We start from the raw sequence: 72,089 nt of genomic DNA on the forward strand, positions 1-72,089 counted from the left end.
ACGTGATCTATTCATGATAAATTTACAATTTTAAAGTCATTAGTATTGTTCCAATAAGGATTTGTACAAATGCTTGGTTCCAACTTTATAGAATTAATTCTAAATATCGCTTTAAAACGTTTTTAATGATAATGAGTATGAATAATGCAGTGAAATAGTCCTTAAAAGTTCATTTATGCTGTGATTCCTGGTTTAAAAAAAATGGATCCCAACTTTTGCTGATTAGGAATGTACCCTGAAACTAACTGAAGTGAAATTGTGAACTAGTTTGCTAGATCTTATATCCTTATCTTCGTATTAAAGTGCCATATCAGTCAAATCATGCAGTAACTGCCTAATATGCCTAAGTCCTTCAAAGTCTGACAAATATCATCATATTATATGTATAGATAGGAATATACATCTTAAGTCCCTTGCTGCTACCCAAAATAAGGTTGATTTTCATCCCGCGCAAAAGTGACTAAAGCCCTCAAAATCCTAGCTTAAACCCTGAATACTGTGCAATTGAAAATTTCTTGCTATTGCACAATACTTATTATATAATAATTTACACATCCTGTTTGGTGTGTATCTCCTACCATATCATTATTATTTGCTTTTAAATATAAATCAGAAATAACCAACTTAAAATGGAAAATTTTAAAAGAAAAAAAAAAGGAAAAAAAGGAAAAAAAGATAAAAAAAAAAAAAAAAAATACCCCCCCCAAATTTTTTGAACCCCCTTATGATTCATCACCCCCAAACTCAATCCCAGCCTTCCCTTTGTGGTATGGTACCTTGCAGTACAATTTCAGAGAGATCCATACACTTGAACACAAGTTATTGTCTGGAAACTAGAAAAATGCACGTTTTTTGGCCCCTTTTTGGCCCCAAATTCCTAAACGTTTTGGGCAATTACCCCCAAACTCAAACCCAGCTTTCCTTTTGTGATATGGAACCTTGTAGTACAATTTCAGAAAGATCCATACACTTACACACAAGTTATTGTCATGAAACTAGAAAAATGCTTGTTTTTTGCCCCTTTTTTGGCCCCTAATTCCTAATGTTTTGAGGCAATTACCCCCAAAATCAAGTACAGCCTTCCCTTTGTGATATGGAACCTTGTGGTATAATGTCAGAGAGATCCATACACTTACACACAAGTTATTGTCTGGAAGTTACAAAAATGCATATTTTTGGCCCCTTTTTGGCCCCTAATTCCTTAACTGTTGGTACCATAACCCCCAAATTCAATCCCAACCTTCCTTTCGTAGTATAGAACCTTATGGTAAAATTTCATGGAGATCCATTCACTTTAACTAAAGTTAGAGTGCGAAAACCAATGTGTCTTCGGACGACGCCGGACGACAACGACGACGACGACGACGACGCCGACGCCAACGTCATACCAATATACGACCAAAAAATTTTTAATTTTTGCGGTCGTATAAAAATGCTATAAAAATGGCTTTACATAATGAACTGATACTTTCTTAACAGATTTTTCCCAGCAGTGGGAGTATTTTTCCTGTAAAATTCAAGGTTTCATCTTATAGATTATGTAATAAAATTCTACTGTTCGCGATCAAAATTTCACTGTTCGGGGGTGTTGAAATTAGTGGGGGTTGTTAAAATAATGATACTTAAAGGAGTGATTTTTTGGTAGGAAATTAAGGTATGATACTTAAACAAGTGATTTTTATGTCATTATCCTAGATTTAGTACAAGGTCATCACCTGACATGACCCACTCATCCTATCAACACAGATGTTGGTTCTGATAATTTTAGCAACATAATCGGTCCCTGGATCATTAGTATTCTATATTTAAAGCTACAATAAAATTAAATCACTTAGTCTAGTGATTAATTTGTACTACTTAAATAGGTGATTATTAAAGAAAGACAACTCTTACTTCTAACCTTTATGGACATAATGTTACTTGAATCAGTGATTTAGAAAATCACTCATTTAAGTAAGTCCCCTGACTGACTACAATCAAATATTGTTTTGTCTACATATGATCAAATATAATTTTCTGAATTTAATAGTCAATAATTTATTCATGTTTATTTTAAAAATATTTTTGATAAATAAAATTTATCTTATTTATTATAAAGCAACAGAATAAGGAAAGGAAATGAGGTACTGGGTTGTCTTGGTCCCAAAATATCTCCTACAGTGCCAAACTGTTGATTACACATGGAGCCGATTCGTTTCCGTGCTGGTGCCAAACTGTCTTGTTACTACCTTATCTACAAAGCAGTAAGACCGGATTCGGAGATAGTATGCGATAGTATGCGATAGTATGCGTTTTATCTGTTAAAAAGTATCTGACAAAGAACCAGTATTAAATTATTGGTTGCAAGTAAACATGTCAAATTAATAATTGCTTTTATCTTCTTTTATTGTTTTTTTGTAATTACTTTTATCGTCAAAGTTGGATTTAATATTTTTTTTATACAGAATGATTTAACTTGTCCCGTCGGACAAGAATCATATGGCTTTTACTTGTCCGACCTTTTTTTCCTCTGGTATCGGACAATCTACACGCATTATTGTTGAGCCCTGCAGTGGTTAAAGGAGATGATTTTTGTAAAAAATAATGGATGACTGATGCCAAGTGATGAAAATAGCTTACTTGACCAAACCAGTCAGGTGAGCAAATAATGTGGGACAATCATGAAGATGATTCATGGATAATTCAGAAGTTTAATGTTGAGCAATCAGGAGTTGTTTTGATAGTATTTAAATTGTGAAACAGCACATTTTGTTAAACATAACATATTTATGCACACTTAAAAACTTTCAAACTTACCTTTCACATCTTCCCATATTTGACTGAGAAAGTCCTTGAACTTCACAGAGAATTGAATCAGAGACCTTTCTCTTCATATTTGTCTAGGCTAACTGCATGTCCCATGGATATATGTCAATCTGAAATAAGAACAGAATGGCCTAAACCTCATGCTGAAAATGTTTATCATCCATAGCTTTTTTTTTTTTACATATGAATTAACTGCTTGAAAGCACAATTTAAAATGGTGATTTGCACCTAAATGGGTGGACATTGAATCAACTTCTACGAAATTTTGTCTATGAAATTAGACCAGAGATATGATTCTCACCTAAATAGGTGGATATTGGATCAATTTCTATGAAATTATGTCTAGAAAAGGAACGAAGTTGAAAATAGATATAATATATCATTCAGTACAAATTATCATTCTCAAGCAGAAAACTTCAAAAAGTATTCAGGAAATACTTGCATCTTATTAAAACAAATTCTACAATAGGTGCCAAATTCCATAAAACCTATCAATAGGATTCAAAAGAAATAGAAACATTGGTGAATAAGTGAAACAAAGCTATAAAATAATTTATATAAACCTCACAGTTCCTACTAACATTTAACTGTGCAGAACTAATTAATGACCATCATGTAAACAACGCATGTAAACTGATATTCTTAAGACCACACTTCCTTACTATGAAACACTTAATTCAACATTGGTTAAAATTGTTTGAAAAACAAAAAATAAAAATGCAAATTCTAATTAACAAATTAAAAAAAAACAATTCAAAAACTATTTAAAAAATTAAAAATTAAAACTGTAATAAATTAAAAAAAAAATAAATGAATAGAAATAAAAGTAAAACAGTAATTAAAAAAGAAATAACTGAAAAAATGGGGAATGTGTCCATGGGGCACAGATGATGCCCCAACTTGCATATATATCATTTAAAGTTATAAAGGGACATTACTGAAGAGCGGTAAAAGTGACGCTACCCAAATTTGTTAATGATCTGAGTTTTGTAGTAATAAGTATTGTGTATAAGTTTCATAACATTTGGTTGAGGCAAACTTAAGTTAGAGAACGGAAACGAAAAATTCAGCAATTTTTCCATTTGTAAAGGGGCATAACTCTAGAACGGTTAAAGTAACGCCACCAAAATTCAAACTTGATCTGTGTTTAGTAGTAATAAGCATTGTGTATAAGTTTCATAACATTTGGTTGAGGCTAACTTAAGTTAGAGAACGGAAACGAAAAATTCAGCAATTTTTCCATTTGTAAAGGGGCATAACTCTATAACTGTTGAAGTGACACCACCAATATTCAAACTTGATCTGTATTTTGTAGTAATAAGTATTGTGTATAAGTTTCGTAACATTTGGTTGAGGCAAACTAAAGTTAGAGAATGGAAACCAACTTTGGGACGTACGGACGGACAAGGGTAAAACTTAATGCCCCCTCCGCTATGGCGGGGGCATAAAAACAAATCAAAGCATCGTCGATGTTGTGATCCGGCCATATTCATAGCTAGTCTGATATTCTTTCTGACCATACTTTTTTCAATATTTTTTTCTCTTTTCATTTCCAATCTTACTGTTAAATTTCTATGTTATTGCCCACAGGTAGGGAATTTCGCAATATTGATGCAAATAATGATATATTGAAAAGATGCATATAATTACGAAACTAATTCTAAAATTTTTGATAAAGTTCGTTATTTCATTAAACAGTCAAATAGATTTTAACGTTCTAAGTCAGCAGCTTTCTTTTTTTCTTTCTGTCCTATTTGCTTTTTTTGTTGCCATGCCAATGTGTGACTCCTTCCTTTATTTTCTTTAACTGTCGCTATATTATGTATGTGTTTGCTGTCATTATATATGTGTATTGTATATGTAAGGAGAGGACTTAATGTAAGTTGTTATAACTTGTGTCCAATCCTATTGCTTGATTAATGCAATAAAATATTATTAAATTAATGATATATATATATTGATATTTCAATTTTAGACTGTCAGATTTTTTTTTTTATAAATATTTGCAATTTAATGGTATTGACATGAATGGAAAGGGAAATCGTCAAACAAGTAATACATTTTTTTATATGCCATTAATTATAACTGGCTTAATAATTTCCAGAAAGAGGCCTTGGAAATGCACTTTCTCAACAACAAAAATGAAAAAAAATAATAACTAATTTTTATCTAAATTGGTGTTCATTCTTCATTAAGAAAAAATACATTTCCTGTATTCAAATTTAAATGTACAAATACCTAATGCTGATATATTTCCAATTACTGTTAAATAGCAATATAATGGGATATAAATGTAGAACAAATAAATAAATTTTATTGCAGAAAATGCTCAGGTAAGAGTTAAGCAATTTTGTTTATTGTTTCAACCAAATTTCTGATAATTGTAACTAATTAATTAGATCTTGATTTTTGACTTATGTCAGATGATAATGACACTGATTTCACAAGTGAAATAAAATTTGCTTGCATTTTTTATACATATTTTTACATTTTTTGTCTTTTCTTCGAAAAAACCATGTCTGATTAATCATTCAGCTAGCTAGCAAAATTAACAGAATATTTTAATGTAGTGTAGATCAAAATAAATAAGACATTTGCAGGTTTACTATTGAGGTCAAGAATATGTGTATTCAGTTAGGTGTGTAATAAATTGTGCCTATTTAATTATGTAACAGGTCATGAGATATTAAATGTGGTGAATTAAGACTGGGGTTGTTTCCAATTAATACTTACACCTTTGAGTGTAATTATTTGAAAATCATGACAGTTTATAATCATACTGACTCTTACTTGCCTATGGAAAGAATTGGAGTAATACCATTTCAAAAAAGTGTGGGAATCAACTTAGATATATTAACACACATGTTGACCTAAATTTCATAGAACAAAAACTTACACAGGCATAAGATAATAATATAATACTTTCAAAATTGTTATCAATGGTTCAATTGATGTAAAAATACTTTTTCAATTTAAAAATAGTAAATCATTATAAATTTTGCTTTACAAAGAAACTATATGCAAGTGTATATCTAAAATAAAAGGGTCGTTCGACCAATCTTTTCTTAATTTAAGGGTAATTAACATGTCAAAAGTTGGCAGTTGATGATTAAAATGGTGTAGAAAGTTTCTGCAAGTCATAAAAACACATAATTAGTTTCATGACATGTCTTCAACTTAGTATTCTGCACCATCTCCAAAAACAGAGTGATCGCATAGATCCAGCATGGCTGAATCAAAAAACAAAAGGGATGGTCTCTGATGAAGGTTTTCCGAAATAACCCAGAATATTGCATCAATAATGTACATGATGTAAGGCCAGAGATATGATTCCCACCTAAACATGCTAAATGGGTGGATATTGGATCAATTTCTATGAAAATAAGTTACAGGTTGCACTTTGTAAATACAGCTGTTTCTCAAACCACGCCTCTTTTGGGGAGATATATAATATTCATAGATATGTTAATTTGTTAACTTACTGGTTCCCATTTATGATCTCTGTGTTTCATTTCATAGAGACATCACTTGGGAATGTAACCAGTATAGAAAAACATGGTAGCGCCTAAATTTTAATTCTTAGGAGGTCCAAAAATGGAGGTAAGGGTAGTATAAAATTTTAGCATAAGTTTAAACTCTTAGAAGTTCAGGGCATATAAATGTTGAAAATATGTCGCACAGCCCTATATTTTGACCTTTGAATAAAATAGTAGTGCATATAAACTTTCCGTTCTAGGATATTATTTTTCACGAAACTTCATAGTAAAAGTGTCACAGTTTTAGCTGCAAAGGGAGTTCCTATGGGAAATTGCATTGTCTATATTTACAGAATTGCAACCTACAACTAGAAATGTCTAAAAAACTGAATTAAGGCAAAATTTCTTTTGAAACAAGAGGCTTTGTATCACTCACCTGGTGAACAAAACACCAGTTTACTAGGACTTTTAAATGCACATACTATACAGCTGTATATATATATAGGTACTGTTTGTGTTGCTGATCACTTTTGCATTTAACAGGTTTAACCTAACCTATATGTATAAGTTAATAGATATCAAGCCAAACTGTAAAAAAAACAGTAAATATCAACATTTCAGGGGCAATAACTCCAAAATCAGAAATCAATGTTAAAAATACCATTAAAGAACATACATGACATAGATCTTGTCATTCTGATCATTTTTGCAGACAACACTTTTAACAGTTCAAGTTGATTGGACTTCAACTTCATCAAAAACTACCTTGACCAAAAACTTTCACCTGAAAGACCAAAAACTTTAACCTAAAGCGGGACAGACAGACATATGGACGGACGAAGGAACGGATGCACAGACTGAAAAACATAATGCCCATAAATGGGGCATAAAAACTCCTAAAAGTAAGAAAAATAGGTATTTCAGGGGCAATATATAAAAATAAAGTAATCTTTTTATTCCTTGGTGGATAAATTTGTACATCTTGTCAAGCTGATCATTTTTTCTAATTTACACTTGTATTTTAGCTAGCTCCAATAATTTTTACATTAAGTGGTCATGTTGACTTATTTAAAGATATATGTCTTATATACATTTGTGCAGTTAAAAGTTGTCTGTACAAAAACAAGAGTGCACACGCTGAAATGTCTCGCCTTCTTTACTAACCATTGATTTTATGTTGATAGTCCTAAATACAAAGCTTTACTACAAGTTAACACATAAACTTAACATGATCCAAGAAAATGAGGTCAAGGTCAGATAAACAAACGAGAAATACATGTACACCTTACAATCATTCAATAAACCAAGCTTAGTTGACTTATTGCTTACTGTTTCTTATTACTGTTCCTAAGAAACAGTCTTAAACAAGAAAACTTAACATTGACCAATGAACCATGAAAATGAGGTCAAGGTCAGATGAACCATGCCAGACAGACATGTACACCTTACAATCAATTTAGGCATTAAATATAGTTGACCTATTGCTTATAGTATCTAAGAAACAAACTTAACCATGAAAACTTGAGGTCAAGGTCAGATGATACCTGCCAGACAGACATATACACCTTACAATCCTTCCATACATCAAATATAATTGATCTATTGCTTATAGTTGCAGAAAAACAGACCAAAACACAAAAACTGAACACTGAGAAATGAACCGTGAAAATGAGGTCAAGGTCAAATATTTTTAAACCTGTGAGACTGGCATGTACATCATAAAATATTTCCATACACCATTTATAGTTGACCTATTGCATATAGTATTAGAAAAAAAGACCAAAACTCAAAAACTTAACTTTGACCACTGAACCATGAAAATGAGGTCAAGGTCAGATGACACCTACCAGTTGGACATGTACACCTTACAATCATTCCATATACCAAATATAGTAGACCTACTGCTTATAGTATCTGATATATGGACTTGACCAAGAAAACTTAACCTTGTTCACTGATCCATGAAATGATCTCGAGGTCAAATGAAAATTGTCTGACGGGCATGAGGACCTTGCAAGGTACACACATACTAAATATAGTTATCCTATTACTCATAATAAGAAAGAAATGAACATTACAAAAAATGTTGACTTTTTTTTTCAAGTAGTCACTGAACCATGAAAATGAGGTCAAGGACAATGGACATAAGACAGACGGACACATAGTAACATAAGGCATCTATATACAAAGTATGAAGCATCCAGGTCTTCTAGCTTCTAAAATATAAAGCTTTTAAGAAGTTAGCTAATGCCGCCGCCACCGCCGTCGCCGGATCACTATCCCTATGTCGAGCTTTCTGCAACAAAAGTCGCAGGCTCGACAAAAATTGGGTAAAATATTCATTCAAGGGAAATAACTGCTTTAAAGGATCAATTAATGATTTAAATAATGTAAGTCCTATTCCCAGATCTTACTTTGCTGAACATATTTATCACTTAAACATGTTAAAGTTTCTCTCTTTCTATAATTGTTTCTGCAAAAAACATAATTTTAGGTAAAAATAATTTTTCAAGGGCAAAAACTGCTATAAACAGGATAAAGGATCAATTGACTATTTCGGTCATGAAAGCTTATTCACAGATCTTACTTAGCTGAACATATTTATCACTTAAAGTGTCTCTCGTCTATCATATTTTCTACAAGAAACTCTAAATTCTATCATGTATCTATTAAAATTTTGTCTTTCAAGGGCAATAACTCATATAAGGATCCATACTACTGTTTTGCTGTTTAAAAATTTATCTTTATCTGAAATTGTTTTCAATATGACAATCAGTGTTACCAAGAACATAAAAATTGTGGAAACTTATTTCAGGGGCAATTACTTCAAATAGGGTTGTCAGATTGGTCTGAAAATTTCAGAGCAGATTAATCTTAAAATGCTAATTGTTTTGACCAAACTATGCAGAGTTTCTCAATTAAAGGACAAGATTAAAATTACAAAATATATGTAATCTATACCCTAAGGATCATTTAGCCTAAGTTTGGTTAAAATTAATTCAGTAGTTTCAGAGGAGAAGATCTTTTAAAAAGTGTACAACTGACAACGAATTAACAAAAAGGGAGGATGATTTGACAAAGGGATGGCAAAAGCTCACAGACTCTTAGGTCGGGTGAGCTAAATAGTAAATAAAACTGTTGACAAACAGAAAAAAATCATAAGTTGGCTATTATATTTATATGGAAAATAAGCGCTCTGTTAATGTAAGTGGATTCTAAAAGTTGATTGACATATATATATATATATATATTTTTGTCCTCTTTCTATAATGATCATGATGATATTAATGCTATAAAATATATGAAATGAAATTCATCTCTAAAACAGTGATCACATAATCTATTCTGTTCAAATTACAAAGTTTTTTGCTCTATTATACCATAAACCAGTTTCAATTATAATTTTTCAATTTGAGGTTCTAAGTTTTGTATTTTATCTATGAATTCTGTTTTTCACTGAAAATCTATTGATTATCAAAAATTCTAACTTTGTACATTATTTGGCCTTATAAACTTTTTTTATTCAACATGTTCAAGAGTAACTTATGAAATTCCTGTCTGACCTAAAAAAAAAATAATCAGGGTATTTGTCATTTATGTGTTAATGGCTTGATTTATTAAGGTCTAGATAGGGGTTCTGTATATATCTTTATTCTTCATATATTAGATTGTTTTTCTTTAATCTTTTGTTAATTTTGTCCATTTATCTCTATTCTTTATATTTCAGCACCTATTATTCTCTAATATTTATTTTGTTTGCCTACTTTTCCCTATTTATTTTTTATACCTTTATTCTGCACATTTTGCCCGTTATTCTCTTTTTTGTAAACCCCATCTAAACCCTCATCCATGTCAAAAATATTTGTAAGTGGTACACATGTATGCAAAATTCTTGAATTTTAAATTGTAGGCAATTATCAACTCATGAAATTCAGAAACAAATACTTAATACTTCACATTTAAATCAACAACAAGAATGTGTCCATAGTACACAGATGCCCCACTGGCACTATCATTTTAAATGCGTGGACCATGAAATTGGGATAAAAACTGTAATTTGGCATTAAAATAAGAAAGATCATATCATATAGGGAACATCATGTACTATAAGCTAGTTTCAATTGGACTTCAACTTCATCAAAATCTACCTTGACCAAAAACTTAAACCTGAAGCTGGACAGATATCATCACTGATAGATGGAGGAACAGACGCATAGACCGAAAAGCATAATGCCCAAAGGTGGGACATAAATCATAGGCAAATATCCTTTGATGACAGATTATTAAATTTATCACTAATGCATATACATGTATATCAATCTAAAAAGTTTTTAATTGATCTATTAGAATTTTTTTTAAATATAAAACATGTTGAATTTCTGTATGTCTGTGGTATATGCAGTGGCAGATCCAGAATTTTCAAAAAGGGCCCACTGACTGCCTAAAAGGGGGGCCCACTCAAATCATTCTTCAGTGATTCCCTAAATAATTAATCAAATTTTTTTTTAAAAAGGGGGACATGGGCCCTCTAGCCCCACCCCCTTAGTACTCCTCTGGTATGGATATAAAATAAAACTTTTAGGAGACAATACACAAAACAGAAAAGATAACAATTATTGGCATTAAGTATGAAATACTTACAATAAACTTTTCAAATTCTCTCCCTGTATGTCATTGTGAACATCTAATACTGTGTATTCTAATCCTTAATTCTTATGGTTTCACTTTTATTTACACTAATAGGCCTACTCCAATTATACTTTATTATGTCCATTAAATCAATGTGGTGAGTATATATATGTATAACATTTACTTGTGTTTTTATGTTTAAGCAAAATACACACAAGTAAATATGGCCTGTTTTTATCCAAAGATCTAGGAAGACATAAAATGAATTGCTCTTTTATCTCATTGGTTACTACGGATTCATATTGGTGTCATGACCTGATTACTTGGACATCATAAAATGTGTAGAGGAATATAAAATGTTGAAATTCATCATGAATACACTACTCTCAGTCTCTTATTTTTATTACTATCTTTATTACTATTGTTTTTGTGGTGTTTTTGTGAAGAACCATGCAGTGGAGGAAAACAGTTCAAAGAAGAAAATGGCAAGTTAATTAATTTCACTTTGAAGTTTAGATACAGTAATATAATATAAAAAGATTATGTATTTTGATTCTCTTTCAAATATTTCTTTAAAAGTTCAACAACAGTGGTTATGAAACTTACACATATCATTCCTTAATTGTAATGCATATAATGACTGTATACATATGAATTAAATTCTGTCTTGAAATAACTGGTTCAGGACAGTTTGAACATGTTGAAGTGAAACACTTTTATGAATATTTTGTCACACATATATATATATATATGTGTACCTTAACTAGATGAAAATAAATGATCTTATGTATGTTTTTTTAATAGTTCTTTACTAATTTCTATTTTTTTTTTAATTGTATATGTTAGCGGCACTAATTATATATATAAGTAAAATTATCTATTAAGCTTAAATCCTAGGCAATAAGCTAACGCCTAGGCATTAGGTTATTGATGGCAATTTTCAGGCATTAGGCTTATTTCCTGAAATCTGCAATGATTATTCAACCTATTGCCAAACATCATTTCAGGCAATAAATGAGCTTTAGGATATTTGCTTCATCTTTAAATGACTAGGACTCTCGCGAGCCTGTGTCGTTCACCTTGGTCTATATATGCAATATATTCAACAAAGGACACTCTCCAACATTGTAGACAAGAATAGAATTAATGACAAAAATCTCTGGGTTTTTTTTGTATCTTATATTGCTGATCATTGAAGTCTGTTTAGTTTCTCTCTATCTTCATGATCTTATTTAGCTTTTTATCCAAACACAGAAGAGTAAAAAAACTCCTATAAAGAGTAACAGTCTACTAATTATATCAGCATAATTTGACTTAGTAGTTCGTCTTGCTTATCATTTTTGATTATTTAAGTTTCTATCTATCTATTATTATTTTTTATCATATAGAGAAAAAAAAATGGTAAATATTGTAATTAAAGGGCAATAACTCCCATAAGGAGTCGTCGGACAATTTCCGCCTTTTGTTTTAACTGTAGATCTTGTCTTGCTGATCATTTTTGTATATATTTAAGTTTCTTACTATCATCATCATGTGTCTATCTATTATAAGTTTTAAGATGTAAGACAAAAACGCTAAAGAAAGATTGTACAAATTGGCATCACAGAGCTACATCTCTAATTAGGAGTCAACTGATGATTTCAATCATAAGACTTATTTGTAAAACTTGTCCTTCTGATCATTTTTGCATTGTAAAGTTTCTCTCTATCTATTATAGTTTTCAAGATAATAGGCAAAATTCGAAAAAAGTGGTAAAATTTGATTCTATTTTGCCCAGTAGTTTCAGAGAAAATTTTTGTAAAAGATTACAAAAATTTATGAAAAATTCTTAAAAAATTGACTATAAAGGGCAATAACTCCTGAGGGGGTCAATTGACCATTTTGGTCATGTTGTCTTAATTGTAGATCTTACTTTGCTGAACATTATTGCTGTTTACAATATATCGCGATCTCTATCCATAATAATATTCAAGACAATAACCAATAAAATGCTCCGCTGGGCACAGCTTGATACGACCACAGACATCGAACCCTGAACAGTTAGGGCAAGTATGGACACAACATTCAGGCTTGATACAGCTCTGAATTTGGATTGTGATTAAATATTTGACACAGCATAGGTTTCTGACACAGAATGAATGTGGTCTAAGAACTTAAAAATTTTCAATTAACCTATTATGGTCCAATATCCAAAATCTAAATACATACACGGTTAGATTCAGCATAAGACTTATTTGTAAAACTTGTCCTTCTGATCATTTTTGCATTGTAAAGTTTCTCTCTATCTATTATAGTTTTCAAGATAATAGGCAAAATTCGAAAAAAGTGGTAAAATTTGATTCTATTTTGCCCAGTAGTTTCAGAGAAAATTTTTGTAAAAGATTACAAAAAATTATGAAAAATTCTTAAAAAATTTACTATAAAGGGCAATAACTCCTGAGGGGGTCAATTGACCATTTTCGTCATGTTGTCTTAATTGTAGATCTTACTTTGCTGAACATTATTGCTGTTTACAATATATCGCGATCTCTATCCATAATAATATTCAAGACAATAACCAATAAAATGCTCCGCTGGGCGCAGCTTGATACGACCACAGACATCGAACCCTGAACAGTTAGGGCAAGTATGGACACAACATTCAAGCTTGATACAGCTTTGCATTTGGATTGTGATTAAATATTTGACACAGCATAGGTTTCTGACACAGAATGAATGTGGTCTAAGAACTTAAAAATTTTTAATTAACCTATTATGGTCCAATATCCAAAATCTAAATACATACACGGTTAGATTCAGCATATCAAAGAATCCCAAGAATTCAATTTTTGTTAAAATCAAACTAAGTTTAATTTTGGACCCTTTGTAGACCAATTTGAAAACAGGACCAAAAATTAAAAATCTAAATACACGGTTAGATTCAGCATATCAAAGAACCCCAATATCTCAATTTTTGATGAAATCAAACCATATCATTATTATTTGCTTTTATATATAAATCAAAAATAACCAACTTATAATGGAAAATTTTAAAGCAAAAAAAAGGAAAAAAAGGAAAAATAAATTCCTCCCACAATTTTTTGAACCCCCTTATGATTCATCAACCCCAAACTCAATCCCAGCCTTCCCTTTGTGGTATGGTACCTTGCAGTACAATTTCAGAGAGATCCATACACTTGAACACAAGTTATTGTCTGGAAACTAGAAAAATGCTTATTTTTGGCCTCTTATTCCTAAACCTTTAAGGCAATTACCCCCAAACTCAAACCCAGCTTTCCCTTTGTGATATGGAACCTTGTAGTACAATTTCAAAAAGATCCATACACTTACACACAAGTTATAGTCCTGAAACTAGATAATGCTTGTTTTTTGCCCCTTTTTAGTCCCTAATTCCTAAAATTTTGAGGCAATTACCCCCAAACTCAATCCCAGCCTTCCCTTTGTGGTATGATACCTCGCATTACAATTTCAGAGAGATCCATACACTTGAACACAAGTTATTGTCTGGAAACTAGAAAAATGCTTATTTTTTGCCCCTTTTTGGCCCCTTATTCCTAAGCGTTTTGGGCAATTACCCCCAAACTCAATTCCAGCTTTCCCTTTGTGATATGGAACCTTGTAGTACAATTTCAGAAAGATGCATACACTTACATACAAGTTATTGTCATGAAACAAGAAAAATGCTTGTTTTCTTTGCCCCTTTTTTGGCCCCTAATTCCTAAAATTTTGAGACAATTACCCCCAAAATCAATCCCAGCATTCCCTTTGTGATATGGAACCTTGAGGCACAATGTCAGAGAGATCCATACACTAACACACAAGTTATTGTCTGGAAGTTACAAAAATGCTTATTTTTTGCCCCTTTTTGGCCCCTAATTCCTTAACTGTTGGTACCATAACCCTCAAAATCAATCCCAACCTTCCTTTTGTGGTATTGAACCTTTTGGTTAAATTTCATAGAGATCCATTTACTTTAACTAAAGTTAGAGTGCGAAAACCAATGTGTCCTCGGACGACGACGCCAATGTCATACCAATATACGACCGCAAAAATTTTTGCGGTCGTATAAAAACTGCAAAATTTTCTTAAAATTACCAATTCAGGGGCAACAACCCAATAATGGGTTGTCTGATTTGTCTGAAATCTATATTCCCCAATGATGATTATGGCCAAGTTTGGTTTACTTTGGCCCAGTAGTTTCAGAGGAGAAGATTTTTGTAAAAGTTAACAGATGACGAAGGACCCCCAAGTGATGATAAAAGCTCACTTGGCCAGGTGAGCTAAAAATACCTTACATTAGAGCTCTACGATTTTAGTATCATGCCATATTATTAAAATAGTTTCTCTATTACTTTCAATTCCCTGTATATGTAGATGTCTTAAAATTAATGTATTTTATGTCTCTCCTTTGGATTGAAGGATATCAGTTTTAAATAAATTAAAAAGTACAAGTACTAAGCAAGTTGATTGTCTGACCAAATAAATAACAAAGGCAGAAAAAAGTAGCTTATTTGCTTAAACTTTTTCCCCATGCATAGTAAATAATTAGTAAACAAATCTAAAGAATAAAAGGAAAAGGAAAAACTTTGGCACTGACTCATGTTATTGTATAGTAAATCAGCTGATTATGTTCTTACCAGCTGCACATGGTCAATCAATTAAAAGCAATAAATTTCGTTAGTTTAAGTGACCACAAATAATTGCTCCCAATCAAGCATTAAATTTCTCTGACCCTAAAATGTTGTGGAACAGCTGAAGTGTTATACCAAGTGTTTTTATGGAGGCTACAAATGTACATGAATACACATAGATCTACATAACATTTATCCATTTTAACTAAACATGTTATTGACAGGCAGTTGGTTGTCTTTTTTAACATTTACATATATATTTACTGGTATACATGTACTAAATTATTATTTACTGAACTTCACAGAGGTTCAGAATATTTTTGTTTTGTTTTGACCCAAATAATGACTTCAGACAAAAATATATATTATACATGTCTATATAATAATACATGATCATATGAATAGAATTAAATATCTCCCTTGAGTGCCCAACTGTTTTCTGGAATATTGCTTGTATTATGTTTTTGACATTATTGAATCAAAATGTCAATATAAGCAGACACAAAATAAAGGAAAAAAAGATTGTACCCACTTAATAAAGAGAAGAAATTTATATTTGTTCTTTGACTACACAAAAAGTAGGTATATTATGTTTGATTGAAACAGGAAAGAAAATTAGATATATATATATATATATATATACAATATGAAGATTTGGATAAATATTGAGGTTTTATTACATTATATTCTTTGATGTATAGCCTGTTCATTTAAGAATATAAATCGCATTAACAAAATCCAATCGCCCTGATTACATGTTTGCCCTGGGTCTGTTCGCCCTGAGTTCATTCGCCCATAGAGTCCGTTTGCCTAGGGTCCGTTCCCCCTACTTCTATTAAAACATATTGTTTTATGGGTATTAAACTTTAAAAAACTTATTCAGATATTTATATGGTATAAATTCTGGAAATTTATGAAAACACATAGAAATATTTAAAAGTTGTTGGCTTAAGATTTGTTTTAGAGCATTAATTGTTCAAAATAATAATTCTCACTGATTGTTGTAATGGATTAATAATAAAAACAACATTTTATTTTGATAAACTAGCTATATAGTCAGCTTGGAATGAGTAAAAACAATGATGTACAAATTTTTAAACTTGAAAAAGATGTAAATTCATATTGTTATCAAATTGACTAACCAGAATTAATAAAATTGTTAACAAATATCAATAAGATAAGTACAATGTATTCCAGGGAAGTGCTGTTTTGCAGGTTGCAGGTCGCAGGTTGCGGGTTGCGGGTCACACATATAAATACTATATATGTAAAAAGGTCATATTAGGGGAATTAAAACATATAAAATCTACCCCATGACTGATAAATTTACAAATTATTTCTTACAGTACACATACTGTAGGGTAGAAGTATATTGTCTTTTTTTTTATCATAATCTTCAAATTCAATAATCATAATTTTAATACACATACATGTATCTTTTGATGCTTATCATACCGCTCAATTGCTATTAATAGTTCTAAACATTGATTCTAGTGAAGTTAAAGTAATAAAAACTTCAAATTAACATAGGCTGAACAGGTTCTATGGAACACATTAATCTGTCTTAATCTATAGTTACATAAACAATTAAATTCCTTTCAGTTGACATTCAACATCTTTGAGGCTAATATTAAGAAATTATAAGCTCTAGATAATTATATGCATTTTCTTGCATGAACATAATAAATTTAGTGCAAGAAACAAACAAAATAATTTGCTTCCCAATTCTGTTTTTATTTATGTAAAGACCCAAAACCTTGAGTCTGTTCTGTTGCAATTGTCCATTTACAATTTGTCTAATGATTTAATAGTAAAAAATGTATTTATTTTTTTAAGGAGGCGGACATCCTGTTTCTTAAGTATATACCTCCCCAAATTTCAAGCAGGGATAATATAAGCTCACCTGCATTCCATTTTCCATTTGCATTTATTTTGATTTTACATTAACAAGTCAAGGGAATAGAGTTAAACAATATGGAGTAAAGTTTTGAGAATTATAGTTAAGTTTTAAATGAATTCTTATTATTACAAAAACAATAAAAAAAAAAATTAAAAAAAATATGGCAAGAATTGTACCCACTTTCCATAAATATAATATTTCCCTGGGATTCAACTTTTTAAAATAAAGTTGATCGTCCACCATTTTAGAACTTGTCCGAGATATTGCTGATATCAACCTATATAATAGTACAAGTTTTATAAAAATCTGACAAGAATTGTACCCGTGAGATCGCTAACGAGGCCATTTTCCATATATTTAATATTTCTAAGGGCATAACTCTTTTCAAAAATGTCGATCGTTCACCATTTTCGAACCGGACGGACGGACAGACGGACGCCCGGTATTTCCATTTTCCCCCCGCAATGCGTTACGCGGTTGACAAAAAGATATCTTTCATAGCGTATAAACGCAGTCTTTTAAGACAAGACTTTTAAATAGGTCGACTTTTGAGACGGACCCTTGCTATGAATGCAATAGAACTAAAAAGCTAAAAAATCCAGAAACTTACATCTAGTTAAAAGGCAATAAGTCTTTTCCACTATTTAAAAACTGTGTCAAGTCTTGATGTTTTAGTATGTATGTTCTATGCATTTGTTGAAAGTTTTACCCAAATGTTTGTTAAGTTTTCTCTTTTCGAACAGAAAGTGTATGTATTAGATAAACCCTGAGGGTGTTAGACCAATTAAGTGCATTTACATCTCAAGATATTATGATTAATGTAAATTGATAGATTTCTATTTATAGGTGTAAGTTTATTTACACCGGAATTTTGTTTAATGTAATTGGATACCCTTCCTTTAACATTGATCATTAAAAATTGTGTAAATTAGATACACCCTCTCATGCTAATGCCCTCGTGGTATATCTAATACTTCAACCCGCAACCTGCAACCCGCAACCTGCATTTTAGACAATTTCTGTATTCCAGTATTCCACGCGCGACTATGGCTATGCAAATTAAAGGAAAATAATTTATATTTCATTTTTGGTTGCAGCAAATACAAATTTTCGGCAAATTTTTCAACAAACTTTAACATACTCTGTTCAAATAATAAACATTATGCAACTAGACTATAATAAAAAAAAAAAATATCAGAATGAAATTTGAAAAAAAAGGCAGGACAGGGGTTTGAGTAATAAAAAGGCATGATGAGAAAAAAAGTCAGGATAAACTAATGAACTAGTACACATTTTTGTTAAAGGGCCAGATGAAGCACGTCTCCGGGTGCGGAATTTCTCGCTATGTTGAAGACCCATTGGTGGCTTTTGACTGTTTTCTGCTCTTTGGTCGGGTTGTTGTCTCTTTGACACAATAATCCCCATATCCATTCTCAATTTTAATACAAAAAACTTAAAAAGGCAGGACCGAATAATCAGTAGAGTGAAAAATACAAAGGCTGCGGCTGAGGAAAGACATTACAACTAATAAAATGAAGAACAAAATTTTTCATCCTAGCCCCATAAAAATCAAATGGTGGTCCCTTATCAATACCTTTAACCCCTTCCCCCATCCCCCCCAACAAAAAATCCAGTCCCTCTTTAAACGTACATTGCTCTCACACTTGTTTTAACTAAATGATTACGATATATATATTGAAATCATTTCAACAACATGCTCCTGTCGTACTGACGTGTTTTCATTCAGCAAAGCTCTGCATGACCTGCATCTTCAAGGTCACAAAAAGTTTGTCTTTCTTGAACTGGTTTCCTGATTTATTTGGATAACAGACGCTTTTTCTATCGACACTGCCACTCTCTTGACTCTTGTAGATCGAACTTTAACAGATTGAAGGTCAGAATGTTTGTTCCGATTCCACAGACCTGTTACCTGTTAGGTGTGCTTTAGGGTGTGCTTGACTGGATTGTATTTTTATATGTTGTGTAGGACTTTTTGTAAACGATAATTGCTGGCATGGACATAATACTTGTAAGTAAGTTAAATTTTATAATGAAAATCTGTAATAGATAAAACTAATTAAAAGTCTGTGTTTTTTTTACAAAAATCTAGGCTTTACTTGCACAAAATCCCTATTTTCTATTGACCTATTCATCTACATCACAGGTATTTGGGACATGGACCCTCCTTATTGGGCCCCACTGTAAAAAAAAAATCTTTTTTTTTCCATATTTACAATTTTGTACAATGTATAGACATATAACCTGATAACAAGTCTCAACAATCCATTATTAGTCGATTACAATACCTTTTTTTACTATCAACACAAACCCCAAGTGAAAATGTAAAAATGCCTTGTCACTTTTATACTGTATGTATATAGCTGTTCTTTGAAATTTTTTAAATACATTGTTGGCGAGCCATCTTATGTCTTATTAATATTTACATGTACTTGGGACCTTTTAAATGTTCAAAACTGTTCTTAAAAGTAACCTGGAGAAATTTCTAGACACCATTCATTTAAGGTCAAAAGCCTTGTGACCTTAGGTTGAACCTCCTACTGGAGCCATCTTATGTCTTATTAATATTTACATGTACTTGGGACCTTTTAAATGTTCAAAACTGTTCTTAAAAGTAACCTGGAGAAATTTCTAGACACCATTCATTTAAGGTCAAAAGCCTTGTGACCTTAGGTTGAACCTCCTACTGGAGCCCCAGTGTATGAATGCATGTACATATCTTACTAAGGAGGTTGATCTTACATTAGAGTCGGTTGGGGTAATTCCGTACACTTTCGGTCCTAAATGAAAGTCATTTGGTTCCCTGTTTGATAAACAAGCGAAATGTAATATGTATTGTATTTACCTGCCTGTACGAAATTACCCTGATCGACTATAATCTTTATCATGTTTATAGATTAATCATTTATGCTAATTCTTTTTTTTTCATTAATAAAAAAATTCTGCAGATGATTAAGTATAATTTTATAACTTATATTTATTTCCAACAAACTAAGAATGTTTAAAATTTTTAAAATTCACAGAATCTAAATAACAAAATTTTAACTTCGCATTATTTGTTAAAGGGAGTCCCCCCACAGTATATACTCAGTTCATCATTATGGTAGGATCACATGTCCTTTGCATGCTGTGTTTATAGTATAATAGATTTATTATGTCTTGTCTATCTGAAGTTTGGTTAAACTGCCTACTGGGAAAAACATTATTACATGATTACATTCCCAATTACTACTATTAGTCAATTATGTGTGAAAAATTTCAATTTCATGGGTTTTAATCCCCCAGGATGTGAAACATCATAAGAATTTGTAGATATAAATGAAGAGATATGAAAATTTTATCCTCAGTTATGTGTCAGTCACTTAAAGACAATAAAAACATTAATTTAGGGTAATAAATATTCCTAAAAAAAATGAACATTGAGAAGTTCTCATTCTGACACATCATCATTTCAATGATCAATTAAATCATCTTTTATTAGGGAGCTAACCATTTGATTTTTATGGGTGGGCTAGGATTAAAAATTTTGTCCTGCATTCTTTTTAGTTGTAATCTCTGTCCTGCCTTTTTATTTTTATCAATTTATCCTGACTTTTTTTTACATAAGTTGTCTTCCTGCCTTTTTTTTTTTTGCCAAGTTGCTCATCCTAACTTTTTATTTTACCCAAAACTCCTGTCCTGCCTTTTTTTTTTAAATTTCATTCTAGCCCCCCCCCCCCCCCCCCCCCCCCCCCCCCCCAGGGTGCAAAATTTCAGGGGGAGGGTGCAGAGCCTCTATATTTACTGCTGTCCTGGATACTGATTTGTAAACATGTAAAAATAAGGCGGCTAATGCCCTCATGTATCATCAACAAAGATAGTGACAATTAAATGAATAATTTTATTTCCTTTTTGCAATTTCTCATTGATGTGATGTAAATTTTCTGTTAGAAAGTCACACGATTCTGTATCTATACTAGTATGACAGTTTGCCTAAGTTTCACAAGACTGTTTTATCTTATTTTTGCAGAAATTTTTTTTTCTAGGTGTATACAACTGTGCAAGTATTGAACATCGCAGCTTGAAATTTATGCAATGTGACCTAAAAGACAACATAATAATGGACTGATGTAAGTATTTGGTAATATAATAATAGTTAAAGATATGGGGAATGAAAGATATGGGGAATGTATGAAACTGTTTGAAAAAGTCCACATATAATACACTCCTTGAAAGTAGATTTTTATCTTTTTTACTGTTCTGCTAAATGAGGGTTTGGATGACTGAGGGGGTCCTTTATGTCTTTATTCTTTAAATATTAGACCATTTTCCTCTCTATTCAATATTTATTTTGCCCATTAATTATATTATCTCTATTCACTATATTTGTGTGCCCCATTATTCAATATTCTGTATTATTTTTGCAATTGTTTCTCTATTCTTTATTTGTTTGCCCTTTATTCTGCACTTTTTTGTCAATTATTCTCTATTCTGTAAACCCCATCCATACTCTCCATTATAATATATATATTCCACTATTCATTCCAATGAAAAGGTAAAATAAGTTTTATGTTGTCCATATTCTAAATTGTTCTCTGATAATACTATTAGTTACATAGTGTGCTAGTGACCTAATACGGTATATATGGGGTCAGTAAGTTCCATATGGGGTGAGAGCGAAGCTCGAATCCCCATATGGTATTTACTGAACCCATATACCGTATTACGTCACTAGCACACTATGTAACAAATTTATCTTACCGACTATCTTAACATGTGGTATTTAGACTAGTGACCTATCAAAGTGAGCAAGCCTTCAATACCGTTAGCATTAAGAAACTACTTCCATTGGTCATACAAAAAAAAAATGCCAACAATAACAACTTGTTAGCTTTAAATGTGTTTTATGAATTTATTTCAATCTTTCATCATCAATTTGTTCGTCTGTTGAAACCTTTAAGATTTTTTCTCAGTACTGCTTTGTTTTTATAAAGGGACGTAACACCACTACTAACCGTGTATTGAAATAAGCCCCGCCTACTAACCCAATATGGAATATACATGGTCTCCCGCGGTTGCTTTTAGCCAATCATATTCCTAGAAATGTATATATATATAGGAGGTAAGATAAATATATATATACCAGCATATAAAATTTGATTTCTGAGAATCACAAGAAATATCTTTTATGGTTTTGATCTATATATATATATGGAAATTTGGTAAAATAGATTATAAAAAAAATGAAACAACACAACACAAATATAAACAAAAGACTTCTATGTAAACATGAATAATTTAAATTATGATCTTTCAATAGTATTTTAAACTTTAAGTGTATAACTCTATATGCCCCCCCCCCCCCCGCAATTAAAAGTTGGGGGGGGGGGGGGGGGGGGGGGGGGGCATATTATTTTACCCCTGTCCGTCCGTTCGTCTGTCCCATTATGGGTATATAGTTATTCCAGATAACTTCTCCTACAGTTTGAATGCTAGGAAGATTTCACTTTGCTGGCGGTTTGTACATATATTGAAGATGTGCATGTGGTCAGGGTTTTGATTTTTATTGATATTTGCTCTTTTGCGAGATATTAAGTTGAACTTTGTCATTTTTGGAGTATTTACTTGCATAAGAGGTGCATAGTTTTTCAGGATCATTCCTCCTACAGCTTGAAATGAAATGGCACCTACCTCAAAAACTTCATTTTAATGAGAAATAATTCAAATTTGAAGCATACTAGTAGTGAAATAATCTTTCCCTTTTAAGTTTTCATTTGTATGACGACGTGTTTTGCCATGATGTAAAATCGCTAAATCATTCATGAAATTTCACGGAATTTTATTTAAATCTTAATTTTATACATTTTAGAAGCTTTTTAATGCATTATTTCTTTTTTGTTAAATATGCATTGAATAGAAACAAATTTTACGTATTTGTTTTTCAATCTCAATTTGCTGAAAATCCCGGGATCTCTGCATGCATGTGCATCGCGCATGAATAGATCACAGTGAAGGTTACGAAAGTAGTTTCGGAAACATGGTTTATCAAGTGTAAACCAAGGAAAAAAATCTAATTCACCAATCCAATTCAAGTATTTATAGATATGCAAATCATATAAGAATTATTGCCCTTTAAAGACAATTTTACACAATTTGTTCATCATGTTTGCTTACATTTAAAAATCTTCTGCTCTGAAACAACTGGGCCGAATACTTCTAAACTTTACCTGAATGTTCCTTAAGGTATCTAGTTTATAAATTGTATCCGAAGTTTTGATCCATCAACAAACATGGCTGCCATGGCTAAAAATAGAACATAGGGGTCAAATGCAGTTTTTGGCTTATACCTCAAAAACTAAAGCATTTAGAGCGAATCTGACATGGGGTAAAAATGTTCAATAGGTGAAATCTATCAGCCCTGAAATTTTCAGCCGAACAGAACAATCAATTGTTAGGTTGCTGCCACTAAATTGGTAATTTAAAGGAAATTTTGTAGTTTTTAGTGATTATCTTGAATATTATTGAAGATAAAGATAGAAAAAAGGTTCAGCGAAGTAAGATCTACAAAAAAGTTTATGTGACCAAAATTGTAAATTGACCTCTTTTAAGGAGTTATTGCCCTTTACAGACAATTTTTCACACTTTGTTCATCTAGTTTGCTTGCCTTACTTTAAAAAATCTTCTGCTTTGAAACTACTGAATTTTTTTGAGCCAAACTAGGGCTGAATGAGTTTCAGAGTATTTAGTATAAATTTTGTATTTTATTTCCTTGCACGTCAAGAAACATAGCCACTATGGCTATAATGGAACATAGGGGTAAAATGCATTTTTTTTGCTTTTCAAGAAAATATGACAGATACAAAGAACATTTAAATGGCATTTTTAAGCCACTCATTAATAAATATTGAAAAGCAAAAATAATCATTGATGAAAGATTTTCAGCAAAATGTTACAAGTGAGCGATTAGAGCTCTTGAGAGCCTCTTGTTTTAAGATATAGATGGGAGAGCTATCTTTTTAAAAGTTTGAAATTTTTTGGAGATAATTTATTGTAATATTGTCTATCTGTTCGTCCCCTCTTACGCTCTTTATACATGTACTTGGATTTCAGGATTTTATATGCAGAATAGCTTTGACAGGCTCAGCTAATTCTAAATGGTCTGAAATTTTTTAGAGTAATTTTGACCACTTAACACCTAGATAAATATAAGATGAGGAGATTTGGTATGATTGCCAAATGAAGTAGAATTAACTTAAGGACACCACATGTTGTCATTGTATAGCCTTCCACAATGCAGAGCAAAATATAGACTGATTTATTACAAAACAATAAAAGAAAAACAAATTTAACAGACATAAACCAACAGCAACCATTGAGTTACAGGCATCTGACTTTGAACAGGCACATATATAACATGGTTTTACTCTTTGTTGAAGGCCTTCAGTGACCTTTAATTTCTGTGTCATTTGGTCTCTTGTGGAGAGTTGTCTCATTGGCAATCATACCACATCTTCTTACTTTTGTACATGTACATATATATAGAATTAAGCAGGGTTAAACAGATACAGTTCAGTTTACGCCACTATAGAATTACTTTTCCACAGTTGTGAATAGTAAATTAAACTCAGATTTTTAAAATATTATGAAATTTTATGATTGAAAGATAGCAAAATTCCTATTTTTCCACAAATAGTTTCAAATTTTCATATTTTGCAACATATTTCTTTTAATAAGAAATACTGTGCACCATGGCTTCCAAACGGTCATTTATTCCGGACTTGAAAATATTTCCTTGAAAAATGTCCGGCTGTCATCAGAAAATTTTGGAAGCCCTGGTCTGTCAGAAACAATTCACCTGAACTTGACCTCATTATATGGATCAGTATTCAAGGTTAGAGGTGCGTGATTTAATCCTTTTTTGTCGAGCCTGCCACTTCTGTTGAAGAAAGCCAGACACATGGATAGTCTGGCAGGTTTTATTGACCTTGACCTCATTTTCACAGTTCATTGCTCAGTGTTAAGTTTTTGTGTTTTGGTCTGTTTTTTTCGTAAACTGTAAGCAATAAGTCAACTATATTTGTTGTATGGAAGGATTGTAAGGTGTATATGTCTGTTTCACAGGTGTCATCTGACCTCAGTGGCGGATCCAGGGGGGGGGGGGGGGTTCCGGGGGTGGCGGCAGCGTCCACAAATATTCACTCTGTGGTTAAAGTTTTTGAAATTTTGATAACTTTCTTAAACTATCCTGGATTTCTACCAAACTTGGACAGAAGCTTGTTTATGATCATAAGATAGTATCCAGAAGTAAATTTTGTAAAAATAAAATTCCATTTTTTCTGTATTTTACTTATAAATGGACTTAGTTTTTCTGCCAGGAAACAACACATTCACTCTGTGGTTATAAAGTTTTTAAAATTTTAATAACTTTCTTATACTATTTTGGATTTGTACCATTTAACTTGGACAGAAGCTTGTTCATGATCAAAAGCTAGTATCTAGAAGGAAATTTTGTAAAAAAAATAAATCCATTTTTTCCGTATTTTACTTTTAAATGGACTTAGATTTTCTGCCAGGAAACAACATATTCACTCTGTGGTTAAAGTTTTTAAAATTTTAATAACTTTCTTATACTATTTTGGATTTGTACCAAACTTGGACAGAAGCTTGTTTATGATCAAATGATATAGTATCTAGAAGGAAATTTTGTTTTCTTCCAGTTAATGTTTTTGTCTCGCCTTGACAGAGTCAAAAAGCGAGACATAGGTATGCTGTTTCCAGCGTCATCGGCGGCCGCGGTGACAGCAACGGCGGCGTCAACAATGTATTAGTTTGTGATTAGGTCTAGTTCATGGTGAACCACTAGTGGTAGGTCAATGATATTTGGTATGCAGTTGTATTAGCATTGGCACATCTCATTACCATGAAGATTATTTGGCCCGCCCCCTCAGTCAAGGTCTATTGACTTTGAAACTTTTCATAGTTTACATGTATTAGTTTGTGATTAGGTCAATTTATGGGGAACCACTAGTGGTAGGTCAATGATATTTGGTTTGCAGTTGTATAAGCATTGGCATATCTCATTTCCATGGAGATTATTTGGCTCCACCCCCTTAGTCATGGTCTGTAGACTTTGAAAATTTTGCTAAGTTTACATGTATTAGTTTGTGATTAGGTCAGTTCAAGGGGAACCATTAGTGGTAGGCCAATGTTAATTGGTGTTCAGTTGTATAAGCATTAGCACATCTCATTTCCATGGAGAATATTTGGCGCCGCCCCCTCAGTCATGGTCTATTTACTTTGAAACTTTTGCTTAGTTTACATGTATTAGTTTGTGATTAGATCAGTTTAAGATGAACTGCTAATGTAAAGTCAATGATATTTGGTATGAACATTTATTGGCATTTGCAAGTATCGTTTCCATGGAGATTATATAGCCCCACCCCTGATCATGGTTCATTGACTTTGAAACTTTTACATAGTTTACAAGTTAATGTTTGTGTTTAGGTTTGTTTAAAGGGAACGACTTATAATAAGTCAATGGTGTTTGGTATGCAGTTGTATTAGCATTGGCACATCTCATTCCATGGAGATTGTTTAGCCATGTACTTTCAGTCATGGTTCATCGACTTTGAATATTTGCATAACTTACATGTTAAAGTATTACTTTTTAAATTTCAACATTTGTATTATCAAAATTACAAAAAGGCGAGACATATCTCTGTGATAACACTTTAATATTAAACATTTATTAGATTCATAAACCATCCTGGATTTTTACCAATCTTGGACAGAAGCTTCTTACAATCAAAAGATAGTATCAAGAGGAATATTTTTATTGATTTACTTAATTCCTCATTTTTGTTGAGCCTGAGGAACCCTTACAATTTTTTTCTAATACTATATGCAATAGGTCAACTATATTTGATGTATGAAAATTTTTTATGATCTACATGTCAGTCTCGCAGGTTTTATTTGACTTTGACCTCATTTTTCATGGTTCATTGCTCAGTGTTAAGTTTTTGTGTTTTGGTCTGTTTTTCTTGAACTATAAGAAATGCTTAGTAGGTCAACTATATTTGTTGTACGGAAGGATTGTACCTGGTTCATTGGTCAATGCTTAGTTTTCTTGGTTAAGTCTGTTTCTTAGAAACTATAGCAATAGGTCAACTATATTTGGTGAATTAAATGATTGTAAGGTGTACATGTATTTCTTATTATTGGTTAATCTGATCTTGGCCTCATTTTCTTGGATCATGTTAAGTTCATATGAAACTTGTAGTAAAGCTTTATGTTTAGGACTATCAACATAAAATCAATGGTTAATACAGAAGGCAAGACATTTCAGCGTGTGCACTCTTTTTCAGATATTATCAGTGGTGTATGAAATGATTGTAAGGGGTGCATGTCAGCTTGGCAGGTTTCATCCTTGACCTCTTTTTCATGGTTCAGTATTCAATGTTAAGGTTTTGTGTCTTTGTCAGTTTTTCAAATACTATAAGCAGTACCTCAACTATTAGTATATTTGGTGTATGGAATGGTTGTAAGGCTTACATGACTGTCTGGTAGGTATCATCTGACTTTGACCTCTCCTTCATGGTTAATTGGTCAATTGTTCAGTTTTTGTGTTTTGGTCTGTTTTTAAAATACTTAAAGCAGTAGGTCAACTGTATTTGATGTATAGAATGATTGTAAGGTGTACATATACAAAAGAGGATGTGGTATGATTGCCAATGAGTCAACTCTTCACAAGAGACCAAATGACACAGTAATTAACAGCTATAGGTCACAGAACAGCCTTCAACAATGAGCAAAGCCCATACTGCATAGTCAGATATAAAAGGCCCCGAAATCACAAATGTAAATCAATTCAAACGAGAAAACAAAGGCCTAATTAATGTACAAAAAAAATGAACGAACAACAAACAACAACCACTGAATTACTGGTTCCTGACTTGGGACAGGCACATACATACAGAATGTGGCAGGGTTAAACATGTTAGCGGGATCCTAGCCCTCATAAATTCATATATTTTAGAAATTCTTAAGAAAATCTGTTATATTATAGAAATGTTATTAACATCAACAATATTAAATGTTGTACTTAAAATTGAGAATGGAAATAGGGAATGTGTCAAAGAGACAACAACCCGACCATAGAGCAGACAACAACCGAAGGCCACCAATGGGTCTTCAATGCAGCGAGAAACTCCCACACCCGGAGGCATCCTTCAGCTGGCCCCTAAACAAATATGTATACTAGTTCAGTGATAATGGACGTCATACTTAACTCCAAATTATACACAAGAAACTAAAATTAAAAATGATACAAGACTAACAAAGGCCAGAGGCTCCTGACTTGGGACAGGCGCAAAAATGCGGCTGGGTTAAACATGTTTTTTGAGATCTCAACCCTCCCCCTATAACTCTAGCCAATGTAGAAAAAACAAACACACAGTAAAACTCAGTTTAAGAGTTGTCCGAGTCCGATGTCAGAATAGAAAAACAAAAGAAAATAAACAAAATGACAATAATACATAAATAACAACAGACTACTAGCAGTTACTGACATGCCAGCTCCAGACCTCAATTAAACTGAATGAAAGATTATGTCTTCATCATATGAATATCAGGCACAATCCCTCCTGTTAGGGGTTGAGTATTATACCATCATAAAATATATGAGAAGAACATAACCCGTGTCATGCCAACAACTGGTTTTAGAATAAATATGTTAAATTCCGATGCAAAGCCCCTATAAGTGAATCAATATTAAAGCCAAAGTATGCAATCTTTAATGACCTGACAACAGTATCATAACTATATCCCTTCTTATTAAGTCTGTAACTAAAGGTTTAACTATATTTGATTTATGCTTTTACATTAATATTTTAATTCCCTTATTGCTATAAAATTTATTATATGTTTTTTCTCATGGCAGCTCTAATATAAAAATGTATTTTTCTTTGAAGTTCATTATCTTCTTCATTTCTTAACACTTTTTATACACCTCTTTTTCTATAGCCATTATTATTATAGCTGGTCAGTGGTCATAAACCTATGAAAATGAGTCAATTATTTAACCACAGAGCACTACCCACAGGTTCTTATCCTGTGTATTTGATGAATAATTTTAAAACTAATTTTCATCAAAACTCATTAACAGGGCAAGATATGGAAATTTATTTTTCTTCTGTGGTTTTAGAATATTAAGTAACAAAATGAAAATGATATTTCGATAAACATGTTGTTGTCTTTGTATTAATTGTGTTCTCATAAACCATCAGATTAGTATGTACTGTACTGCAATAAAAAAAACATGAATCAATATCAGGGAACTTGAAGTAATTGAAAACCAATTCCGTATATATAGTTGGCTATAAAAGGGCCGGACATGTACAAACTTAATTAGGGTTCTGAAGAAATGTTCGATTGCCTATAATTGCCTACATCCACTTCATTTTAACTCTGACAGATAGTTGTCTCTGGCTGTCATTAGTCTGTAGGTTTGGTTTAAATTACTTCAAGTAATTAGTTCCCTGATATTGATTCATGTTTTTTTTATTGCAGTACAGTACATACTAATCTGATGGTACTAGTTCAAAACCCAAACTGCACTCTAACTTTACTTTGCCTCAACCAAGTGTTATGAAACTTATACACAATGCTTATTAACACCAAACACTGATCAAGTTTGGGTGTTGTCTCTTTCACCATTCTCATATTATGTTACTTTATTAATAAAAAAAATTGATAAATTTGAGATAAATTTACAAGCAGGGACATCTGTGTTTCATTGACACATTCTTGTTTTATTTATTACATGTTTTAGTGTATTAAAAGTAATTATACTACTTCCACCTTTCAAAATTCTAACAAAGCTCTACCTCTTTAATGGATAAATAAATGATACTAGTCAAGAACTCAACAGATTTTTTTTTTTCAGGTTCTCTGGTCGTTCGTACTTGTTGGCCACACACATGAAGATATTGATCCTGCTTTCAGCTAATATCAGAAAAAATAAGAACAAAGGATGCTGAAACTGTGCAGTCACTGTTCAGGATTATTCCAGATGTTCAAAAAGTGAAATTATAATACAATATATGTTACTGGTTAATTCCTATGATTAGTAATTTTAAACAACACACAGAGACTTTGCATTATTGTTTTACAAGAGCGACACCAAAAGATGCAGTCAACATTTATCATTTTTATCAAAATACACCCAGGACAAACCATGGATACACTTAGCTTGAAATTTGGTGCTTTCTTACCAAAATTGCCTGGACGTAAAAGAAATGAAGAACCTAAATTCATGACAACAATCAGGAGATACCAGAAGAACTAGTATAAATGGTTAAAGATGAAAGAATGCAGAATAAGGTACTGTCATATTCAGTCTTAATAAGAGTCCTGCTGCTTTATATATATATATATGCATTTTTTTATGCCCCATCGTAGCGGAGGGGGCATTAAGTTTTACCCTTGTATGTCTGTACGTAATTTGATATAAGAAGATGTGGTATGAGTGCCAATGAGACATTAACTCTCCATCACAATTTGTAAAAGAAAAACCATTATAGGTCAAAGTACGGTCTTCAACACGGAGCCTTGGCTCACACCGAACAGTTAGCTATAAAAGGCCCCAAAAATGACTAGTGTAAAACCATTCAAACGGGAAAACCAACGGTCTAATCTATATAAAAAATGAGAAACAAGAAACACTTATGAACCACATCAACAAACCACAACTACTGATCATCAGGTGCAAACAAATGCAGAGGGTTTAAACGTTTTAATAGGTACCAACCTTCACCCTTACCCGAAACAATAGTGTAACATCACAACATAGAAAGACACAGTATAAATGGAAAACAAATATTTTTTACAAAATAAATAATTTTGTTGTTCATAGTACGAGAAACAGAAGTAAAATTTTAAAGTCATACTAAATACTTATCAAAGCAGCTGGTATATTGCAAAAATATAGAAACATTGAATAACAAAAAACATTACGATTGTATCAACAGGTCAACATGAAAGTACGATTTGAGAGTACTCACAGTTACGTATACTGAAAGCTATTTAAACATGTTAAAAGCCAAAATTAATCAATTAATAATAAAAAAATCATGCATCAGAGACTAAAATCAACTAAAACACATCCCAGGGATTAAGTATTTAATATCATGGACAGTCAAAGAAGACAATTGACTTGTGCAATGCCAAAAATAAAAGTATCGACAGGCTGACTCACTAGGATAGTTATGTTAACCTCTATATAGAAAAAATTAATGTGGATGTGTATTTATACATCCCACTTAAAAAAAATACAAATTTAGTTGATGTTTTAATTTGCTGATGACAAAATCGTTATTTGTGCTAATGTAAACTATAATCAAAGATCTTAAATTACAACATTTGTAAGATACATGTAACCTTTACTAATAAGTTTGTTTAAAGGTTCGATGAGTTTACATAGATCACACAGTGATTTCCGTGCTTTTAGTACAATATTACTGTAAAATTTAGGACGTGAAATACCGTTTTTTATAAGTTTTCTACAGGAACAGCCAAATTTACTAATCAAATCTTTGTATCTATGAAAGAATTTATTAAAAGTTTTAAGTAATTTATGGTACTAAAGAAATCCCTGACTTAATAATTTACCAGTGTAAGTCTGTACGTCCCATTAATTGGTTTCTGTTCTCTAACTTTAGTTTGCCTCAACCAAATGTTATGAAACTTATACATTGCTTATTACCACAAACCACAAATCAAGTTTGAATTTTGGTAGCGTCACTTTTACCATTCTAGATCTAGAGTTATGCCTCTTTACAAATGGAAAAATTGCTGATTTTTTTTGTGTCCGTTCTCTAACTTTAGTTTGCCTGAACCAAATATTATGAAACTTATACACAATGCTTATTACCACAAAACAAAGATCAAGTTTGAATGTTGGTGGCCTCACTTTTACTGTTCTAGAGTTATGCTCCTTTACAAATAGAAAAATTGCCAAATTTTTATACGCCAGTTTACGGGACGTATTATGGTATACCATTGTTCGTCCATCCTTCTGTCGTGAACATGTCTGACAATCAAAAACGCTTGAACCAATTTACATGAAACTTTGGTGAATTAGTTATATCTATTGACGTGCGCTCCCTTTCGTTTTTTATAAATTTTAGATTTTAAGTTTCCAAGTTTTGGGGTTTTTTTCAATAAAAAGGGGGGAATTTCCAGTTTTCGGACAATAACTCAAAAAAAATTCACCAATTTGCAAGAAACTTTGGTGATTTGTTTATATCTATTGACATGATCTCCCTTTCCATTTTTATAAATTCAAGATTTTACGTACCCGAGTTATGGAGTTTTATTCATTAAAAAAGGGTGAATTTCCAGTTTTCGGACAATGACTCTAAATGCTTTCTGCAGTTTTCATGAAACTTTAGTGAATTGTTTATATCTATTGACTTAAGCTCCCTTTTGATTTTTATCAATTTTAGGTTTTAAGTTTTGGAGTTATGTGATTTTATTCATAAAAAGGGGGGATTTTCCTGTTTTCCGGCAATGCTTTGAGCAGTTATCATGAAACTTTGGTTACTGGTTGTATCTTTTAAGATAACCTCCCTTTAGTTTTTCATGAATTTCTGATATGACATTAAGAAGTTATTGATCTTTATTCTTTGAAAAAGTGATGGGCATATATCATGCACTCATGGTGCAGCTGTTTATTCATTTTAGTTCACTATAAACTTAAGTTTGCTTAATCAAATGTTCAAAAACTTATACACAATGCATATTACCACAAAACTCAGATCAAGTACTCATTTGGGTACTGTGTGTCACTTTTACCATTCTTGATTTATGACCCTTTAAAATGTTATATGCAAGCGGGGGCATCATCTAGATCTGTGTCCCATGGACACATTCCCCATTTATTTATTCACAGAATTTTGAAAGGAATAAATAATACATGATTTTCACATAGATAAAACATATTGTTACAAGAATGTATACCTGTTAAGAGCAGATGAAATGCAACTCAACAACAGAAAAATTAAATAAACAGCATAGATGCAGTTTTGACCTAGACTTGTATAAAAATAAGGAGATGGTGCATGATTGCCATTGAGACAACTATCCACCAAAGTTTGAATAAAGTGGATGTAAGCAGTTATAGGTAACTGTACAGACTTCTACAATGAGAAAAACCCATACTGTATAGTCGGCTATAAAAGGCCCCGAGAAATCTAACGGCCTAATTTATAACAAAACAAGTAGCGAAAATCAAATATATAACATACATATAAAACCAACGACTTCCATGGAAGTATTGGCTCCTGACTTGGGACAGGCACATAAAGAATGTGGCAGGTTAAACAAGTTTTTGAGTGCTCAACCCTACCCTAACCTCAGTCAGGGGTACTACTTGTAAAAGTAATTTTTATTTACTTGAAGAAGTAATTATAATATACTTATATAAGTAAATTTGTAGGATACTTATACAAGTGTATTTTATTTACTTGTATAAGTAAATTATTTTTTGGCCTAGTTATGTCCCTTAGACATTCAGATTTTTTTACTTATACAAGTAAAAAAGTCATCCTATCTTCTTTTCTTGAATTCTTAGTACTTCTTTGCTCTGACAGAATTTTGAATTGTCTGTCCTTTGCAGATGTCTTTACTATTCATTTAAGTGTAATTTCATGGACAATGAAAATCTCATTTGTCTGTTATCTTTAGAACACTGCTCATTTACAAGCCCCCAAGGAGCAAGTTTTGAAGGCCTTGCGCAAATACTTAAGATCTTTGCTCAATCAGTTTCTTTGTTGAATTAATGAGATGAAATATTGAACTCTTATCAAAAATTATGAGCTAACCTGAGAAAAATTGTTAAAGGCATGATTTTACATCTCAAAACTTGAGAATTTTTGTGGGATTGTAAAAAAAATTTAAATTTTTTAGAAAATTAAGGGGAGATTATTCAAACAATATAGTTAACTTGTATAAGTATATTTTATTTACTTCTTCAAGTAAATAAAGATAACTTGTACAAGTAGTACCCCTGACTGAACCTGGGACAGTGGTGTTACAGCACAACTTAAGAACAAACTATAAAAATCAGTTGAAAAGGTTTCATCATACTTTTATAGGTCAACTGTCTTGAAATGATTAACAAGTGATTGTAGAATTTAATAAACATCTCAATTGTCAATTGAAAAGCCAAAAACAAATAAACATCTACTATCGACATCAAATTCCCTAAAAACAAAAGCTTTAAGATACAACTTTAGGTGACAGGAAAAGTCTTGACTTTGGATAGGCACATGGACTTGCAGTAGTTTCTGAAAACTCAATATTGCTCCCCTTTTAAATCTTGATCAGTATTTGTAAAATGAAAAAAAGGTTACATAGAAGAATGCAGGTTGCCAGTAACATTCAATTGGAGAAAGGGAAAAGATTACTCAACTCTACACTGAAATAATTTTGAAAACTATTAATGGCTATACTATCTTTATTGTAAAAAAATGTTGGAAAAGTTATGTACCTTATGATCATTTTGATTGTGTGAAACGTCACACAAGGCAATCAAAATGTTCAGAGGGAGAAATGAAGTTTTGTTATAAATGTCAAGTGTGATAGTCTCAACCTATCAACATGTTCAAAATTGTTGACCTCACTATTAATATTTACATTTAGCATGTACAGTGGAATAGAATGTTTTTGTTATCTTTTATTAAATGTTATTTTACTTTGCTCTTATAGGCAGGATTGAAAGGAAGAAAGAACTAGTCATCAGTAAAGAAACAGATCAATTTATATAACATGTAATAATTCCATCTGAATATAACAAACATTGCACATGTTATGAAGATTTGTTCACATGTCTACTCTGATTTGTAGTTATGCATTTGTAATATTATATAGTACATGTATTTTATTTTAGAACAGTATTTTTTTTTTTGCTTTGGAGAACATCAAAGAAATTTAGAAAAATATAATTAAAGATAGTTTCTTCCATTTTTTCTGTGACAAAAAAAAATTGTGCAAATTAGGACAATGAAATGAGGCTATATTATTAAATATTTTTGAGTTTTATTTTTTTTTACATCCTATTTTAAAATTTCATTGGCATTTGAAGTAATGAGTTGAAACCAGTTTTTATCAATCATTTTTTTTTCAAGATGTACAAACAGTACAGTAGGTTAAGTCTTTGGTGTACATTAGTTTACTATGATGTTAAGGTCAAATAAACTTGAAACTTTGTACTTACAAGTGTTCATTATGAAGTCATTTTTGTAAAATAATTACAAATAAGTTACTGAACATGGAAATATGATTGTGGGAGCAGGGTATAATGTGTTATGGACACACATCTCAATCCCATAGAGCACCACCCTCTCAGTAACCTAATGGTATATATTGACTTTGAAAATTTCCTTAGTTTACACTGTAAGGTTTGTGATAAGTTCAGTTTAAGGAGAACCATTAATAGTATGTTAGGGATATTTTATTTGCAGTTGAATAAGCTTTTGGACAACGCATGTGCTTGGGGATTTTTTTTACCTTGAACCCTCAATCATGGTCTAATAACTTAGAATCTTTTGCAAAGTTTACATGTTAAAGTTTATGCTTAGGCCAGTTGAAAAGCGACCACTTATCAGAGGCGGATTTAGAGGGGGCCTGCCCCCCCTCCTTTGTGGGACAAATTTGGTTGATTATATAAAGGGAATCACTGAAGCATGACAAAAGAGATGCAGTAGAGAGCAACCTTTATATTTCTTAGAAAATACTTTTTTCAGAACTGTAATGAAAAGTATGCTTAAAACAAAATTCATATTTTTTTCAGTTAAACACATATTTTTTATGAATCATAATATTTCAACAAATGTTTGAAACAAATTAACATAAAAACTGTCTAAATGTATAAAAATTCTGTGTTGTAAAATCTTATCAATTTTGTTTTTCGGGATTTTTCCCAATATGTTTAAGAAATCTGTAGCATAATTTTTGCTTGTAGATTTTATTTCGGGATTTTTCCCGAAATGGGTAAAAAAATCTATGCAACAAGTGTGTGCTTGATAATAGATTTATATTTTCGGGATTTTACCCGAAATGTGAAAAGAAATTATTAGTCATGAGTTCTAGCATATACTTTGGGTTTTCGGGATAAATCCCGAAATATTTGAAGACATCTGTGTTATACATTTTGCACTTAGTTTATTTTTGTCGGGATTTTTCCCGAAATGTGTTTCAGATCTATTTGTCAAAATGCTTTGCCAACATATATGTTATAAATAATAATGTTGAAAATGATTTCGGGACATTTCCCGAATAAAAAGTTGTCACATACATCTTTACCACAAATATTTTGAAACTTTAATATATTTTGGGAAATTTCCCGAAAATTAAATGTAAGTTTTATCAATTAAATGAATAAAAACATGGAATATTGTAAAAATTGTGTGTTTCTTTATGAAATCTGCATTCATTTATGGTAAACATTGAAAAATATTATAAAAAGGAATAAAATGGATTTTACTCTTTTAAAATAGAGTCAGTTCTATGTTTTTTTGTACTTTTTATGGTTCAGGATTGGTTGTTTTTTATAAAATCAAAATAATATCTGAGATAATATACTTAAATGTTGTTCGTATTGTTTAAAATTACCAATTTTTCTTCTTTTGATAAAAAATAATGCAATGTTATTTTTAACTAGTTATTTCAAAGTTCTATCAGATTTTATTTGTAAGAATTTTGATAATGTAAGGAGAATAATACCTTTTTTTTTGTTTTGTGTCGAATACGAATGCAAAAATTTCTTTATATTGATAGAAATTATGAACCGTCATTTGATTTTGGTACATTTTGTACATCAGGATTGGTTGTTTTTCATTAAATATGCTGACTTTCAGGGAAAAGATACTAAATTTTTGTTCGCATTGCTTAAATATGCAAATATTTCTTCTTTTAAATCAGAAATAATGCAATCAGTCATTATAAATGCCTTAAGATAAGTAATTTTGTATAAAATGTGTATCATTGAAGGATAAATATGCAAAAATTTTTATTTTTGTTAGAAATCAATGCAATAATTTCTTTATTTTGATAGAAATTATGAACCGTCATTTGATTTTGGTTCTTTTTGTGCATCAGGATTGGTTGTTTTACATAAAAAATGCTGAATTTTAGGGAAAAGATACTTAATTTGTGTTTGCATTGCTAAAAAATGCAAATATTTCTTCTTTTATATCAGAAATAATTCAACGTCAATTGCAATCAGTCATAAGTAATGCATTCAGATAAGTACTTTTATATAAGATATGAATAATTTAAGGATAAATATACATAAACTTTTGTTTTTTTTAAATAAGAATTCAATAAGTTCTCTTTTTTAAAGGAAATTATTGAACACCTATGGCTTTTAGTACTTTTTATGGTTCAGGATTTGTTGTATTTCATAAAATATGTTGAATTTAAGGGAACAGATTGTAAATGTAATGTTCGCATTGCTTAAAAATACAAATATTTCTTCTTTTATATCAGAAATAATGCAACGTCAATTGCTATCAGTCATTATAAATGCCTTTAAATAAGTATTTTTTAATAAAATGAGAATAAATGAAGAATAAATATGCATAAACTTTTGTTTTTGTTGAACAAGAATGCAATAATTTCTTTATTTGAATAGTAATTATTGACTGCCATTAGATGTTTATACTTTCATAGCTTAGGTTTGATTATTTTTTCATAAAAGTAAAAGAAGATCATAAAAAATATCCTTAAATGTTGTTCGCATTGTTTAAAGTTACCAATTTCTCTTGTTTTGTTAAAAAATAATACAATGTTATTTGTAACTAGTTATTTCAAAGGCTTCAAGATTATTTTTTTATCGGAACTTTAATATTGTAAGTATAATAAGGCTTAAACTTTTGTTGGTGTTGAAAACGAATGCAATAATATCTTCATTTTGATAGAAATAATGAATCACCATTTGATTTCAGTACTTTATGTACATCAGGATTGGTTGCATTTCATAAAATATGTTAAATTTAAGGAATCGGATACTGAATTTAATATTCGCATTACATAAAAATACAAATATTTCTTCTTTTATATCAGAAATAGTGCAATGCAATTGCTATCAGTCATTATAAATGCCTTTAGATAAGTATTTTTTAATAAAATGTGAATAAAGAAGGAAAAATATGCATAAACTTTTGTTTTTGTTGAAATAGAATGCAATAATTCCTTTGTTTGAATGGAAATCATTGACCGTCATTGGATTTTTGTACTTTTTATAACTTAGGATTGATTATTTTTTATTTAATAAAAGACTATCAGAAAAAATATACTATAATGTTGTTCTCGTTGTTTAAAATTACCAATATTATTTTATTTTTAAGAGAATTTGCAGCATTTTTATTTGTCATTTGTTATTTTAATGGCTTCGAGATAAGTTTGTTTAAAGAATTTTAAGATTATAAGGATAAAATACTTAAAAATATTTAAAAATAATACATCGAAATTTGCAATAAATGATCATTTCATTTTATTTTAAAGAGCATTTTCGGAAAATAATAAAATCACTGAAAATCGCGATAAACACCGTTTTAGAGATGTCCGGGTTTGAAAAAAAAAAAAACGAAAATGACCATTCTTTAATAGTAATATTTAAATTAAGTTTTATATGCATATTTTTTTTCTTTTTAAATTCTTAAAACTATGCTAAATAATTAAAAATAAAAAAAGATGTTGATCATTTGTACTTGAATGTTTTTTTAATAGTAATATTTAAATTACATGAAACGAAACTAAGATTTCGTAATTTGTATTAGTTTATTATGTGACGTAGTAGAGTTCAATCCGTCAGAAAGGTCGATCGGTCCTATCCGTCCGATCCGGCCGATCAGTCAAATACTGATACTATAAGTCTGACGGATTTGTGACGTGAGTTTGACGCGAACTTGACTGATCGGTGACTGATCAATGACCGCTGATTGATCGCTAAAACAGTAACGCCTAAGGTTGCAAGTACTGTACATGTAACATGATACATGTAACATGGGTATCTTAACTCACTTGCAAAACCTTCTAATTAAGAAAAGGCTTTAATTTTAAAAGACATCAACACAATAATTCAAGACTGAGAAACAATAGATTGTATAATTTTGTTTGTAAAATTGTTCTCTGTACATTCACATTTTGAAAAGCAACCGGATAAACCAACTAAAACTAAACGCATAAAGGTACTTTTAAAAAAATGATCATTTGAACGTATTAACCAAAATTATATCAATTCAGCTCTTATGTCCCATGCACATAACATATAAAAAGGTCATGTGTCATCTGTTTAAACTGTTAAGATAAATAAAACATGCTTTAACAAGAAAAACCTCAGAAAATTTGTTGTACGATTTAGTTTTTTATTTTACCTGTTTACTATGAATACGTGGAAAAATCTTGGCCTAATTTATAAAACAGTATTCGAAAATTTTAAACCTTGACACATTAAATGCATCTTTTTAAAGTATTGATGTTTATATTGCTTATTCCAGAACCAGCATTAAATTCTCAAAGATGATATATATTAAACAGAGTTTGATATTCTTCAATAACTAAACTTTGACAAATTTAAAAGCCTTAGTCATTCTCGATCTGTGAACTTTTGGCAGAGTGCATATTCGCATGTCTTAAGACGCATGCATAGCAGGAGTCGTTTACCCTGCCTAAGCACCCGGTATTGCTTCTTTTGAATTCATGCGATTCTTTCAGTGTGTGTTTGTTAGTTCTAATATTTAAATAAATATATATATTTGTCGTTTGAATTTCTTATTTCTACTTCAAAAGTTATTTAAAGTTAACTTTAGAAAATTTCAGCAGATCTGCAAGTTAACTTAGATCTGATTTTTTAGGACTGCCGAAGAAAAGACCTGTTTACAGGTCAGCTTGACCCGACATGTGGACAAGACACCTTTACCAGACTAGACTTGTGAACAGGTTTACTTTTAACGTGTCCTATGGACAAGTCTGCTATTTGAGAGACCAGTCAAGTCATTCATAAGGTCAGGTCTGCTTGTTAGTGGTCCTATAGATACGTCTTTTTTCTACCAAATTTGTTGTTACATGCATGGGATGATAATCAAATGCTATTTATTAATCAAAGCAGTCCTGTTTACTACTTAACTTTGGATCATGTTAACTTTATCTTTGAGCAGACCAGACCAATGTTAACTTTTATTAGAACAGGACTGGTTCGGACAGAGCAGTCCAGATAAGGGACTGCTTTTAAAAGCAGACCTCCTGGTCACAAGTTAAATTGTGTGAGCGACTGGTTGTTACAAAGTCAAATTTGTCCAGAGTTAACTTCAATATTTGACCTGTCATAAAGTTAACTTTTCGGGGAATCATAATAACAGTTCTAGGACAAATTCTGCCCTACGACCGGTTGTAGCAGTCATAAATCTTGTCTCGAGCTAAAGTTTGGTCATCAAGTTAACTAGCTGTACAGGTTAGGACTGCATCCATCTGCACTTGGCCTCGACCTCATTTCGTGGATTATTGATCAAGGTTATTTTTTTCTAGTCAAGTCAGTTACTCAGTATTAAGTAGAAGGTGCAGTTTATACATATATAAATATAGGAAACAGTATTTTACCGATGTTAGCATCTCTAAAATCGATTAAGAAGACAAATCAAGGTTACAAACAAAAACTGAGGTAATCGCATGAACTTCAAATGGAGCCAGACCGGGTTCGTCAAATACCATGAGCCAAACATGACGTCGATGATGAATCCAGATCAAAATTATTAAGACCGGGTCAAGCGTATTTGAGGTCACAAAGTCGTGATATGAAAAAGCTGAGTAGAGTTATATAGGCCTATGGATCTCGAACTGAAGGCGCATGCATACGACTCCAAATAAGTCGAATTCATTTTTTGAATGATAATAATGTTTCATCGAAGTTTTTTAACTTACCTTGTAACAACTCTGAACCACATTTGCTTTTAAAAAATAAGCATTGTGAGAAATTCCGTTATTGTTTGAAATATACAAATTTTAATATTAAAAATTAAACTTCATTGTGCTATAAAATGAATTACTGAATGGCAACGACAATTATTACACTTCAAGAAGTTAGCGATGTCTCATCTCCGTATGATACGAACTGGCCCGTTATTGATGTTTCAATTGGGATGATTAAACGCCATACGATGGTTACTTTTGTTTAACCTTCGCCGTGACGTCAGTCTATTCATTTATTATGGTCTCCTTTTCTAGAATTAACGCTTTTCAAATATGTCGCTGAAATGGACTCACCAAATTACATTCAATTGTTACCTTTGTTTGCCAATTTTCATTAAGTTTGAATTGGCTAATTTACTGCTTTCTGTTCACTAATGGAATTAATTTAAAAATTTACCTTTAACTTTTGTAATTTTTATATGCCTTTACTGGGAATCGAATCCCTCCTTGAAATATGTTATGTGTGATTAACATTAAGTCATCGACGAAACCTCTCGGCTACCAAGCTGTTGCAATTTATATGTATATTTTATATATATAAAAACGAACAGATGATACAAATAAGTATAACGGACACACAGGGATTACATGTGCCTTTAAATATACATACTAGTAATAGACAATCGTATAGTATGAGTTGGTAGCCACGAGGTTAAGATCAACGAGTAATAGAGTCAAGTTAGAAGTAGGGACTTGTCGGTTTATGTTCGAATCCCTGTTTTCTCGTTGCTGTCTCTATTTTTTAGATTTTCCGTTTTACTTATTTTATATGTCTTTGTTGATTGTTTTGTAATAATAGCGGTTTTTTCCGTGTATTTTCGGATTATTATTGGCTATGTCACGTACTTGAAAAGAAAACGATTGCATTCAATTTGTCCATTTTTGTTTTCTAAATATAGTATGATTTCATCTGTTTTACTACATATTTTTATCTTTACAAATGTTTATTCGCAAATCCCTATTTGAGTAAATCGTGATGTGGACGAATTAGGTCCTTTGTCAGAAATTTCGATAATATACTTATTATATATACTTAGAAATATGTTCGAATATGTCTTATTTTGTAAATTACGGATAATATTCAAATGAATAATAATTTAAATACAGGCGTGTTATGTTATATTTGTATTTTTCTAACGAATTAATTGTGAACTTTGAGTTATTAATGCATCGTTAAATATGATAGCTTTGTTATCTAAACTCACTTACAATACCTTCTAATTAAGAAAATGCTATAATTTTGAAAAGACAACAACACAATGGTTTAAGTCTGTGACACAATGGATGAGCGTTGATAAATGCAAAACAAACAGTTCGCCCTCGGGGCTCATGGTTTCTTTTTAATGAACGTTTATCCATTGTATGTATAATACAGAATTCCCAAGTTGATAGTGGCAACACTTTGCGTATCTATATCTATAAAAGAGAGGCGAAATATACCAAAGGGACATTCAAACTTATAAGTCGAAAATAATCATCTGACAACGCCATGGCTAAAAATTAAAAACGCCAAAAAGACAAACAACAGTATTTGAAAACTGATGATTAATCAACACGAACACCACCAAAAATCGGGTGTGATTCGATGACAAGTCTAATTCGGTAGGTGATATTTGGGGTAAAGAGGACAGGATTGTTGTTACGACAAATGGAAAATACCCGTTGTCATCTATCATGTTTATGGAGCAGATATTCCATAAAGGTAAACCAACTCGTGATGGCGTCCGTAAAATTTTCGCAAAACTGAAGTGATTCTTTTTTTTATAATTTATTTTTGTTCTTCAACATAGATTGACAGACATTTACATATATTCATCTATAGTGCACATAATTACAGCAAGCGAGATACATAATCACAATCAAGTAAATGAAAGGAAAACAAAAATGATAATAATACGATACGATATAACAGTATAAAATGTATGGACGCAGTATACCATTATACATGTCTTGTGAACCTATGTCTGACTTGAAGAAAATGTTAATATTAAAAGGTATAAGAGTTTGTTGGGTTTTTTTTTCCTTTCAGTGTTGATTCCTATAGATTGTAACCATTTTTTTAATGCTATCTTAATCTCATAAAATTGTAAAAATGTGAGTTTAAAATTATATAGCCTTTCAAAATTTTGATAAGAAAATATATTTCCTTGCTCATTTAAAAAGTCATTTACAGTCCATACCCCATTTTGTGATCAACTTCTATATAAACACATACATCATCAATTTTAATGTTCTCATTATAGATGAAGAGATGACTTCTTCAAAATAACAAGGATGTCGGAGTCTTGACATATTTTTTCCAGGCATAAAAACAAAGTGATTCTTATTGAAGATTTTGGAATAGATCTTCAGAAGAATCCGCATCTGATTGACACAACTGGTTTCATAGTTGTGTAGTTTATTAGGAAAAACGCAGTTGCAACTCTGTTGCAGGGGCATATGGTCAAATATACCTCATCGTGAAATTGTTGAGGCTATCATTTACTTTAGAGAGAATGGCTCATATAAGAAGTTAATTGAAAATGTGAAAAAGAATCCCTCGAATATGACGGTTAAAGTCCTATATTTTTGGAATGATCTATCGGGTAAATTCCCAAATCGAAAGGGAGCAAATTTTCTCCATTTCCAACAATTATTTAATTTTTTTAAAACATGATTTGCCGTGTTCACATCAAACGTCACATACTGTTAGCCTATTTACAATTATTATCATGAAATGAACAAAGATTTCACATTAAATTTGTTCTCATATGTACATCATTTTTAAGTGAACATAAGAACTGATAACACCAGTAAACTACACGTAATTTAAATGTTCATAGAATTGAATTGAAAATTTCTTTGTTAAATTTTGTATCAGTTAGACACAGACCAATGTATCTATATTTTTTTTTCATTTTATGTTACATTTTTTTGGGGTGCGGGGGGGGGGGGGGATAAGGTGGTGTATGTTATAGAAACAAAAAGTGTGTGTGATTTATTCGATTGAAAATAAAAAAAAGGTTTGCCCCACGATGATGAATGTCCAATGCCTTGAGAAAACCGTGCTACTGTTTTATTTGAAAGTTCTTGCAACAGCAGCCTAACAATAGGCATAAAAAGCAAATTAGAAATTAATATTCCGGTCTAGAAATATTTTGAAAAAAACCTTGCCCAAGAAATGATGAAAATGAGGTTTTTGTCCTAAAAGATATAGGACTTTGCAATTAATAGTTGTGTGCAAAAAAGTGAAGATAATTTTAACGAGAATTAAATAAATCGTTCTACCAACTGGTGTACAATGAATATTTCATCCCCTAGAAATCCCAAACTCCTACTGAAAATCAAATGGTCGTCCCTTAATGCTTTTTAAGTTTTAATGTGATTGTAACTGAGCGGTTTTTGATTTTTTGTCATATAGTCATATAAAGAGGTAAATAACTTAATTCATTATATTATTACAATCATATTTTTTCAATAAATGTTCCTTCCTTAAATAGTCATACTAAATATCACGTTCTTAATATCTAATTCCATGTCCACTTAACCCATATAAGTCCTACATTGACTATCGACGGCATGTAATTAAACATGACTATAACTACATGCCAACATTGATTTATATCATTGGGAACGTAGTAAAGTTTACTTTAAGTGTATTTAGAAATAACAAGTGTTAGTCATTTATTAGATTGAAAAAAAAGGTTTGCCCCACGATGATGAATGGCCAATGCCTTGAGAAAACCGTGCTACTGTTTTATTTGAAAGTTCTTAAGATGTCACGAATACCCATGTAACCGCAGCCTAACAATAGGCATATAAAGCAAATTGGAAATTGATATTCCGGTCTAGAACTAATTTGAAAAAAAGCCTTGCCCAAGATATGATGAAAATGAGGTTTTTGTCCTAAAAGATATAGGACTTTGCAATAAATAGTAGTGTACAAAAAAAGTAAATATAATTTTAGCGAGAATTAAATGAATCGTTCTACCAACTGGTGTAAAATAAATATTTCATCCCCTAGAAATCCCAAACTCCTACTAAAAATCAAATGATGGTCCCTTAATGCTTTTTAAGTTTTAATGTGATTGTAACTGAGCGGTTTTTGATTTTTTGTCATATAGTCATATAAAGAGGTAAATAACTTAATTCATTATATTATTACAATCATATTTTTTCAATAAATGTTCCTTCCTTAAATAGTCATACTAAATATCACGTTCTTAATATCTAATTCCATGTCCACTTAACCCATATAAGTCCTACATTGACTATCGACGGCATGTAATTAAACATGACTATAACTACATGCCAACATTGATTTATATCATTGAGAACGTAGTAAAGTTTACTTTAAGTGTTGAGTACACATACACAACACCCAGAATAGCTTAATGAGAATACGGCATTATTCAGATTAGTGCGTGACATTTGCAAAATTCTGACAGTTAATATTCGGTCACTATCGAGCTACAAACTCTTTGTTTTTTTTCAAATAACTGTTCCTTTGAATGATTCGTACAAGTGTTATGAAATTGTATCAAAATATCATTTAGCTTTTGAACGACGTGTGGAATGACGGACACACGGACTGACAGACAGACAGACGCATACCAATATACCCGCGTTTAATACGAACGTACAAAGACACAAATAATTGGTGTTGTCAACGATTAACCGGCGGAAGGACCGAATATCGAATATTAAAAATGCTAACCGGTTAACAGGACCTTAATTTTTTTTATAATTTAAAAATATTTTAATATAAATGTGTATTGAAATCATTGGTAACTTTTTTTGAGTTTCAAAATAATATTCATGTTACTTAATTTGACAGATTAAGTGTACAGTATATGGATTACTATTACCTTGAAAATATTTTAATTTTAATAAATTAATTAGCACAAAGACAACTTGTCTATCAGCTTGGGGCAAGATTTTAAGTAATCATTTTTAGTATACATGTATTTTAAACAGTTGCAAGGTGAACAAAATTTACTTCATTATTTCACTTTGGTTTAATATTCCGTAGACCTATATGTAAATATGTCACTGCCTTTGTCCAAGCCTTTGGTTTACTTTAACATAAATTGCTAATCAAAAATGGTGAAATGCAAATTTTGTGAATGGAATAGATGTATACTGGTTGGTACGAGTAATACGCTTAATCGTCTCAAATTGAAACACTCCACAGAATGATCTGAGACACCAGATAAAATGAAACAATCATCCGTTTCAGACTTTGTCAATGTGCCAATTTCAAGAAGATTTCCATCTTCTCATTCTAAGTCATAACAAGCGCCTTAATAGATATGACAGTAGTAAAACTCCACCAGTAATGCTGAAAGCCAGGCCTTATAATGCCCAAAAATGTTCTTCAATTTCATCGTATCATAAAACCGTGCATTTGTAGAGTACTATAGATCAGGTTCATACACATCAATATAACCACCGGTTTTCCAGTTAATCGGTAGAAAGATCCTTCGAGGAAGCGGTTAGGCAAAACTGTTCAATTTGACAACACTATAAAAATATTTCTTTTTATTCTTAGAATATTGATATTGTCAAAATTGATTCTTATCAGATACATTCTTTATTGTGATATCACAAAACATGGTTAACCCCGCCAAATTTTTGCGACTGTCCTAAGTCAGGAACCTCTAGTCTTGACTAGGATATATCATTGTAAGGGGTCTCCAGGTGTTGGATATTCTCGCTGTGTTGAAGACCCATTGGTGGTTTTAGGCTGTTTACTGCTCTTTGGTTGGGTTGTTGTAACTTTGACACATTTACCGTTTCCATTCTATAATTAATTAAATTAATGTCAATTTGGAAACGTCAACGCAAGGGATGAATGGTTTCGCCTTTCTAAAGCATTAATATACTGTTTTAGGTTTTATCAATCTTCTTCAGAACCTAAAAGTAAAAAAAAACTTACCATCTATCTCTTTTATGTGAGCGGTTGTTGGTTCAATTATTTGTCGTGGAACTTTTTTTCATTTGGAAAGGTTTTCTACTGTAATTCATCATTAATCGAAAATTCTTTTGTAAACTTTTGTATCAGTTAGGCACAGACCAATTCATATATATTTGTATTTCATTTTATTTCATTTTATATATTTCTTTGTTTTTGGAGGGGTTGGGGGTAGGGAAGGGGTGTGTGTTTTAGACATAACAAGTGTGTGTCATTTATTAGATTGAAAAAAAAGGTTTGCCCCACGATGATGAATGGCCAATGCCTTGAGAAAACCGTGCTACTGTTTTATTTGAAAGTTCTTAAGATGTCACGAATACCCATGCAACCGCAGCCTAACAATAGGCATATAAAGCAAATTGGAAATTAATATTCCGGTCTAGAACTAATTTGAAAAAAAGCCTTGCCCAAGATATGATGAAAATGAGGTTTTTGTCCTAGAAGATATAGGACTTTGCAATAAATAGTTGTGTACAAAAAAAAGTAAATATAATTTTAGCGAGAATTAAATAAATCGTTCTACCAACTGGTGTAAAATAAATATTTCATCCCCTAGAAATCCCAAACTTCTACTGAAAATCAAATGGTCGTCCTTTAATGCTTTTTAAGTTTTAATTTGATTGCAACTGATCGGTTTTTGATTTTTTGTCATATAGTCATTTAACGAGGTAAATAACTAAATCATTATATTGGTATAATCTTTTTTTTTCAATAAATGTTCCTTCCTTAAATATTCATAATAAGTATAACGTTCTAAATATCTAATTTCATGTACACTTAACCCATATAAGTCCTACATTGACTATCGACGGCATGTTTTTAAACATGACTTTAACTACATGCCAACATTGATTTATATCATTGGGAACGTAGTAGAGTTTACTTTAAGTGTTGTGCACACATACACACTCCCATAATAGCTTAATGAGAATACGGTCTCAATCAGATTAGTGCAAGACATTTGCAAAATTCTGACGGTTCATATTCGGTAACTTTTGAGCTACAAACTATTTGTTTCTTTTTCTCAAATACAGTTTTCTTTGAATGTTTCGTACAAGTGTTATGAAGTTGTATCAAAATATTTTTTAACTTTTGAACGGCGTGTGGAACGGCGGACACACGGACTGACAAACAGACAAACGCAGATTATTATACCCGCGTCTAATACGAACGTACAAAGACATAAATAATTGGTGTTGCCAACGATTAATCTGCGGAAGGACCGAATATCGAATACTAAAAATTCTAACCGGTTAACAGGACATTAATTTTTTTTTTTAATTTAAAACGATTTTATATATATGTATATTGAAATCATTAGTAACTTTTGTTGAGTTTCAAAATGATATTCATGTTATTTAATTTGACAGATCAATTGTACAGTATATTGATTACAATTACCTCGAAAATATTTTAAATTTATTAAATTAATTAACACAAAGACAATTTGTCTGTCAGCTTAAGGCAAGATTTTAAGTGATCATTTTTAGCATATGAGTATTTTAAACAGCTGCAAGGTGAAAACATTTTACTTCATTATTTCACTTTGGTTTAATATTTCGTAAACCTATATGTAAAGATATCACTGCCTTTTGTTAACTTCAACATAAATGCCGAATCTAAAATGGTGAAATGCAAATTTGGTGAATGGAATTGATAATTACTGGTTGGTACCAGTAATACGCTTAATCATCTCAAATAGAAACACTCCACAGAATCATCTGAGGCACCAGAAAAAATGAAACAATCATCCGTTTCAGACTTTGTCAATCTGCAAATTACAAGAAGGTTTGCATCTTCTCAATCTGAAGTCATTACAAATGCCTTAATAGATACGGCAGTAGTAAAACTACGCCAGTAATGCTCAAAGCCATGCCTTATAATGCCCAAAAATATTCTTCATTTTCATCGTATCATAAAACCGTGCATTTGTAGAGTACTATAGATCTGACACTTATACATCAAAATAACTACCGGTTCTCCAGTTATTCAGTCGAAAGATCCTTCGAGGAAGCGGTTAGGCAAAACTGTTTAATTTGACAACACTATAAAATATATTTCGCTTTTTATTCATAGAATATTGATATTGTCAAAATTGCTTCTTATCAGATACATTCTTTATTGTGATCTCACAAAACATGTTTAACCCCGCCAAATTTATGCGACTGTCCTTAGTCAGGAACCTCTAGTCTTGACTAGGATACATTATTGTTAGGGGGCCTCCAGACATGGGATATTCTCGCTGTGTTGAAGGCCCATTGGTAGCTCTAGGCTGTTTACTGCTCTTTGGTCTGGTTGTTGTAACTTTGACACATTTACCGTTTCCATTCTATAATTTATTAATGTCAATGTGGAAACGTCAACGCAAGGAATGATAGGTTTTATTAATCTTCTTATAATAAGAACTTAAAAGTAAAAACAAAACTTACCGTTTATTTCTTTTATGTGAGCGGTTGTTGGTTTAATTATTTGTCGTGGAACTTTTTTTCACTTGGAATTGTTTTCTACTGTAATTCATCTTTTGAGGTACAAAGTTACACAAATATCTAAGGAATTGTTATCCTTCAAAAGGAGTTCAAAACATGACTTTTTATAAACGCATCTATTACATCGAGTTCGAAATCATATGACGGGGTTAAACAAGTTTTTGAACGCTTAAACCTCACCTAGATTTGGACAGTTAAGTGACAACACAACACAAGAACAGACGTTACAAGTTAGTCAGATCTACGCAAAGTACAAGAACTACTTACACAATGTTACAAAAAAAGGATATGCCGATCTAATTAATAATGAATTAGAAATATTTATACCATTAGAAGGGGCCACAAGAGAATCGCAAGATATCTAACTAATAATCGAAAACAAACTGACAATGCCATGGCAAAAAAATACTATCATAAGACAAACAATTTTGTTTATTTTCTTTGGTTACATCTTCTGACATCAGACTCGGACTTCTCTTGAACTGAATTTTAATGTGCGTATTGTTATGCGTTTACTTTTCTACATTGGCTAGAGGTATAGGGGGAGGGTTGAGATATCATAAACATGTTTAACCCCGCCGCATTTTTGCGCCTGTCCCAAGTCAGGAGCCTCTAGCCTTTGTCAGTCTTGTATTATTTTTAATTTTAGTTTCGTGTGTACAATTTGGAGTTTAGTATGGCGTTCATTATCACTGAACTAGTATATATATTTGTTTAGGGGCCAGCTGAAGGACGCCTCCGGGTACGGGAATTTCTCGCTGCATTGAAGACCTGTTGGTGACCTTCTGCTGTTGTCTGTTCTATGGTCGGGTTGTTGTCTCTTTGACACATTCCCCATTTCCATTCTCAATTTTAATAGTATACAAACACAAATATGTATTATGGATACAACGGATAAGCGTTGATTTTTGAAACAGAAACCATGAGCCCGGAGAGCGAATGGTTTGTTTTTAACCAATCAACGCTTATCCATTGTGTCTCTAACTTAAACCAGTGTGTTGATGTCTTTTCGAAATTAAAGCCTTTTCTTAATTCGAAGGCATCGAAAGAAGTTCAAAAACCATGTTATCATATTCAATGATGCATTAATAAATCAAATTTCACAATTAATTGGTTACAGAAATACAAATATAACATAACACGTCTGTATGTAAATTATTATGCATCTGAATATTATCCGTAATTTACAAACAAAAACATATTTGAACTTATTTCTAAGTATATATGAAAAGTATGTTACCAAAATGTCTATTAAGAAACCTAATTCTAGGCTCATCACGAATTAATCGCATAGGGATTTGCAAATACACATTTGAAAAGATATGTAGTAAAACAGATGAAATCATACTATATTTAGAAAACAAAAATGGACAAACTGAATGTAATCATTTTCTTTTTAAATAAGTAAAATAGTCAATAATAATCAGATTAACGAAAAAAAACCTCTATTTTTACAAAAATATCTAAATAACATACAAAAAAAAAAAAAACGGAAAAAACTAAAGAATAGGGAAACAAAGAGAAAACAGGGATTTGAACTTAAAGTCTCTACTTCTAACTCCCGTTGTCGATTTGATGTGGCTGCATGGTAATTAACATTATCATCCTTTACGACCGACAAAAAAGCTGATCTGAAAAAAACGCTATCTACTTGCCACTATACATTATGTACTGTGTTGCTACCCTAGATAAAGCCGACGAGGAAAGGCATTTCATCGAAAACCGAAAGCTATATTTTTATGTAGCTTATATGGTCGAGTGGTCTTGGGCGCTGGACACGTTGCAGGCGGTGTTGCCAAGATGTTACAGACGCAAGGGTTTGAATCCCGCTGAAGGAAGAACAAAAATATACTAACGCAAATTTGATGATCTTACAGTGTTGGGCTAAATTTGAGACGAATTATATATATATATAAATATAAGTACGTCTAAACAAGTGACAACTATACGATAGATCCATTCAGTGGATCACTAGTAAAGGTGAAACACGGCTGAAAACAATTAGACATTATCACAGCTTTTCAATTAATGACATCGTCCTGAACATGCATGAAATATTTGCTACTGGACATTTAGCAACCAACAATCAATCAATCAATCAATTCATGACGAAATAGATCAAATTCCTTAAGAAAGTTAAATCATCATCAAATTGCCTTAATATACATTCAGAAGGTTTCATAGTACACACTGTTTTGTGTACAAAGTATTTGCATGGATGATAAATGTCCACAATTATAAGATAGCGTTGTTCTGTAATTAAGGTATTAAGAACCATATGTATCACTCTTTATCTAAATGAACGAAACTTGCAATTTCAAAAACATTTTTAGATCCAAAGATGTCAATAGTAGGGATTTTAAAAATCATGTAAAAACTACTTACAAACTATTCAATTTAATCTTGGACACAGCATTTTATTTCAAAATAGCCAGTGGCAATTTTTATCTTAACATCTTGATTACGATACAATAAAAAGTAAACCCGTGTGGTCATTCATTCGTAGTTACTTAATACCAGAGAAAATATGTACTATGAAAATTAGAAGGCAAATTCAAGCAATTTGATTGGACAAGAAGTTGTAAGTATTTGATAAAGAAAAAGAAACCAAGGTAAATGAATAGGCTGACTACACTGCAAGGGTTTAATAAAGAAAAAAAAAAGACCGAGCAACATGAACATCACCAAAACCCCGGGGTGATCTAAAGCGCACCGTAAGGGAAAGCAGATCATGCTCTACATGTGGAACCTGTCGTTTTGCTCATGTAAGTACAAACCCGGTGATAAGTCTAATTCGGTAGGTCACATTCCAGAGAAGAGGACGGGATTGTGATTACGACAATTAGAACATATATGTCGTCATCTTTCGAACAGATATTTCAAAATGGTAAATTAACCAGTGATAGCGATTGTAAAATGTTCAACTGGATGATTTAAATTCCATCACTTGGAACTCTTGGTTCAATAGCTTCCTTGTAAACAGCAACCTCTATTAAAAAAAAGCATGATGGGAAAGGCAAGTTCTTGTAATATGTTTTTGGCGTGGATCGATACTTATACATCCCGCCATTGTGTTATTGTGCTATGGTCATTTTTTGTATTCCTGTCTTTCATTTTTGCTTATGTGCTTTGTCTATATGCCATTTTGTTTTACTTTGTTGATATATTTGTTTGTTTTTATAGAGATTGAGATTATAACACAATGTAGACTACTGTACCCCTATTTTTGACATTTTTACCTATAATGTCTGTTTGTTTTGCTACACATTATTGTCAATATAAAGGCATTTTTTGCGACTGTCATACATGTGAGAGGTTTAGCTTGCTGTGAAACCAGGTTTAATCGACCATTTTGTACATACGGAGATGCCTGTACCAAGTCAGGAATATGACAGTTGTTTTCCATTCGTTTGACATGTTTGAGCTTTTGATTTTGCCATTTGATGAGGGACTTTCCGTATATCGTATCAACTAAGAGCTTTATATTCCATATGCAGGAGCTGCTGGAATGTTGCTACATAGAAATGAAACGTTCACAAATTGGAAATCATATCTTTTGTCGTAATGTTTTCTTCTCAACCCTCACTATGTTGAACCCATGAACAGTTATGTATGTCTTTCGCCAGCATAACACGTCCCTCCTTTTTCCTTTTGATTCCAATGGTATATTGTCGTTGTTTACAAATAATCTATTAAACCAAGTTTTCATAGTGATTAAATTGAAGTCATCGCTTTGAAAGCTTTACGAAAGTTATCTATCATGATTGGTTGACAGTTATATATCAGTCTTCCATTTGTCGTATCCAAAATCTCATTCTCTTTTCCTCGATTGTGAAATCACAGAATAAGACTTTTCATCAAATTGATACTTTTCATGAACAACATGTGGTGCAGGATTTGTTTACCCTCCTGGATCACATGAGATCTCACACCCGAATTTTGTGTTGGTTTCGTGATGCTCATTCTTTGGTTTTCTTGTATCTTTTTTTAAATATGTCATATTACTATACGGAACTATAAGGTATATTAAGAAAGAGGAAACTCTGGTACAATAGAGCTAAACAGATTTTCAGGTGTGTTTCGTCAATCAAAAATTGCAGATCCACATCAGCACTATACGTCAAAATGTTTAAAAAGTGTTGAAATTGGAAGTGAATGAGTATTATTGAAACTTAATAATTCCTGTTCAAGCAACATATACGTAATATAATGGCAGGAATAGCATATCTTTATAAAGAAAATCCTATGGATTCCAGAAATTGCAATCCAAAGTGAAAGGGATATTTTCCATTTCACATACATGACTTTGTACGTTCGTTTTATATTTATTGATTTTTTTCACAATTGTGTATTGAATGTCTCTCTGGAATTAGAATACTACATATAATTTTTGCGTGTAGTTCAACGACTTTTAATTGAATACAAAATTATACAACCCGAAATTACCGCCCAATTATGTATACTTCGTCGTAAGATTGTGTTTACTCATTGACTTTTAGTAGATCAGAATATAAATAGAACACTTATGGTATATCGTTCAGTGATGTGTTTTTTTAATATTGCAAGAACAGATATACCAATGTTAAAAGTATTTTCTTTCAATAAATGACATTTTATTGATTTTATTCCTTAAAGATCTTATTCATTTGAGGCAAAAACGTCAAACTAAGTCGCAATCGCAAAAATACTTGACAACATTTATGATAAATTGAAATGAGTTTTATTTTCGCTTTATACTGCTACGACGATGAAGTTACAATACACTTTCTGCATTTTATAGGTTTGATTATTCTAGGTTCAAGTAATGATAGCGGAACAGGAAGGCGTACAAATCATGTCAAACGAACTTCATATTCTTCTAGATCTTTTAAAGGTCAGTACTCAGTTTTCAGTGCCTAGTTTGAACCGACTATAGGGCTCCGGTCAAAATCTTCTCTTAATTGTAGTGAGCTGCAGGTTGTCTTAAATCATTGAAGTATATGTATTGTTGAAGGCCTATCATTAACTTGACATCTTTATATTATATCCAAAGTCCCACAAGGAAGTGGAGGATTTCGAAAAAATGACATCTCTCAGTCGGAATTTGTTAGTGCTCTACATTTTTTATCTGATTTTGATAAAATTATGTTTAAGTTGTACATCAGCAATATTTTGAATGATTTCGAAATAGGTTCGAACGATAATTTGGAGATATATGCCTCTTGTGAATGTAAATAATATGGAAATCGACATTTTAAGCGCTCTCGTGTCATCATTTCCTATAGAGACTCATTACTGTGTTGTCAAGGTTCACAATATACCTTAATACTATCTTGGATTGATTCGAAAACCAGGATCGATTGATTTATTTATATCCTTTTTGTGAGGAATGGTAGACATATGCCCTATTGGAAATTTGAATTATATTGAAGACAAAGCTGTAAGTGCTCCAACAAATACAGTTCCCATGCAACGGGACTTAATTTGATATATGTCAAAGTTTAACAGTATCATTATCTGAAACGATTTCTGAAATTATCGCTTATTGATTATTTTGCGCTATTCTCCTTGTTATTTCAATTAAATGGAAAATCAATGATGTACGGGCCCTCGCCAACACTTCTCATATTTATGTCATAGATTTACATCGGATATCGCGGATGTATACCTATCGAATATTCTAGTGGGAATTTATGCCCTTTGAAAAAGTAAGTAGTATTAGTATCAAATTAATATTGTAAGAGCTCCAAAACCTACATTTATCATTGGGAAAAAAAAGAAATCTATTTGAAAGGGCAAATGTTAATATCAGCAATACAAACTCATAGTTGATCAAAGATACGTTAGTAAGTAACACCCATTAAATAAACAAATTTCGAAGCAGTCTGGCATCCTTTTCTCACACGAACTTTCTGAAATAATTTCAAAGGTTTACATCACCAATATCGCATACGAACTTAACGAATAATGCATATTGATTACTTGAAAGTAAGTTATACACTTTGAAAATACCAGTATATCGTTGGGCATTGATTACTTAAATTGCTTGTTTTGGGTCAAGACAAATATTACTTTCTGAAGAACCACACTTATTCCCACACCAAAATACACATGATGATGTCACAAAAATGTTTAACTTTTTAATTGACAGCATATTGGTTGGGCTTGGGTAGATTGCTATTTTAGCATTTCACTTGGTACAGATTGTGCAAAACTACTGGCCGATTTATTTTTGTACTCATATGAAGCAGACGTTATACAGATTTGTATCCAAGACAAAAAGAAAGAGCTTGTTGTATAGTTCTTAAATTTCATTTGCAGATATATTAATGGTGTCCTGTCACTCAATAACCCATATTTCAATGAGTGCTTACATCTAATAAATCCCAGTGAACTTCATATTAAGATTAATACAAACAGTAGAAGGTCTGCTTCGTATCTTGATCTTTTATTCAATATTGACTTGTTCAAACTGGAATCAATGACAAACGTGATGATTTCAACATTCAAATTGTCACCTTTCCATTTCTTAGCATTTAAAGACCCCCTGCTCCATCATATGGCGTTGACATATATAAGTTTATACGTTACGCTCCTGCATGTTTACAAAATGCGGACTTCGGTAACAGGTGTGTACTCTTCACTCAATAACTAATCCAACAGAGTTACTGTAAATTCAGAAATTATTTTGTGTATTTATTATTGCGTTTTTTAAAAGTGTACAAAACTGCGAGAATAATTATTGAGATTTCTGGGAAATCTCCATACAGATATATGTATCGGATATCAGAACGCGAATTCTTATTATTGCGATACTCACTCAATCGCATTATTCGCATGAATAAAAACCTCGCAATAATTTCTAAATTTACAGTATGAATACCACCAACTGAAATCTACAATACGGTCACCATCACTAATTGGTTGACCGATACTCAGTGTCGGTGTCTCAATTCACTAGCAACGTGTTTAAGCGGTCTCAGATATTAGGATAAAAGTATAGTCGTATGATCTGCAATTTTACAAATCGTGTCCCTTTCCAACTCTGATATTGTTATGAGATTGCAATTATTATTATTTTTTACCTTGGCCGAATTTGTTTTTGTGTTGACTTATAAGATGGTTACATAGTTGTTTACAAAATAATGTTATAATTGTGCAGTTTAGAAATCACTGGAACAATCGTAGACACTGATCATTCTGATGGAATGATAAGAAATTTCTATTAAACTTGCATAATATTTCCAGAATGATCATAATCTACGATGCATAATTTAAAGTTCTACAATGTTCTATAAGTTTCCCTTCTACATAATGCCTGATAAAGAAAAGACTAGGATTGGACATTCAAATATATTAGCAGTTAAGTTGACATTTCCATGTGTATAATATTTCTTGTAAAATTGTATAATAAATCTTGTTAAATTTATTATTGATTTTGTCTTTTGTTGGCTATAATTTAAAGGTGATTTCTGGACGTAACAATATTTTGACTGAATGATTATACGCTTTGAAGGGTTTGATAACTTAAAGAATGATGAATTAGTGTTGCTTGCTAAACATCTAAAAATTAATTTTAGAGTATCTATATAAAAACAAATTATAAAAAATTTGGTAATAGACAAACTAATTGACAAACATTTTTGGTGATGAGGCTCTTGAACTTAAAGTCGAAAATGTTGATGCTTTCAAATTAAAACAGCTTGAATTAGTACATGAGCTTAAATTAAACACTTAGAAAAGGAAGATAAATTCAGATCAAACCAATTGGAAACGAAATCAAATTATTACAATTGGAAAAAGAAGAAAGGTTAGATAGAGATTGTGCTTATTGTAAGAAAATGATCACCTGATGGCTGATTGTTTTAGACTCCAGAGGAAGAATGAAAGAGATAATAAACCCAAGTCAAGTGCTTGTACGACACTCCTTGTTACCAATAAGTTGGAAAGTACTGAGAGTCAGGCTGTAAAGTCCAGTTTGTGTGATTACAATGAGGATTATATACCCTATATGTCTGATGGGTTTGTTTCTAATGTTGATAATACTACTCCTCAGCCCATTAAGAATTTACGGGACACTGGAGCTACTCAGACTTTGTTGTCAGAAGGTGTGTTGCCTTTGTCCGAGGAGACTTCTGTTGGTGCCTCTGTTTTGTTACAGGGTGTTCAGTTAGGTTGTATTAATGTTATCTCCATAGTATTTATCTGAAGTCAGATTTAATTACTGGACCAGTTGTTGTAGGTGTTCGTCCTAATCTCCCTGTTGAGGGTGTTTCATTATTGCTAGGAAATGATCTAGCTAGGAGCAAAGTGTTTGCTGAACCAACTGTTACCATTTAACCGGTGGTGAATGTTAAATCTCCTGAAGATGATGCTGAACTGTATCCAGCTTGTGTTGTTGCTAGGGCGATAGCAAGAAAACAACAAAATGAGGATTTACAAGAAGACCAATATGATTATATGGACCTTTCTGACACTTTCCTTGTCGATATTGACGGATCCTGTGGCTCAGAAAAGGCCATAATAAGACAACCTAGTACTAACAAGCGTGTAATTATGCAATGGCCAGACACGAACAGTCGTTCATTAGACAAATGAAAGTTTGTGGAAGAGCAAAATAAAGACCCTTAGGTTTTTCAGCTCCGCAGGAGGGCTCAACCACAGGAAGAATTAGACAAAGTGGCCGAATGCTACTACCATCAAGATGGCATTTCAATGCGGAAATGGAGGCCCCTGATGCTATCCCAGAGGAGGAATGGAGATTGGTAAACCATGTGGTGGTGTATAAAGTTTATAGGCAAGAAATTATAGGTCTTGCCCATGGCACTCCCTTGGCTGGACATTTAGGTTTAATGACGACTTGCCTTAAGATCTTGTAGCATTTTTATTGGCCCAGACATAACGATGATGTCATACAATACTGCAAATCATTCCATATATGCCAGGTTGTTGGCAAGAACCAGAAAATACCACCAGCACCACTTCTGTGGATTCCAGCCTTTGAAGAACCTTTCAGCCGAGTACTCATTGATTGCGTTAGACCTTTACAGAAGACCAAGACTAGAAATGCGTATTTATTGACGATCATGTGTATATCCACTCGCTTTCCTGAGGCTATTCCGTTGAGGAATATAATGATACCAACTATTGTCAAAACTCTTATCAAATGTTTCACATTAGTAGGACTTCCTTATTCTATACAGTCCAACCAGGGTTCAAATTTCATATCAGGTTTATTTCAGCAGGTCGTTTACCAGTAAGGAATTGCTCAGTTTAGGTCAAGTTCTTATCATCCAGAATATCAAGGTGCCTTAGAACGTGTTCATCAAACATTGAAGAATATGATTAGAACTTTTTGTCTTCAATTTGACAGGGACTGGGATGATGGTGTTCACTTTCTACTTTTTGCGGTCCGAGAGGCTGTTCAATAATCCCTGGGTTAAATCCCCTTTGAGTTGGTGTTTGGTCATACTGTAAGGGGACCTTTGAAATTGGTTAAGGAAAAATGGCTTACTGAGCACACTAACTTGAATCTTCCATACTATGTATCTAGAGTTTAAGAAAAAGTGTATACTGCTTGTCAAATTGCTCAGAAAAACTTCAAACTGTTCAGAATAAGATGAAAATATGGTATGATAAAGATGCCAGGAACAGAGTTTTTGAGCCTTCTGATAAGGTACTTGTGTTTTTGCCAGTCCATGGACAACCTTTACAGGCTTAATACTGTGGTCGTTATACAACAGAGAGTAAAATTAATGATTTGAATTGTATTGTAAAAACACAAGGTCGGCGTGAACAAAATAGAGTGTGTGTCACATTAGTATGTTAAAACCATATTTTGAACGTGGTAATTAAGGTGAGAGCAAACCAGTTGCCACTTTAACCATGGTTAAATTGGAGAACGATCATGACAAACCAGATATAATTGAACCACCTTTTGATTCTAAGACTATGGAAGAGGCAATTAGATTGAAAAAAATCAGAAATATTGTCAAATTTAGACTCAAAACTTGCACATCTGACTTTTGATCGTAGAAAAAAAATGAAAACTTTGTTTTTTTCTTTTAAAATCATTTTCCAGATATGCCAAACAAAACCACTGCTGTTTGTCATGACGTCGATGTAGGCGATGCTTTTCCAATTAAGCAACATCCTTACCGGCTCATTTCATTAAAACTTGAATTTATGAGACAAGAAATGGATATATGCTTGACAATGATATTATTGAGCCGAGTAATAGTGAATGGAGCTCTTCTTGTCTCCTCGTGCCCAAACCAGATAAAACCTTTCGTTTCGTAACTGATTTCAGAAAAATTAATTCTGTCTCAAAATCTGATTTCTAACCGATTCCAGGGATAGACGACTGCATTGATAACATTGGGCAAGCAAACAATTCAAAATTGCCGTTGACGCAAATGATGTGGGAGTTGGAGCCGTTTTATATCAAGAACAGATGATAATGTTGAGAAACCTATTTCATATTTTTCTAAAAAATTGGATAAACATCAGAAAAATTATTCAACTATTAAAAACGAGTGTTTGGCACTGTTGTCTGCACTTCAACATTTTGATTTATATTTAAATCCCACTATGCATCCTATTCTTGTTTATACTGATCATAATCCTCTCATCTTCATATAAAAAATGAGAAACAAAAACAAGAGGTTGACTAGGTGAAATGTTTTGTTACAGGAATATGATGTTATTATAAAACACATTAAAGGTAAAGATTGTAATAGCATATGTATGCTTTATCTAGATCGTTTTGATAACACTGTATATATATTTACCATATTATTGTATATATTGTTCATGAACTATTTTTAAGGTGGGAGGTGTTATGAGATTGTTATTATTATAATTATTTACCTTGGCCTTATTTTTTTTTGCGTGGCCTTATAAGATGGTTACATAGTTGTTTACAAAATGATTTTATAATTGTGCAGTTTAGAAATCACTGGAACAATCGTAGACTGATGGAATGTTAAGAACTTTCTATTAGACATGTTAGACTTGCATAATATTTCCCGAATGGATATATTAATCTACGATGCGTAATTTAAAGTTCTACAATGTTCTCTAAGTTTCCCTTCTACAGAATTCCGGATAACGAAAAGACTAGGATTGGACATTCAAATATATTAGCAGTTAAGTTGACATTTCTATGTGTATAATATTTTTGTAAAATTGTATAATAAATCTTGTTAAATTTATGATTGATTTTGTCTTTTGTTGGCTATAATTTAAAGGTGATTTCTGGCCGAATCAATATTTTGACTGAATGCTGATACGCATGGTGGGTGATTCATTCAAAGCAAAAGGTTCTTACCTTGTCGACCCACCCGGTCTCCCTCCTCTTAGAGTTCATAAGATTCAGGGATTTTTGTTAGTTTTATAGGTCTCTTCTTAATGTATTTACGAAATTTGAATATCGGTAAACTACTGTCGCCTTAATTTAGATATGTTTAATCAAAATGTTAATTCAAAGAGTAGTTAAAGGGCATTAGCTACAAAGTTGACAAAAAATCAATTGTTTGAAACATTTCTAAAAGCGAAATTGTTCTATCAGCAGTCAGCTTGTTTCAATATTGTCAAAAAAGTCCAAAAACATCGTTGATGTATTATCTACTTGCAATTCCGTATTCGTGTGAATTTCAATTTGACCCTTAACTTGGGATGGTTAACGTATGGACTGACCATGCATAGTGTTTAAAGAAATAAGTCATTAAATTCCTCTTAAAACGAAAAGAATGGTTAGATAGATGACGTCTATTCTAAAATGCGCACGAAATGTTGATAACGAGTCCATGCATTGTAAATTGTTTCTTTAGGACTTAGGGTAATTTTGATAGACGTATTAGTATGTTAAAAATAAAATCTGAGATTTTGATTTTAATCGATGACATGAATTTGTGCAATTGATTTATCAAATGCAGTGAAAAGTTTTTCTTTCCAATTTTAGCATGAGACGTTTCAACTGAACTTCAGTATCATGTAATTATTTAAAGTTCTACTTTCAGATTTCGTAAATATTCGATTGATACGCAAAGCTGGTGATCAAGCAGCACACGGAAAATGCCAAATTTTCAAGTGGGGCGGTACATACTATGTTCACTGGTATAGCTGCTGTAATAATTGTGAAAGTAATAATCCAAATTATCGTCCCTCCTGCGATGGTAAAACCTACCAATCCGCTTCCAGCAAAAGGTACTGTAATACCTGCGGAGTAGACAAAGGGACTGGTAATGCTGGCAAATTTCAAAACGAATTTAGATGTGGTGGTTGTAATGGTCAAGATGTAAAACATAAATATTGCAAGACGGGGTTGAGAATAATATATAACATCCCTGGCTTTTGTTGGGCGCATACTCGATGTTTTAAATATTATTGCGAGAAGTCGTACAGAAGAAGAAAGCGGGATCTTAAAAATTTACCTGATACCTGCTTTAATCTACAATGCGAACACGGAGAAACTACAGCAAATTGTCCGATTGATTGTTGTTATAAGAAAAATCCATCTGTTTGTACATGGACGGATAATAAGTGCGTAGACAAATGCTGTGCAGAACCATCCTGCTGTTTGTCCTCCACAGGAAACTTGCTGCAACCAGACATCTATTTCGGAATTGGACTAATCCTAATTATTATCCTTGTACTGTAACTGCATTTTGTTTTAGTTATTTTCTTCTTCTTCTTTGGGAAAAGTGCATCCTTAACATAGAATGACTTGAACCCGGTTGTGTTTACTTTTTATATGTATTTCGGATGATACATATTTTCTGCTATAAAGACGTCGTTTTACGTACTTGTATATCTTTTGTTTGTTGTGTGATTGCATAAATAATCTATAATAAAAGATAATGTATACATCGTTGAAAAATCAACACAGGAAAATAGTAGAACATGAAAAGAGAAGACGTTCTACTATGTTAAAATGTCAATTTCTAAAATGTCAGAGAAGTTGTGAACAAGTTCAACAGAGACATCAACAAATTATATTCAAGAGTTAAATCCAAAGTAAACATATTCACTAAAATATAATAAAGACGACCACTGACGAATTCCTAACTTCGAACATGAACATTAACATTACTCGGAGATGCGTAATTTTTGTTATTCAAGTCCTCTTTTTCCAATGATCATTGAATTGAAAAATGTTACTAGAAAACCACACAATGCAAATCAGGTTAGCCGTCATATTTATATATTAAGTATCATGGCGTCTTGTGTACACTATATTTAATGTGTGTAAAATGTCTCTAAGCTTATAATTACTGAATGACTAAATGTCGTTTAAGGAAAAGAATTTCAATCAGATTAAAAGAAGATCTATGGTACAGAGAGGTATGACCAATTTTCCCGAATTTGCTTCAATAAGGGGTTTGGAATCTCAAAGCTGATAAAATGTAACGGTATATTAAAAATAAAAATAATTAAAAAAAACATACGTACACACTTATGACAATTTTACATTCTTATAGGTTTATTTTTTGGTAAAGTTACTCTCATTTAACTTTAAAAGCTTTCAAAAAACTTAAGGTTTGTTTACCTAAAATATAAACATTCCGAGTGACTTTCACATTTTAGTTAATTGATGCTGAAGTAATCAAACCAAAGGAATTATCTTTAAATGAATCTGAAATAAACAGCAATAATTGTGTTATTCTAGGTTTGGACATAACAATTGCATAGGTTAGACTACATACAAATGTTCACGACTAAACAAATTCACTTCGTTTCCTATTGTAAATGTCCCTTTTATAAACTCGGCTCTATTGCTCCCCTCTTGAGGTTTAATATTTCCTAACTCGTGCACTGTGGCTTTGTTTTAGTAACGTTATCGATTTTATCTGTGTATAATTGGTAAATTATTAATTCCCAAATATAACTTAAAATTCAAACCTTTACTATTTTTTTTACCTCGATGCAAATGTTCTGTTTGGAAGTAATTTTATTTAGAAACCTTAATAAAAGCTAGATAGAACATTCTTACTTTCATTAATGTCGTTTATAAAGCCCGTAAATTCAAACTAGATCATTTGAATAAACCTATTCTTCAATGTTATACATTTTAGACTGTAGTAAGACATTTGAATATCGTTTTTCGGTACTTGCTTTGTTTTTGTCATCAATAAATGAAACTTAATATATATTGCTATACAGTAATAAACACGTTTGGTTCTACATCTTATCGATACTTATATGTTGACATGGCACAAAGGTATGCTTTATCATGCGGTTAATGACGTCTTTACACCTAATCTGTTCGATGTGATTGGACATTGATATTTTTGTGTGGGAGAACATGATATTTATTTTAGTTTTAACTGGCTTGAAACTAGCATTCAGTAATTGCTAGTACTTTATGTGTCTTTTGTCTGTTTCTGCTTCGTGCCGTTCTGATCAGTCAAGCTCTATCTAACTGATTATTACGGATTGTTCTAATAGTGTACTGTTACATTACACTATTGTCCAAAGTCAGGGGGTTAGCGCACACAAACATGTTTAATCCGACCACGTTTTGTATGTGCCTGTTCCTGGGAGAATATCTAGTAAAATATATATTTATAAATATTAACATGATTAATGTTACACATTTAAATATAATTATTATAAATATATATAAATAGATATAAATGAACATATATAAATATAAATAAATATAAATAAATATAAATACATAAATATACATGAATAAATATACATGAATAAATAAATATAAAATAAAATAAATAAATAAATAAATAGATAAATAAATAGATAGATAATAAACGAATAAATAAATAAATAAATAAATAAATAAATAAATAAATAAATAAATAAATAAAAATTGATTCAAGATTTTATGTCTTCTTACATATTGGAAAAATAACAGATCTACATCGTAGCGTTTAACGTGATTATATGTGTATGTTTCCTTTCTACAGGATCCCGGTGTAACGGGATTTAATTTCAACTTTCTTATTATTTAACAAACTGTTCTGTCGAAGCTTAATAGTATTAAATCCAAAGGTAAGTGTCTAACATTATGTTAATTACGTATCAGTAGGCTATATTTTCAGGCGATGGATATTTGGCACATCGTGGTCTATTTATATGCACATGATATACGAAAATTTACGGTTTATTCACTTTTCTCCAACATTCGAAAAATCACACTCATGTTTATCCAACAAGTGTCAAACAATAAATGGACTTGGTGTTTCTACAGCAATTACAATTGCTGTTTTCAGGGAAATATATTATAGTAAGACCTGTATACACTGTATAATATAATTTTCATATTATACTTTTTAATAGTAAATGTAAAATAATAAATAAATTCAGAAAAATTCAAATAGAAGTGAGATATTTTCATAAAATATCTTCTAAAACTTTTCAACTTCCGATTATAGTATTAAATAAAGATATTCATGACAGCTTGAAAAAGGTTTTTGTTTGACAATTTTATAGCTACAATTAAAAAATAACAGTATCGTTCCGCATCTTTAGTTGGACTCTGTCTTCCTATTTTATAAAGTAGATCATGCAGCTTGACCCGGTAAAGATTTCATAGAAGCAGATCTCAAATCGCCGTTTTATTAAAATAATGCCTGAGTTTGAATGTTATCTAAACAATTTGTAGTTGTAAAAGAAGCTGATTTATATATTTCACAACCATAATTAATTTTCATTCAATCAAAAATAAACTTTTTTTTCTAAGTGTATGGCTGGTTGCGCCCCATCTTGTTCTTGAAAGAAATGTCATACTACATTGTCAACCATACGCTTAGAAAAAATTTAAAGGATCCAGGATTTTTATCAAGGGGGGGGGGGGGGGGGGGAGGGGGGGGGCGAGGCCCCCAAAGAAAGCAACATTTTGAGTGGAACATATAAAATGTCTATGCATCAACCATATATATAGCTGTATAAGGAGATACCGGGCACCCCCTCCCAATCCGCCTCTGCTAAAAACTATTTCCAATATATGATTGCGAAGTTAAAAAGTTGTATAAACTTTTTTTTCTATTTGTAAATATCATAATTTCATTTTTGCCTGGAAAAATTTCAAAACCCCATGTACAGCGTCATTTACGGATATTATCCAGTCTTGTAATTTAATGCTTGAACGTGATCTGTATATTGTGAAATTTAACCAAAAAAATCATTGCCCATTATATTGAATAAATTGGACTAATTCAACCCTTTTGAAGAGTACCATTCCCAGTTTGCCCAACTCTACACAATGTACGCATTAGTCTATAAAGCTATATGTACCAACTCATCTTTATTCTACTACCCAATAAATTTTCATATTATACTTTTTAATAGTAAATGTGAAATAGTAAATAAATTCAGAAAACTTCAAATAGAAATGAGATATTTTTACAAAAATTCTTCTAAAACTTTTCAACTTCCGATTATAGTATTAAATAAAGATATTCATGACAGCTTGAAAAAGGTTTTTGTTTGACAATTTTAGAGCTACAATTAAAAAAAAAAACAGTATCGTTCCGCATCTTTAGTTGGACTCTGTCTTTCTATTTTATAAAGTAGATCATCCAGCTTGTCCCGGTCAAAGATTTCAAAGAAGCAGACCTCATTTTGCTGTTTTATTAAAATAATGCCTGAGTTTGAATGTTATGTAAACAATTTGTAGTTGTAAAAGAAGCTGAATTATATATTTCACAACCATAATTAATTTTCATCCAATCAAAAATAAACGTTTTTTTCTAAGTGTATGGCTGGTTGCGCCCCATCTTGTTCTTGAAAGAAATGTCATACTACATTGTCAACCATACGCTTAGAAAAAAATATTTATGCGCTAAGTTTCTAAGTATTGAATATGCTTATGCCAATTTAAGTTCTTGTCAAAAATGAATCCTAAACAGATGAGGACCATGGATTTTTATCAAGGGGGGGGGGGGGGGGGGGGGGGGGCGAGGCCCCCAAACTAAGCAACATTTTGAGTGGAACATATAAAATGTCTATGCATCAACCATATATATAGCTGTATAAGGAGATACCGGGCACCCCCTCCTAATCCACCTCTGCTAAAAACTATTTCCAATATATTATTGCGAAGTTATAAAGTTGTATAAATTTTTTTTCTATTTGTAAATATCATAATTTCATTTTTGCCTGGAAAAATTTCAAAACCCCATGTACAGCGTCATTTACGGATATTATCCAGTCTTGTAATTTAATGCTTGAACGTGATCTGTATATTGTGAAATTTAACCAAATAAATCATTGCCCATTATATTGAATAAATTGGACTAATTCAACCCTTTTGAAGAGTACCATTCCCAGTTTGCCCAACTCTACACAATGTACGCATTAGTCTATAAAGCTATATGTACCAACTCATCTTTATTCTACTACCCAATAAATTTTCATATTATACTTTTTAATAGTAAATGTGAAATAGTAAATAAATTCAGAAAACTTCAAATAGAAATGAGATATTTTTACAAAAATTCTTCTAAAACTTTTCAACTTCCGATTATAGTATTAAATAAAGATATTCATGACAGCTTGAAAAAGGTTTTTGTTTGACAATTTTAGAGCTACAATTAAAAAAAAAAACAGTATCGTTCCGCATCTTTAGTTGGACTCTGTCTTTCTATTTTATAAAGTAGATCATCCAGCTTGTCCCGGTCAAAGATTTCAAAGAAGCAGACCTCATTTTGCTGTTTTATTAAAATAATGCCTGAGTTTGAATGTTATGTAAACAATTTGTAGTTGTAAAAGAAGCTGAATTATATATTTCACAACCATAATTAATTTTCATCCAATCAAAAATAAACGTTTTTTTCTAAGTGTATGGCTGGTTGCGCCCCATCTTGTTCTTGAAAGAAATGTCATACTACATTGTCAACCATACGCTTAGAAAAAAATATTTATGCGCTAAGTTTCTAAGTATTGAATATGCTTATGCCAATTTAAGTTCTTGTCAAAAATGAATCCTAAACAGATGAGGACCATGGATTTTTATCAAGGGGGGGGGGGGGGGGGGGGGGGGGGGGGCGAGGCCCCCAAACTAAGCAACATTTTGAGTGGAACATATAAAATGTCTATGCATCAACCATATATATAGCTGTATAAGGAGATACCGGGCACCCCCTCCTAATCCACCTCTGCTAAAAACTATTTCCAATATATTATTGCGAAGTTATAAAGTTGTATAAATTTTTTTTCTATTTGTAAATATCATAATTTCATTTTTGCCTGGAAAAATTTCAAAACCCCATGTACAGCGTCATTTACTGATATTATCCAGTCTTGTAATTTAATGCTTGAACGTGATCTGTATATTGTGAAATTTAACCAAATAAATCATTGCCCATTATATTGAATAAATTAGACTAATTCAACCCTTTTGAAGAGTACCATTCCCAGTTTGCTCATCTCTACACAATGTACGCATTGGTCTATAAAGCTATATGTACCAACTCATCTTTATTCTACTACCCAATAAAAGTGAGCAGACATACGACCGCTTTTTCAACTTGCTGAAAACATCAACTCCAACTAGCACCACATATATTCTTTCGTGACAGCTTCTCGTTATTCTGCCCAACGAAAATTCGTCAGCATTACCTAGAGAAGCTGCTTTTTGCACTACACACAATAAATGTTAAAGGATACTATATTTAGTCAATAGGCTAACTATATTTGATGTATAGTATGATTGGAAAGTGTACATGTCTGTCTGGCAGGGTTCATCTGACCTTTATCTCATTTACATTTTACCTTTTGTGCTTAATTCAAAGTTTTTACCTTTTTTTGTATAATACTATTAATGTGTCAGCTATTTACAACATTTTTCTTTGCATAATTTCAAGATTGTGTAGTGTATTTGTCCATCGATATATCATTGCTGGGAATAGTAATGTTACGTCCAAGACCAGTGCTTATGTTGTTTATAATTTTATATCATTGAAAACAAATTTCGTTGTTAATCACTGATTTGTATATAAGTGCTCTTTAGTGTTTTTTTCCAAATTTTGAATCAGTTTTTTCAATAATCAATCCATCAGATTATTCAAAAATGAATTTGAGCTGGATTCACTGTTTCTCCATTTACAGGTAAATTTCATTAATCCCTAATGCCAAAAAATCACGTTTCTCCAACAAGGCATTATGTACCTGTATACGAAAATATCAAATGTTGAAGAAACGAAATCACACCATAACTTACACCGAGTTAAAATATGTTGATGTTTTTTAACAGTTTTTTCAGTATCAATATTTCTGATCACATTTCATTTTATGATTTCTTTTATTTCCCCTTTTATAGTTTGACTATATCTATCTATCTATAGGGTGCACTTCTGTAAATATAGACAATGCAATTTCTCCTTTTACGACTAAAATTGTGCCACTTTTACTATGAAGTTTCGTAAAAAATATATCCTAGAATGGAAAGTTCATATGCACTACTATTTTTTCAAAAGTCAAAACATAGGGTTTATTTTCAACATTTATTTGACCCGAAATTCTAAGAGTTTAAACTTATATTTAAACTGTGTACTACCCCTCCCTTCACTTTTGGTCTTCCTCAGAATTCAATTCATCCGCTATCCATGTGTATTTATATTGGTAAAATTCCCAAGTTATGTCTCTATGAGATGAAACATAGAGATCATATCTTGGAACCAGTATGTAAACAAAACAAAATATCTATTAATATTATATATCTCCCCAAAAGAGGCGTGATGTGCGAAACAGCTGTATTTACAAAGTGCAACCTTTATTTCTTTTTTTTATTTTAAATAAAATTGGCCACATATATAGAGTAGAAATTACTGTTAGTAATTTGTTCATGTCAAAATATGTTATATCTGATATTGTATAGCCAGTGTATATTCAGTTACTAAATTTTCTAGTCTTAGTATGTGTCTGTCTATTTGAAGATAAAGTAGTAGCGTGTATATTTCTTGCCAGTATTTAGTATTAAAGATGCCTGCTATAAAACAATTGTTATATGTACAAGTTTCATTTTCTTTGCCGATATTGCATAATCTGTTGTCTAATACTTTCCACTGAAGTAATAATCCATTACATGGAAGGATGAAATGGGGAAATTCACATTTAAACATTTTAAATATGTTGTTATCTAGGCACCTGTAATTTAGTTGTTGTCGTTTATTGCTGTCTGTTAAATTTATTTTGATTAATTATTTTCTCAAAAACGAGAGACAACAGTAGTGTATCGATGGACAATTATCATTATTTCAATAAAAAGATACAGACAATTTGTTTTATTGGCCATTATACAATATTTATATTTTGATAAATATAAATCTTTTTCATGATTTGTAGTTGATCCACAATTATTTACGATGTTGTGTTTTGAACGAAGATGTTATTAAATATTTGTATAAACCCTCCCCCCCTCCCCCCACCCCAAATGCCTCAAAGAAGAACGTTTAGAGATTGGGAAGGAAATTTAAAAATCAGATGCACTGTACCTTTGTGTGTTTGTTGATTTAGAGATTTGATCGAGTTAGGTGGACGTGTTACAGCTGTTTGACAACTCCTCAAAAATTGACAATTTGAAATATAAATAAATAAACCTATAAAATATTACTTCAGATGGATTAAACATAAAATATGAGTTAAAAAAGATAATCCGACCATCTTCAAGTAATAGGAGTTATCTCAGAAAATGTTTGGTTTAGCCGAAAGAGGAACGTTTCATAATTTAAAGGAACCATGAAAAGAAGACGCCACAAATCAACTTTATTTTAATTTAATTTGAATGTTATCTATTTATAACTGATGAATATTAAGTCATATGAAATTTTGCTACTAAAAAACAAACATTAAAACCTTAAACAAATTCATTCATAGATACAACGACTTACTAGTTAGGCTGTACCAATGATTAATTTTACGGCGAATTTGTTTATAAAGACTGTAAATTTAGATACGATCCATGTTAACTAAATGATCCTTTGGATAAACTTATTCTTAAACAATATCAATTTCACACAGTAGTAACATCTTTCGATATTGTTTTTTTTTTTTTTGTACTTACATTGATTTTATTGTTGAAGAATTAGAATATAACTAAATATATATTGCTATATATGTTCGGTTATGAAAACTCATTATCCTACATCTTGTCGATACTGTTTACTTATATTTTGGCACTGTACAAGGTCATGCGTTTCTCAAACTGTTTATGACGTCTTTACACTGAATCCGTGTGTACTGATTGCTACTTTAGCCTGGGAGAACATGATTAATTTTTTAGTTGTATTTGGCTTTAAACTAGCTTTCATTATAATAATTATAATAATATGTGCGAGTACTCTATTTTCTTTTCTTTGTTTATTTTGTTTTTATGTTAATTGTTTTTATGTCTTGTATTGATCTTGAAATATAGAAAAGCACTTATAGGATTGGGAAAAGCTATTATTAGTGTCTCATCAGGACCACACAGAGTAAGGATTTAAGAAAATATTTCTTCTCCCATTGAAACCTGATTCTAATCTGTCTGATAACCGTGTGTAATATAACAACATCGCCTATAATTCCCGTGAAATAGATGATAAACATATAAGATTGCCACTTTCTTAGCGTAGAAGCGGCATATACGAATTTTTAAGTAATTGGTATGACCAAGCCTGGTCTCAAGCACGCAATATTTATAATCATAGGTATAGTTTTATTTACATTAACACTTAATCGTCATTAATCACTGCAAACACTTATATCGTTTAAACTATTTTGTAATCCCTCTTCAGGTTAAGATGGTAATAGAAGATCATCTGCAAAGAGAAGAGAACTTATATTTGAAGAAACCAACTAGATCTTAATTTCTTTTATCTAACTCTTTGATTACACCATTTATAAAAATAAATAATTATATATAATGTGGGACTCAATGAATCCTCTTTCTTTACTCTCTGGAAATATTGAAATATTTTGAAAACTAACTTTTATATTGGTATGTAGGATTGAAGATTCTGTTTTATGATATTGCTCTTTTATTACACTGAAAAAATGTTTCCAACACCTGTTTTCACTAGTTAATACAATAAACTTATACTCCACAGAGAATCAAAAGCTTTTCGAGGGTCAACAAAACATACATATAACCTTTTTTTCTTTTTTATGTGTGTATCTATTGATTAAAGATTTTAATCCGAATATACTGTCAGATGTTATTTCTTCCGAGTAAACTTTTCAGATTTAAGTGGTTTTCTCGGAAAC

The 72,089-nt window shown here is 31.6% G+C and overlaps 2 long non-coding RNA genes across 2 annotated transcripts; both read left to right on the forward strand.

Annotated features, from left to right (window-relative positions):
• Positions 1 to 2,994: 2,994 nt before the first annotated feature.
• Positions 2,995 to 5,477, forward strand: LOC127715204 (uncharacterized). The gene is made up of 2 exons (XR_007988223.1): positions 2,995 to 3,041; positions 3,115 to 5,477. It is a non-coding gene; the product is annotated as an uncharacterized LOC127715204 (long non-coding RNA).
• Positions 5,478 to 21,225: 15,748 nt separating this feature from the next.
• Positions 21,226 to 36,900, forward strand: LOC127715194 (uncharacterized). The gene is made up of 3 exons (XR_007988213.1): positions 21,226 to 21,568; positions 30,382 to 30,818; positions 35,205 to 36,900. It is a non-coding gene; the product is annotated as an uncharacterized LOC127715194 (long non-coding RNA).
• Positions 36,901 to 72,089: the final 35,189 nt, after the last annotated feature.

The sequence above is a fragment of the Mytilus californianus genome, unplaced genomic scaffold, assembly GCF_021869535.1.
Source record: "Mytilus californianus isolate M0D057914Y unplaced genomic scaffold, xbMytCali1.0.p SCAF_9, whole genome shotgun sequence".
Classification (NCBI taxonomy): domain Eukaryota; kingdom Metazoa; phylum Mollusca; class Bivalvia; order Mytilida; family Mytilidae; genus Mytilus; species Mytilus californianus.